At 34.0% G+C, this 59,869-nt stretch overlaps 1 protein-coding gene across 1 annotated transcript; it reads right to left on the reverse strand.

Moving 5' to 3' along the window:
* Positions 1 to 3,162: 3,162 nt before the first annotated feature.
* ECT2 (epithelial cell transforming 2) lies at positions 3,163 to 59,604 on the reverse strand. The gene is given in 27 exon segments (XM_053657540.1): positions 3,163 to 3,237; positions 4,500 to 4,589; positions 4,591 to 4,767; positions 6,772 to 6,918; positions 8,058 to 8,165; positions 16,003 to 16,157; positions 17,441 to 17,579; positions 23,356 to 23,475; positions 23,632 to 23,710; positions 30,809 to 30,890; positions 33,031 to 33,127; positions 34,022 to 34,132; positions 36,479 to 36,547; positions 37,578 to 37,697; positions 43,358 to 43,494; positions 47,245 to 47,467; positions 48,675 to 48,737; positions 48,835 to 48,950; positions 49,074 to 49,204; positions 50,158 to 50,231; positions 51,523 to 51,630; positions 52,376 to 52,465; positions 53,460 to 53,642; positions 55,783 to 55,872; positions 55,969 to 56,048; positions 56,664 to 56,814; positions 59,488 to 59,604. Coding segments are annotated over 25 exon segments (2,874 nt in total). The 5' UTR covers positions 56,794 to 56,814; positions 59,488 to 59,604; the 3' UTR covers positions 3,163 to 3,237; positions 4,500 to 4,544.
* Positions 59,605 to 59,869: the final 265 nt, after the last annotated feature.

The raw sequence follows: 59,869 nt of genomic DNA on the forward strand, positions 1-59,869 counted from the left end.
CACCTCCACCCATCCCCTCACCCCTACCATCAAAATCACCACTGTTGTCTGTGTCCATGAGTTCTTTTTGCTCGATCCCTGCACCCTCCCAGTGCTGTCAGCCTGCTCTCTATCTGAGTCTGTCTCTTATTTTGCTTATTAGCTTAGTTTGTTCATTAGATTCTCCGTATGTGTGAAATCAGTCAGTACTTGTCTTTCTCTGACTAGCTTTGTTCTCCAGGTCCATCCATGCTGTCTCAAAGGGTTAAGACATTCTTTTTTTTTTAAAAAAATATTTATTTATTTATTTATCTTTAGAGGGGAAGGAGAGGGGGAGAGAAACATCAATGTATGGTTGCCTCTAGTGCTTCCCCTGCTGGGAACTGGCCTGCAGGGAACTGGCTTGCAACCCAGGCATGTGCCCTGACTGGGAATTGAACCGCGATCCTCTGGTTCGCAGATCTGCACTCAATCCACTGAGCTATACCAGCCAGGGCGGGTTAAGACATTCTTATTTTTTTCCATTTACACAAATGGAATACTACTTGGCTGTAAAAAAGAAAAAATGTATGAGAACATTTCTTAATAAGCAAATTAGCTATTTGGATTTTCTCACTTGTGAAATGCCTGTTTTTCTTTAGGGATGTTTGATTATTCTGTTTTTTTAGTTATTTCTGTATTTTGGACATGAGTCCTTGTCAGTTACATATATCGTGAACACGTGTTCTGTGACTTCCACTCTTACTGATGTCTTTTCGAAACAGGCAGTTCTTCATTTTAATGTAGATTTAACAGTGTTTTCCACTATAATGATGTTAGATGTATTAACACATTTAAGCAATCTTTTCCAACCCAACAGATTAAGATACTCTCCTGTATTATCTAATAAAATCTTTATACTTTTACCTTTCAGATTTAGGCCTACAATTCCCTTGGAACTCATTTTTGTACAAAGTGTAAAGAAGAAATTAGTTTCCTTTCTCTTTTTTTTAAAAAAATAAAGATACCCACTTTTCTCAGAACCATTTATTGAAGACACTATCTTTTCCCACTGTTTTAAGTGTCACTTTTACCCGTTTGTGGGTCTTCTTCGGTTGTGATCCATTATTTGTCTTCAGCACACCAAGAGTCCTCACTGTCTTGATTCCTACAACTTTATAATTAACCTTGTTTCACATAAAGGTTTGTCCTTCTTCCTTTGTACTTCTTCAACTGATTGGTTATTTTTAACCCTTCGCATTTCTGTATGAATTCTGGGAATAATTTTTCATGCTACACATACACACACACACACACACACACACACACACACACACACACACAGCCTTTCAGTATTTTGACTGGCTTTGTTTAAATTTATAGTTCAACTTGGGGAAAACTGCTATTTTTCAATACTGAAATATACAATCCGTGACTTAAATACTTCAATAATTTTTATGCTATTTTTAACAGGTAACTTAAAAATAAGTATTTTCAACCTGTTTATGCCTGGTGCCATGAAATACAATTGATATCTGTATACTGATTTCTGTATCAGACTTGAACAACTTATCTGTGTACATCCAGTAACGTTTCCAATGTCACGCCTTATGCCATTCTCCTCTCCCTTGAAACCCCACACTTCTGGAGACACAGCTCTATTCCCAACAAAATGATAAAAACAGTATAATTTCCAACAGAATAATGCATATGTAAGCAAAATTTTATATAACTACCACAGAATTCACTATCTCCATTGTGCAAAGTTGGACTAAAAAATCCTACCCTACATATAATAAGGCTTAAAAACATTAATGGAGGAAGGAAGAAGCAAATAAATGTGCAAGCAAATATACAAGAGTAGATAGAGGCTGATGCAGTTGCTCATCTGGGTCTGTGAAAATTTGTCTAAAGAAACTGTAAAACGTAAAATAACCTTGGGTTTTAAGTATTTATTTACAACGTTCTTACTAATACAACTGCTTTTAAAATATAGTAATGAAGGCTCATTTACAATTTAAAAGTGACAAATATGTGGCAGAGAAAAAAATCTATGTAGTCAGTTAAACTATTAAAGAAGATAAATGCAAATTGTTAAATGACAATTAAGTGTTTGTAGTGCTCCCTGAACAGGTAGGAAATAAAAATGCATTCATTCATAAGAACTTGATTATTTTCTATTACTGACTATAAAAACTATTGTGAAAAATTACATCAAGACTTGAAAAATATTTTACAACAGCAAATAATGTATTTCAACTTTACATTTAGTTATGGGGCCTTAGTAAAGAGTTGACCATACACATATCTATGTATTTTACAGATTAGTAAAACTGACGTCAACTTTAGAGTCATATTATAAAGAGTATAAACAATCTTTACCACAATTTCCGTGTGGTCATTCCTCAAAATAAAATTCCACACATCATCAAACTAAATCAAGATTTACTAGTGGCTAGAAATTACCATAAATATTTGTCTCTGAAACAGCTACAAGTATATACCAATATCATGTTTGTGCAAAATATTCATTATTTTTTAATCTCTCTGTCCTTATCTCAATTTGCAAAGGTATTTAGAAACAATCTCCTTTAACTGTTATTCTTTTTAATCAGGGCAAATCTTTTTAAACCCACACAATGGATCTTAAAAACACTTGAGAACAAAATAAAACTGCAAAAGGAGCAATTTAAAAAGTACTTCAAACAGCACATATGAAACAAGACCCCACTATTTAATCAGATATCTGGTTTTGATCTAGGTTAAGTACTGTGGTATCACTTAATTTCTGCACAAATTGAGATACACAAGTATGTATTTCCAAAATTCATTCATGGACACTATACAAAGAAATTCACGGCAGTATTTAACATAGACCAATAAAATTTATTTACTGTATGTATCAGGTTGCAAAGCTACCTATATCATGAATAACTTAAAGATATTGGTCTTCAAATGAAGGACTTGAGCAAAGAGAAAAATTACATCAAAAATCAATAAAAGTTTCTAATAAATTAACTTGAAAAATGTAGGAGGTTAACCTTACTCTTTCAAGAAGAAAATCAAATGCATAGTTTAGTGTTACCCATCTCCTTTATGCTTTCACCAAGTGCTAACGACAGTACCATTGAAGTCAGTTTCTTATTTGCACATGAGGTGTTAAGTGTCTGTAGTGAAGTTTTATAAGCTTCATATCAAATGAGTTGTAGATCTACTTAAAGCATAACTTCTCCTTTCAAAGAAGGAAGGAAGGCTGACAAGGGAGGGTGATGGGATACCCTGTAAAGACAAGACAAATATTTTATATTTAAAATTTTTTCTTTCAAAAAATTGTAAACTATAGTTTAGCATAATGCATATCATTTTATATTTTACAAAATACCATACCAGTTAATTAACAGACATCTGAAAATCCTGAATTCTTTAAATAAATAAAAGAATTTAAAATTGGAAGGGAGAGAAAACATAATTAAAAATATTTCATCATTATGAAAACCAAAAACAAATGGATACACGAGTTAACTACATACCAACTCAATGGAATAGATATTGACTTACTGGTAGTTACAGTACTTAACTTCTATGTTATATTACTAATTCAGTATTTCAGGTGATCAAAAAGTTGTAAATTAGTGAAAACTTTTGAGGTAAAAAAATAAACCCTAGTGGTTTCCTGTTAACTTAATCATAAAGAAGAATTAAGAAATTACTTAGTGAGAAATAATTTTCTAAAATTAAAAATTGTTCATTCCTGAAGAGGTTTTATATTACATGTGCAACCCATATGTATGTATTTGTATTTGTGTGTATATAATTTTGCCCCATATAAAAACTGAATGAAACACCAGTACTTCTGACAATAGAAATTAAGCTACTAAACTGTCTAAATTTGTTGCTTCTAAGATCAAAGTTAAATATCAGAACTTTAACAATAACAAAGAAGCATACACAGGAATACCAAAAATCCAACTGTGGGTGTAAATCAAAATGAATTAGGAAGCAAGTTACTGTTTTATTTTCACATATATAAAAGGCTAAGTGTAACTAAAACTCAGAACCAACAAGGTTCTCACCTACGAGGTACTAAAATGAAGTGTTTAAAGAGCTGTGTTGATAACATATCACAAAGCAATGATTTAAGTAGAAAATATAAAAATACATCTTCCTGAAGAAAAATGTGTTATGATTTGCTATATTAAAAGCATAGATTTTATAAAATGCCATAAACCTAACATTAAGAATCAGATTTGGGATGAATCCCTTTACATGGCAATTACTAGTATTGCTTAAAATAACCACTTTCATACATGAGAAAATTTCTAGTAGCATTGATTTTTTTCTGGCCTCAAGCATAAACTACCTTGCAAAAATATTTTTATGTGTCAATATGCAAAGAAATTCTATTATGCCTAGTTGTTGTGAATTCAAAGCAATTATAAAGTTGTGAATTCAAAAGTTCCCACCCCCCTTAAAAGTATTCAGTAGAGAACGAATACTTTTCTTCTACACAAAAACAAATTTCAAATAACTAATACGCTCACATTAAACTTCATGGGGCTTGTTTCCATAACTGGTTGGCATATCTCCTAATTCTTCACAAATATCAAAGACGAGTTGGATAGAACTTTTTTTGAAATTTGAAAAACCAGTATTTCCTTTTAGTGTCTCTGACAAACTAGCTCGTGAGGCAGAATGACGTACAGATGTAAACCAGGACTTTTGAGAGCGCCCACCAGTAGAGTTTGAGCGCTGAGCATAAACATGCTTAGTAAATCCAATTTTATTGCTTTTGGAAACTGAATGGATAATCTGTTAGAACAGAAATAAGCAATGGAGAAGAGGACATAAATGTCTAAAAGATATTTTAGATACTTCTTATTTATATTGTCTATGTAAAAGTGACAAAACCATAAATAATACAAATTAATTTCCTATAAAATCCAATTACCTTCATTTGAAAGGCAATGTTTACAGTAGTTACTCACAGATGCAGGAAATAAACAAGGGATGGTTCTTTGGCCTTCAGAAAGCTTATAATCTAATTTGAATATAGAAATGCCTATTGTATTTTATCAATTTTAATGTGTTTTTCATTAATCAAATTTCTTTGGTTATATTTGTATTATCAACTAGGTACAACTTTTCTCCTGTCAAAAGGTTAACCTTGACCAAATATCTATATAAACATGCTCAGATGTGGCTGTAACCCTTTGATGTATTAAATCAAGACTTAACTAGCTGTAAAAAAGTAAGCTATTAAATGACGTGTCTTATGTAAATTTCATACTATAACACGTAACCACTTATAAAACAGCACAGCAGCCACAGCAGTGACTCTCCCCCATGACCTGCCAGTTGAGAACTTACGATTTAGTACAGCACCCCTTTTTCAGCTGTAAGACCCAATGTGAAAAGTTGAAGAAGGGCATTTACTGGTGCAAGGACAGCCCTGTGCAAACCCCTCTGGGTGGAGTGATCTTAGCATTTTTTTAAAGAAAATCAAGAAAGCTAGTGTGGCTGGAATTGGGGGTGAGGGGGGTGGGCAGAGGACATGAGTGGTAGAAAATTAGAAGGATGACAGGGCTGGGGGAGACTGAGCATACAGCCATGGAGGGGTTTGATAGTCTGAGGATAAAGATTAATGAGGGTTTAGCTAAGAACAACAGGGGTTCTCTCTCTGGCAGCCATGGGGTATGTGACTGGGAGGCTGAAAGAGGATGGGGAGGGGGGCAAAAAACAAAAAACAAACAATAAAAAACACCAGAGCACACCCTGTGTGCCAGGGGCTATTCAAAGGACTTTGTATACAGTAGCTTATATTATCCTTACAACTACAACTTCAGATCATTTTATAGATGATGAAACTGAAAATTCCCAACAGGCTTACAGTGAGTAAATAGCAGAGCTAAGACTGAATGTACATTCCAGAGTTCATGCTCTCAGCCACTACTCAAACTGCCTCACTATATAATCACATCATATAGGGGTGTGTGTGTGTGTTTGTATTTAGTCCTTACATTAACACCAGAGGGAAGCACTATTAATCTCTTTTCCCTCATCAGCAAAAAATGGTGGTAAGAGAATAAGAAACTTGCTAAAGGACACGTAACTTTGATAGTCTCTTGTAGGTTAGGTTAGTAATTTTACAGAGATACATCACTCATATACTTAGTGACAGTAACAAATGTTAGAAATGGCCTTAATATTAATCATCTAATAATTTTGACACCATTAGAAACTTGGACTTTTTAGAAAACATTTAAAAATATAAATATAAATTTGGAACCCGTATCATCCTTAGAAATCCAGTTTCAGAGATTATATTCTACTCATCACAGAAATAGTAAAAAAATAAAACTCAGCCTCTATTATACAAGGGGAAAAGTAATTTTACAGTTGTACCATAATTAATAAATTATATATATAAGAATAAAGTGTTCGTGAACTCACAAGTGTAAATCTACTTTTGCCCACTCCTGTATTACTGGAACCAATTTGTATAAACAGAACCATCACTACTTAGGTGAGTAAAGTGACAGGCCAGATTGAAACACGATTTTTTCCTTAGAGATTTTAGAACATATCTCAATCCAAATAAAACTTCCTATCAAATAAACAACATTTAAAGTATGTATTTAACTCTATTTCATTAAGTAAGGTTTCCTCAGTTACCTTTACCCAATAAAAGATGTTAGAAGTTAGGAGATACTAAAAAATGATAGAGATATTCAATTCCCATCTTTAAAAGTTAGCAAATTCCATACTTACTCCATAAAAGTAAGTCATTCAGCCCCTTACATCAAAGTCACTTACTGCTAATGATGATGTGCTAGGCAGACGACTCAGTGCCTGCTTGTCACTGCTGTGAGGACTCCTTCCCTCCACTGAACTTTGCGACGGCATAAGAGTCCTTCGGAGAGCTCTTCTCGGAGTTTTGGAGAAAGAGAATGCTCTTGTAACCTAGAGTTAAAAAAAAATAATTAAGTCTGTATAAATTTAATATAACTAATAAAAACAACTATATATAAACAAAGCCAAATAACATAAAAAATTTTTGTACATATAATACATAATGAGAATCCCTTCGAACAAAGCGCTGAGAAAATGTAGAAGTCAGTCCTCACTGAGCATTGTGGTCATGAACAGGTTCTGTGACTTCATGTGAAAGAACACATAACAAAACCAAATTTACTGCAGGTTAACTGATATAAATAGGAGTTAAGTTCCTATACTATCTCATCAACATTATCATCAAATGATGTTGAACATAATTCAAAAATCTGCTGTCATTTGCATTCAAACAGCGCTACAAGTCAAATGGATAAAAGAAAGTGCGAGCATAAACCTGGCATGGAAGAGAAGTCTTGGTTTTATTTTGTCTGATTCTGCTAAAATTTAGTTGTGCTCTTTAATTGAAAGCCATGTGAAACTCAATTTCTTTATTGAAAAAGTGAAGGAGTTCATATGACTCGTGATTTAACATGTTGAACTAAGATCTATCATACATGTTAATTGCTGGGAAATACAAAGATGATTAAATAAAGTACAAGGCTTCCCCTCAAAAGCAAAAACAACCAAAATATGTAAATCTAGCAGCAGACGTTAGCTGAAATTTTAACCTGGACAATTAACATCCTAGTTCTACTTTTAAAAAGCCCTATTATCAACATTCTTCCATAGTTGTCAATAACCCTGACAAGGTAAGTAGGGGAGTTATCTTCATTACAAGACTGAACCATGGTCGGGTACAGATCCCGGGTCTTCCGTCTCTGTCAACTGCCCTTTGCTGAACAATGTCTGAGGCACTATTTAAGACGAATGCACACGTATCTATACGTAAAACACCATCAGTACACTTCTGCTGAAGTAGAGTTCATAGATGTATCTATAACAATAGGAAAGATATAATTACTTGTGCCAAGGTTGTTATAACTACTGTGCCCAAGAATTCACTGAACTAAAATGATCTCTGTGGACCACATCTATCCCAAACTAACTGTTTTAGGCTACCTTTACACTGGTGTTTATGGCAGTACTGTTTCAATTTACTCTGAAAAACACTTTTTGGAGATATGTTTCAAATTTCCACTAGGGCTCACCTTTTTTGAAGTCTTTTTTATTGCTCTGGATGCTCTGCTCAATGTACTATCCATATCTTTTGTATTCACTTCAAGGGTTTCTGGATCAGCAGTATAAATAAGATTTTCCTGTTGAAAAATGAACATTTTTATTATTTTAAAATAAAATTTAAAAAATACACAACTGTTTCTAAAAACCAAACCTTTAGTCACTTATCTACATATGGGAGTATATGTAAATGAAACCATTCAATATTTTTGATGTGCTTGACATAATTTCTATTCTAAAATGTACTACTAATTTAAGATAGTGGAAAATAAACTCGGTAAATAAAAAATTCACTACAAGGACAACAGATACCACTGCAACTTGAAAAAGAACTTAATATAAAATCTTACTAACAACCCTAAAACTAACAAGTTAGAAAATTAGCATAATTTATATGCTTAAAAATAACGTCTGTGACAAAACCAATATCACAAACACTTTCCCTGAGAAAAATCTCAAATTTAAACTTACACTTTCTCCTACTTTTCCCTTTCATCCTCAATTAACATGTAGAAGAATTCTAAATTGGAGGTTCTGAACCTGTGATCAAGAGTTCATAGAAGTGGCAATGCATGGAAATCAGAAGGTATGTAATCCCCATAAATTATGTGCAAAATTATGTGTGTACGTAAGTGTAAAGCACATTTTTCTAAGGAGGTTTAGATCTTATGTCAGATTATGAAAGGAGTCAAAGTTTTCATAGAGGCCAAAAACCACTAACCAAAATTAACCTTAAATGAAACAAAGGAACACCAAGTAATTTAAATATTAATTGTTCAGATCATGCTTCATCTTTCAGAAGAAAGCAAGTTAAAGCAAATGTTTTCATATATTCCCATAACCAATTTTCACTTTATAAATCTGGGCCAGCCATGAACTGGCAAGTTGCCTCACTACTCTAGCACAGTAGGTAGGACTGACTGTTCTCTAGCACTACCATTCCATTGCTAGAGAGAATTTTATACAATCGTGTGGATGTTGGTTTTTCTGAAAATCTCCTCCTCTGCAAAAATGTAGAAAATACTTGGTATACCTAACCCACTGTAATTATACAAAATAATGCACAGTAGTTCTTTGAAATGAAATATTTAACTCCTTTATAAACACAAGGTGTTAAATATTATACTCAACAATTATAAGTGCTTGCTTTGGCTCTTCACCACTAAAATCCACAGACAGCCTTAGTTTTTCTAAAGCTTCTTTAATTTCATTAGAACGACACAATCCACCTTGCCTGCTCCAGACCCTCTCTTTTCCACTTGATCTATTTGCTAAATGACTCATAGTTGCTTATCTAATCCCACTCAGGAACAGTACTTATAATTATTACTATCTTTAAATACAATGTTATAATTTTTACTGAGTTTTTTTTTTAAATCACATCATCAGAAGAAATTTAGAAAATTTTAAATTAAAATCACCCACACACTCTACTAATCATTTACTATTTACATTTCGGCATAATCCTGACAGGTATTTTCCTACATGCATGAAATATTTACACAAAATTATAGTTATTTAGCTGTAGTTATTTACTTTGGGGTAACCCCCCATGTCTTTAAATACTCAAAGGAATTACTCTTAATGAACAGCTTATAAAAGTCCCTTCTGATTATACTAGAACTAATTTTATCATTTGACTATTTTTGAACACCTAAAGTGTTTACACTTTCTTGTTAGGAAATAAACTATGATAATAGTATGAAAAAGGAAAAATAATAATACTTATAAAGAATTTAACCAAGGAGATGAAAGACTTACACACTGTAAACAACAAAGTATTACTGCTGAAAGAAATTAAAGGAGACACAAATAAATGGAAAAACAGCCTGCGTTGATGAACTGAAAGATTTAATATTGTTAAGAGGTCAATACTACCCAAAGCAATTTACATACTCAATAAAATCTCTATGATTTTTTTTCAGAAAAAGAAAAATTCATCCTAAAATTCCCATGGAGATTTCTGACCAAGATGGAGGCATAGGTAGACACAGTGTGCCTCCTCGCACAACCAAAATAACAATAAAAAATTAGAAACAAAAAACAACCAGAACTGACACAAAATTGAACTGTAAGAAAGTCCAGCAACAAAGGAATTAAAATAGAGACATTCATCCAGACCATGTTGCAACCCAGCAACTGGGCTGACCCTTCCTGGTGAACACCTAAGGCTCCTCCCCTCACTACATAACAGCTCCAACAAGACCAAAAAAAAAAAAAAAGGCCCAAATGAAACAACAGATCAAATCTCCAGAACAAATACAACTAAGTGACCAAGAGATAGCCAACCTATCAGATCAGATGCACAGTTCAAAACACTGGTAATCAGGATGCTCGCAGAATTGGTTGAATTTGGTCACAAATTTGATGAAAGAGGGAAGGCTACACTAAGTGAAATAAAGGAAAATGCACAGGGAACCAATAGTGCTGGGAAGAAAACCGAGACTCAAATCAATGGAGTGGACCAGATGGAAGAAAGAAACAACCAAACAGAAAAGAAGGAAGAAACAAGAATTTAAAAAAATGAGGAGAGGCTTAGCAACCTCCAGGACATCTTTCAGCATTCCAACATCCAAATTTTAGGGGTACCAAAAGGGAAAGAAGAAGAGCAACAAGTGGAAAACTTACTTGAACAAATAATAAAGGAGAACTTCCCCAATCTGGCAAAGGCAATAGACTTCCAGGAAGTCCAGGAACCTCACAGAGTTCCAAAGAAGTTGGACCCGAGAAGGAACACACCAAGGCACATCATAATTACATTAGCCAAGATTAAAATGAAGGAGAGAATCCTAGAAGCAGCAAGACATAAGGGGACAGTCACCTACAAAGGAGTTCCCATCAGACTGTCAGCAGATTTCTCAAAAGAGACCTTGCAGGCAAGAAGGGGGCTGGAAAGAAGTATTCCAAATCATGAAATCCAAAGACCTACATCCAAGATTGCCCTACAGCAAAGCTTTCATTTAGAATGGAAAGGCAGATAAAAGTACTTCTCAGACAAGGTCAAGTTCAAGGAGTTCATCATCACCAAGCCCTTATTTTATGAAATGCTAAAGGGACTTATCTAAGAAAAAGAAGATAAAAAACATGTATAGTAAAATGAGAGCAAACTCACAGTTATTAAGAACCACACCTAAAACAAAAGCAAAAGCAAAAGCAAAAGCAAACTAAGCAAACAACTAGAACAGGAACAGAACCACAGAAATGGAGATCACATGGAGGGTTAGCAACAGGGGTATGAGAGGAGGAGAGAGGGGGGAAAGGTACAGAGAATAAGGAGCATAGATGGTAGGTAGAAAATAGTGGGAGAGAAAGAATAGTATGGGAAATATAGAAGCTAAAGAACTTATGACACATGGACATGAACTAAAGGGGGGGAATGTGAGTTGGAGGGGGTGTGCAGGGTGGAGGGAAATGAAGGGGAATGGGACAACTGTAATAGCATAATCAATAAAATAGATTTAAAAAAATAACATAACATAAAATTCATATGGAATTTGAAGGGACCCCCAATAGCCAAAATAATCTTAAAAAAAAAAAAAAAAAAACCAAAGTTGAAAGTCTCAGGCTTCCTGATTTCAAAACACTACAAAGCTACTATGCTCAGAACAATATGGTGCTAACATAAGGAATAAAAAAGAATGGGATAAATTAGAATAGAGAGCTTAGAACAGAACCCACAGCATCAAAAATATTCAAAGGGAAAAGGACAGTTTTTTTCAACATCTAAATATCCACAGGCAAAAAAGAATAAAGTTGAACCCTTACCTTACACCATATATAAAAATTAAGTCAAAATGGATTAAATATCTAAATATAAGAGTTAAAATTATAAAAATTCTTATAAGAAAATACAGGACAAAAGTTTCAAAGCAATGGATTTAGCAGTCATTTCTTGGTTGATACCAGCAGCAGAGGCAAAAGAGAAAAAGACAAAATGAACTTCATGAAAATTTAAAAATTGTATACATAAGACAGTATCAAAGAAAGAGTAAGATGGTAACCCACAAAATGGGAAAAAGTGTTTGCAAATTATATATCTGGTAAGGGATTAATATTCATAATATATATTCCTAAAATTCAACAACAAAATAAACATTAATATTTACCACCTACATTTTATTACAGGTTTTTGAAATGGGCTCACTTTTCATTTTTAATTCTTGAATCTACTGTTAGAAATTATAAAGCTAGAATATACCATCTCATTTTCTCTAAGTATTTAATGAAATATCTTAGACATGTGTTAACAATTTTATTAAATTGTTATGGTTCTACACTTCTCATACAATGAAGTCTTATTTCAAGGACCTCTATCCTTCCATTGATCCACCTATAAATTTTTGAATCAGTGTAAAGTGTTCTGATCATTGTAACTTGAAAATTACAATATCTCATAAAAGAAGTACTATGTTCTAAATTTTCTTATTGTTTTAAAAGAAAATCATCCTTGAAATCATTCTATCATATTTCAAATATTTCCTATAGGATTTTATAAGGACTTCAATGAATCAACATCTTTATGACTAGTCAGTATTCTCACTGAGAAACATTATAGGTCTCTTTGTAGTTTTCTTAAAACAGATATCATTTGTTACTTATAAGGATATTCCTAGATTAATTTATACCAAATATTATTGAAAAAGGTATATGTGGTGGGGGTGAAGGTCTTTATTATCTACACTTTCTAGTTAGTTACTACTGACAAAAATGAAAACTATTTGTATGCATCTATATTTATTTGACCAACAGTTTTCAATTAGTTCCTGCCAGTCACCTAGACAATCACATAAAAAATTTCCGTGGCTGGTGTGGCTCAGAAGATTGAGCACTGGCCTGTGAACCAAGAGGTCACCAGTTCAATTCCCAGTCAGGGCACATGCCTAGGTTGCAGGAGGTCCCCAGTTACAGGCTAGTAAGAGACAACTGCTCTGTGTATATCCTGCACATTGATATTTCTTTCCCTCTCTTTCTCCCTCCCTTCCCCTCTTTAAAAGAGAGTAAATAAATTTTTAAAATCAAAGAAAATAACAAACCTCTGAATAGTTAACACCACTTGCCACCCCATGGGAAACACCGCAGCCAGGACTGTGATACAAGCTCTGCCCAACCCCGACTCTCCCTGCATTATCTCAGTGTTTTACACGAACATTCCTATTTCTACACTGCTGTACATATGGTACCATAAACAGCTTTACTTTAGCTTTATGAACTTAATTTTGTATTCATTTCATTCCATTTTCTATTTTAATTTCATCCAATTCATACATACCACAAATCTATTTTTTGATAGAAACTTTTTATCTTCCTAGACATAAAGATAAGTTTTAAAAAAAATTTTGACACAGAATCATTTTTCTCTATTATGTCATATTTTCAAACTATAAGCTAATTTATCAACGCTCAATCTGAATTGGTCAATTCATGACTTTTTTTAAAAAACTGAGAGCTGAAAATTCCAAAAGAATTGTCAGAAAACAATTGGAGACAGTAAGATATTAATTTAATAAAACCAATAGATTACAAATTTAATATCCATATATCACCTATACAGATTCACCTAAACAGAAACAACTTAAACAGCTAAACTGTCTCATTTATGATAACATCTAGTATCACTGTGTCCTCGCCCTTAGCCTGTGCCTCAGTGATTTCCTCAAACTCTGTAATCATATTAATAGCTTAGAGTTTCTGATTTGGTCAAAATAAAGTAGTACCAATAATGGAGATTTATATTAAGAACTTACAATGGACTGCTAATAATCAGAATAATTACAATTTTAAATAAAAATCACACTAACTCCATTACAAATATTATTGGTTCAGGAGCACATATGTTCTGTCTTCAGCCAATTATTCCTTGTGTAGTTAGAAATTCTAGTCTATAATACTGAATATTATTGAATATTGAGTGAATATTGCTACTAATAAGTAGCCAGTGGTGATTTCATCGAGATGTAGGGATGAGTTTGATTTTTTACAGAAGTATAAATAATAATTAAAAGTAAAAGTACCAAACTGTAGCATAAGACATTTAATTATCAAGTTACTTTCAAACTATTCAAAGTGGAGGAAGAGAGTGTAACATTGCTTAAATTTCCTTATAGATTTATACTTTTGCTATCAGAGGCTGGAAATCTGCAGTGGCTTAAGGAAAGCTATCATCTGACCTCAGGTGATATATGAACCTTAAGAGGATAGACAATTTAATTGAAGGTTACATGTAGGCAAGAGACCAAAAATACATACCTAAGCATTCTAAGAAAAAATTTTTCAACAGATTAAAACTATAACCTTTAAATCTGAAACAACAGAATATGGGACATCATATCCATAAGGAGAAAAACTATTGGGAGGGCTTATCCAAGAATAAGGATACTCAGAATCTAATGTTCGTTTTATGCTCTTGTCCTTAGTTTCACACATAAAAAATGTATTAGATTAAGTGCTCTTTCAGCCTGAAAATTTTAATTCTTAAGCCATTTACAAATGGGCATGAGAAATGAAATTAGTCTATAATAAAATAGCTATATTTACTCTTAATCATTTAAGGTACCAAAATATACATAATAAGGCAAAAACTACTGATTCAAAGAATCAGAGATTTTTACTGTTTACATCCTGTGTGTGTATACACACACATATATATACATACACACACACACACACACACACATAAATAAATAAATAAATAAATAAATAAATAAATAAATATTTTCTCTTCAACATGGCAAATGTTCTCAAATCAAACAATAGTGACTCAGGGTTTTTCAAAAATTTACTATGTGCCTAATCTTAAATTTGAGACAGAGTTCAACTGAAGTCAATGAATATGTGAATTTACAGACATATTTCTTAGTAACAAAATTTCACAACTGAAAAAATATTTTAAGACAGTATGAAACAGGACATTGTTAAATGTTTGCTGCCATCTTGTGGCCAAGTTTACTTTATGGCATTTGTTTCATTAGCTGAGGTCCAGCATTATTAGCCAACTTATGGCTAGTTAATTCAATAGATTGTATTTTAAGCAAATTTTTTCATTAACTAAGGTTAGATGGTAGCTTTTTGAAGTCATTACAGATTTCTAACCACTAATATCAAAAGTATAATTCTAATAACAAATCAATGTTGTTAATAAATCTATGTCACTTATGATTTATGATGGAGTCCATATATAATGAAATTAAATTATCTTTTAAAGAACCTGTATTTCACCCAAGAGCTACAAGCTCTTTATACCAAATCTTATTGAAAAGGTGTGTGTGTGAAAAGGAGCTACACATACCTGTTCAGTAAGATTTCAATACAGGCTACCCAACTTCTGGTAAATCACTTAACTTCGATAATTTGAATTTCTCTTCTATCTCCACTTTAATTTGTATACAGTAATTATATATGCTATGTTTATATATTCATAACGGCATTTGATTTTAAGAGGCTAGACAAAGAAAACTGGATTGGCTATTTGCCTGATAGGAAAAGCAACTTCCTACAACTCATCTATTGCTTTCAGTTAGATTAAAACACACACACACACACACACACACACACACACACACACAAAACAACAACAACAAAAACCCAGCAGAAAATAATACCTTCTATTTTACAAACAGCCATGTCAAAGAACATCAATGAAAATCACAGGGGACAAGTCCCAAAAGCCTCACTAAATCCGAAACACAGAAACTATGAGGTTATGAGGGCCTTTCTATAAACTAGCAACTCAAAGAAATGTTACATGTGTATACTTTTAACAAATCTTTTCCAAAACAACTTATTAAACCAGCTCTTTTCAATATACACTAAAACTCTCCTATACTCATAATTAGTAAGTTATTAGAAATGCACAGGTTTAGCTTGAATGCAATGCCATGGAGTTTAATTTTTCATTATAATAGGAGATTAAGAACTTACAGTATCTGCTTTACAAATGGTGTTGGCTACATGTCGACACAGCATCTTTAGCCAGTTTTCTTTTGGAAGTTCCTCTGATGTCATCTGGAAACTGAGCAGCACATTTGCCTGTTCTGTTGGTGGCCTCACCAGCAAGGCAAAAGCATTATGGCAATCTAGGATTCCAGAATCATAAACACAGTTATTCTTGGAAAATGACAGATTTACGCCAGTTTATTTCTTCAGACCAACAATATCCCAATGCAGAAAAACTCTTCACCATCCTTCCCATCCCCTCTATTTTTAATTGGACAAGAGCATCACTGTATTACATTAAAACATTAAAAAGAATTATAACAGTAAGTACCATATGGTGAACCAACAATGATAATTTGATATTACATAAATAATATCTTCCATGACATTTAACATTTTGTATGATGGAGGTTTTAAACAATTAGAATGAACCATTACTTAGAATCCTAAAATTTGAGTTATAAATGACTAAGAATAATTTAAAAATTCAACCTACCTAAAACAATTTGAAAGAAATAAAATGTCCAAATACTAAAACTGCTATAAAAAGTTTTGTGACCAAGATGCAAAACCTATTTTAAACAATGAAGTCTTTATTATTATAATCCAAAAATATGGAAATGATTTCAAATGAATAAATGTACTATACAACCCTTAATAACTCAGAATTTGACAAGTGAGTAAAGATAAGGTACTGTTCAGATTTTCTTTGTTTCTATTAATTCAAAGCCTTCCATCTTTAGAGGACAGGATCGGTAATTGAACCTGCTTATGTTGTAAAAACGTATGCGTAACATCCAAATTACAGCCACGAAGACATATCATTAGGTGCCAGGTAAACAGCTAATACTCTTTGGGGTAAGTATAAACTTTTGGCCATTTTGGACCTTCAAAGAACCCTCCCTAACACCACTAAAGTTAAGAGTAAAAGCTTCCCTTACTGTACATTTAACTCCATGTCAAAACTACCCTAGTTACTTTGGGTGTATTTACTCATGCACATCTATTCCTGGTCATAGCCAAACTGCATCCTTAACTATGCAGCCACAGGCAACAGGAAAGGCATAAGATGCAAAGCACAGGTAACAGACTGGTAATTTCTTTTGGGTTCTGAAGAAATTAAAAGTTTGGTAAGGGAACAGGCTAGGTTAGAATAATATTTTGACATGTAACCAATCATTCAAAGGACGAAGATATTCCTTAAAAGGTTGTATGCCAAAGTGAGATATCATTTTTATTTGAAAAATATCAAAAATCAGGTCAAGTGTCTAGAGATAGAGCTAGGATAGAAGTACAAGAAAAATTACTTTACCAGAACTAACCAATTATATGTAAGGATAATTTAGCACTTAAACATAAAACATCAGTAAATCAAACCTACATGAATAATTCTATTAGCCAATAGTTTATCCAATAAGCATACCTTCAGTCTCTCTTATGTCCAGCACTTTCTTAATTTGAGAAAGAGGCATTAGATGAATATGTTTAAGAGAGGCTGGGGGTCGGGTATGGCCATGAGGACTCCTAAAAGTGCCAATAACCTTGTGGCGTTTCCTTGCTATCTGATTACAGAAGAAAATAAAACATAAATAATATGAATAAAAAGACCAAACACATAAAATATAAAATGGTACTAATCATATAAATCTATTTACAGTTCATCTATTAGTCATTCCAGAATTACTATGTGATAAGAAGTTACGTAAAAAAATTCATACACGTTAACTGTGTAACAGAAAGGCTCATGTTTGTATAGTAAGAGTTCAAAAGTCAGGAAACCAGGCCAATGAAAAGGATCTATGCAAAAAATCCCAGAGGTATGAAAAAACACATAAACACTGTAAGAACTAAGAGAATTAAAGAACTGAGGAATCTTCTTGAGTTCAGGGGAAAAAATAGTTGTCCTGGGGTCTCTGTATTGGCTTCAAAAGATAATTGATATCAGTTTAAGACAAGGATTCAAGATTACCTCAGATCCTGAAAATAAAGGAGTTAAATAACACAGAAATGGTTGTGTCTCTAATATTTTCATACTATTGAGAAAGATGACATGTAAAAGGTAACTGTACAATATACTAAACAAATGACACAAATTATAGGACTTCTGGCCCAGATGGAGGCATAGGTAGACACACTGTGTCTCCTCCCACAGTGAAAATAAGAACAATTTAGAAACAAAATAATAACCAGAACTGACAGAAATTTGAACTGTATGGAAGTCTGAAAACCAAGGAGTTAAAATAGACATATTCATCCAGACCGGTAGGAGGGGAGGAGTTGAGCAGAGAGGGGTCACAGCAAAAAAAAAAGCAGTAGCACCAGGCATGCAAGTCAGCAGTAGGCGGACCCTGGGCATGCAGACAGCAGCTGGCAGAACCTGGGTATGGGGTGGCAACGGGCAGACACAGGGAGGCGGTGATTGTGAAGCCAGGCACAGTGTGAAAGATGGCTGGCTGACCAGGCAGACCCACATTCGCACGCTGATTAACAAGGCAAAACTGGGGTCTGCAAAACTGGCAGACCAAGCAACCCAGGGTCCCAGTGAGGGGAAATAAAGCTTCAAAACACTGATTGAAAATACCTGTGGGGGTTCAGGTGAAGGGACAGATTCTCAGTCTCACTGGAAAGTTCGTTGGAGAGACCCACAGGGTCCTAGAATGTACACAGGCCCACCCACCTGGGAAATGGCACCAAAAAGGCCCAACTTGCTTGTGGGAAGCAGCAGAAGGGACTGAAATCCAAGCGAGAGGAGAACAAGTGCCATTGCTCCCTCTCGGACCCCACCCCTACGAACAGTGTCAAAACACAGCAACTGGGTTGACCTCTCCTGGTGAACACCTAAGGCTCCTCCCCTCACTACATAACAGCTGCAACAAGACCAAAAAAAAAAAAAAAAAAAAAGGCCCAAATGAAACAACAGATCAAATCTCCAGAACAAATACAACTAAGTGACCAAGAGATAGCCAACCTATCAGATACACAGTTCAAAACACTGGTAATCAGGATGCTCACAGAATTGGTTGAATTTGGTCACAAATTTGATGAAAGAGGGAAGGCTACACTAAGTGAAATAAAGGAAAATGCACAGGGAACCAATAGTGCTGGGAAGAAAACCGAGACTCAAATCAATGGAGGGGACCAGATGGAAGAAAGAAACAACCAAAAAGAAAAGAAGGAAGAAACAAGAATTTAAAAAAATGAGGAGAGGCTTAGCAACCTCCAGGACATCTTTCAGCATTCCAACATCCAAATTTTAGGGGTACCAAAAGGGAAAGAAGAAGAGCAACAAGTGGAAAACTTACTTGAACAAATAATAAAGGAGAACTTCCCCAATCTGGCAAAGGCAATAGACTTCCAGGAAGTCCAGGAACCTCACAGAGTTCCAAAGAAGTTGGACCCAAGAAGGCACACACCAAGGTACATCATAATTAACATTAGCAGAGATTAAAATGAAGGAGAGAATCCTAGAAGCAGCAAGACATAAGGGGACAGTCACCTACAAAGGAGTTCCCATCAGACTGTCAGCAGATTTCTCAAAAGAGACCTTGCAGGCAAGAAGGGGGCTGGAAAGAAGTATTCCAAGTCATAAAATCCAAAGACCTACATCCAAGATTGCTCTATCCAGCAAAGCTTTCATTTAGAATGGAAAGGCAGATAAAGTACTTCTCAGACAAGGTCAAGTTCAAGGAGTTCATCATCACCAAGCCCTTATTTTATGAAATGCTAAAGGGACTTATCTAAGCAAAAGAAGATAAAAAACATGTATAGTAAAATGAGAGCAAACTCACAGTTATTAAGAACCACACCTAAAACAAAAGCAAAAGCAAAAGCAAAAGCAAACTAAGCAAACAACTAGAACAGGAACAGAACCACAGAAATGGAGATCACATGGAGGGTTAGCAACAGGGGTATGAAGAGGAGGAGAGAGGGGGGAAAGGTACAGAGAATAAGGAGCATAGATGGTAGGTAGAAAATAGTGGGAGAGAAAGAATAGTATGGGAAATGTAGAAGCTAAAGAACTTATGACACATGGACATGAACTAAAGGGGGGGAATGTGAGTTGGAGGGGGTGTGCAGGGTGGAGGGTGATGAAAGGGGGAAATGGGACAAGTGTAATAGCATAATCAATAAAATATTAAAAATATTTTTAATGATACAAATTATAAATTCAAGGTGCTGTGCTAAAATATAATTTTACCTATACTGTGGATTCATGCAAAAGGAAAGGATAGGCAAAGGAACACTAGAAAAGCCAGAAGCAAAATCAGAGATCCCTATGATTCATGATAGACTTGAGTTCTGTGAATTCTGTAAGATCTCTGAAGTTATTGTTTTCATTTCCACAAAAGCCTGTTATGTTATTTAGCTTTCTTAAAAGAACATGACTTTTGAAACTATAATCAACTGAAAGACATTCACAAAAAATAATTTTGACTGAGCGACATAATGAATTGAGATTAATTGGTCATCATTATGAATATGATAAAGTGTGGCTGAAAAGTATACCTACCTGTGTTGGCTAATTAGAAAAGGCCAACAGTACCACACTCACACCGAAGCAGACCTATGACACAGATCTATGTTGTACAGCTAATATTAAACATTCACTTACATTAACAGAATGGAAATAAGCAATAAGCACTCTAAATATCTTCACTAGTATTTTACATACTTTGTGTCAAGTTAAAAAAACAAAAGTAAAATATAAAAGAAAAACATGCTCGAATACTAAATTATGGTTTAGTATTCTGAAATACTAAATCAAAACACAAGTAAAATATAGTAAGAAAAATATATTTTCAAATACTAAATTATTTTAAAATAAAATTGAGTATTTAATACTAAATACTCAAATATATTCTCAAATACAAATAATAATAAAAATTACTATTTTTAAATTAATTAAAAACATCATCTGCTATATTTAAGAGAACTCATTATAGATTTTACCATACTCTTCATTTCCAATTTGCCTAGAAGCGTGGGTTTTATGTTTGTTTGGGGTTTTTTTATTTAGATATATAAACTAAAGAATAAGAGTTTAGGATTATAAATCTTTAATTCCAAATTTAATGTTAAAAACAGAGCTGTTTCAGTTACTTAGATTGTGAGAGAGAGTAGAACAAAAAGTCACTGGCAAATGAAATGAGAGGCCAGAGTATCACATAATCGACTGAAAGCTACAGGGAATAACAAATGGCAGGAATTAAAATGGAAGGTAAGTCAGTGAGCCAGTTACAGAAGGCTTCATGGAATTTGAAGGGGATGAAGGATCAAAAATTTAAAGTTGGCCACAACTCGCTCAAGATTGAGAGGATAAAAACCAGAACAGATTAGCAGTGAAGTACATATAACCTAACCAATTAGATGAATATAGCCAGTTGACCTAGGGACTTCAACAGGAAAAACATAAAAGAGCTTTAATAGAAGCTAACAAATAGAAGTACTGACGAACTATGGACAGACCGACCCCATGACAATGCAAACTAGAGTCTGATTCATAATTGACTCCACCTAGCTCCTTTTCTCAAAAGCAGAGCAGCCTAAATTTCTTATTATAGAACAGACAAGAAGTCCTGCATTACCTGCCTCATGATTTCTTATAACTTTCTTGGTTCTGGGTATGCTCAATTATGTACAGTATTTTCAGTGTCTTTACTTTTGTGTGCTGTAACATTTCTGAACAAATTAAAATATTATTTTTGACTAACCTCACAATAAAAAAAACTCTGCATTTAACACAAGCAAACTTTTGGTGACTGGGCATGATTTACTCTCTAAGATTCCATTGTATTTTATATTAATATACATGATACAAGAGCACAACACTAGAAAACAAGTAGAAAAGAAAAAAAGAGGTATAGTCTTTTTAAAAGAATAATCACTGCATTGTCAGAATAATATTACCTTGCTTTTTTTCATGTAATTTAGAAAATAAGCTTTTTATTCGAACAAAACTGAAACACTAATTTGAGAGAATACATGCACCCCTATGTTCACTGTAACATTATTTACAATAGCCAAGATACAGAAGAAACCCAAGTATCCATCGGTAGAGTGGATTTTAAAAGCTGTGGTACATTTACACAGTGGAATACTACTCAACCATAAAAAGGAAATCTTTCCATTTACAACAAGCATGGATGAACCTGGAGAGCATTACGCTAAGTGAATAATAAGCCAGTCAGAGAAAGACAAGTACCATATGATTTCATTTAATGTGCAATCTGATAAACAAATCAACTAACGAGCAAGACTAATAAAGAGCAGGATGACGGCTGGAGTGGAGAAAGGGCAGGACCGAGTGCAGGGGTGGAGAGATTGAGCAAAATAAGAAAAGAAAAAAGAAAAAGAAAAAGAAAAAACCTCATGGACCACAACCAACAAAGTGGTGACTGTTGGGGGGAGGGGTGGGAAGAGGTAGAGGAGGGCATAGGGAGGGTAAACAGTAGCAGATGGAGACTAAGGGTGTGGACACATGATACAGTCCAGAGATGATATGTTGTAGAATTGTGCATCTCGTGAATTCAATAAATAGAGAGAGAGAGAGAGAGAGAAATAGGAAGTCCATCAAATCTCTGTAATGAAAACAACGAAACTACCCAATAACAGAAATGTCAAACAGGTTTTCTGGTTAATATCCATGTTATCAAAATGAACAGCTTTATCTCCTGAGATGAAGGATAATACACTCCTTTATATACCCCATCGGGCTCTTTAGTACGTAAAAATATACTATTAACAGAATAGTATATTTTTCTGAAAGAGTTGAAAAAGCATACAAACATAATTAAGTTTGCTTGTAAAAATAATATGGAGGAAAAAGTTAACTTAAATGAGAATTTTAGAATTAGAATCATTGCATGCCATCTTATATACTGACCACTCACACACTCTAAACCCTGATGACTTATGAAGAATCAGGGAATCACAGTCCATGATATTAAATAATCAAGCTATCTCTCTTTTCAAGAAAATACTGACTTCTTTGCTGAAAAACACATAAACTTCAAAGTAAACTCATAATTATTTTGTACATCGTTTATAAATATACATAGAAATAAGAAGTTCTTAAAATTCTTGACTTATTTATTTTTATGACAATAAGCTAAATTTGCATTCTGACTTAAATTTGAAGTCATGAAAATGTATGATATTTCTTATTAGGTCTTCTAAAAGCATTCCATTAATCAACAGTTCATCTTAATCAAAAAGGGTGATTATTTAAGTTCACTTACTTTAAACTTATATTTAATACTTTAATCAAAGCTTGGTTTTAAACATTCAGGGAAGTCACCCAAATCAGCAGTGTTAATATTATATTAAGTACAAGTTTACCTCCAGGCAATCGTTGAAGAGGAAGAGAGTTACTTGTTCTCCTCTGTCACAGGGGTGCTCACCTAGAGAAATTGTTTCAACTCGCTGGACTAAGCTTCGGTGAGAAGATAAAAGATTAGCCTGTACAGATTGAAAATATTAATAGATCACTTGAGAGGAAGGAATTTTTTTTTAATTATAATTTAAAAGAAAGTGGTGCCAAGATTCACTTATATTAAAATTGTAGAATCTAAATAACAAGAAAAAAAGTGACAGTCATCAAAAATGAATACTTACTGGGCATCCATCTACTTCATAAACAACATCAAAAATTTGCTTTTGAGCTTCAGTTTTTCTCTTATCCTCATTAATATGTCTGAAAAATCGATAAGGTTATTTTTAAAACTTTAACTTTTAAAACAACAATATAGAAACCGCATACAAATACTTCTCATGTTACAATAAAACTCCTTCCAGTAAGTTTAATTCTAATTAACTGAATCAGTTTAAATGTCCCGTAAAAGAATCTATTACACTTAAAAAAATTCCATAGACCCTTCAGAAAAGTATTGTTTGCCATACTCCCCAATATGTTTTTATAAAACTATACTCAGTACACACTTCCTAAAATGCATTACAGTCGTCCCTTGTATATCACAGTTCACTTATTGCAGCTTCACTATATCGCAGGCTTTTTAAAGTGAAGCCGCAATAAGTGAACCGCGATATAGCGAGGGACAACTGTATACTTCACTGGTGAGTACCCATATAGAATTTTATGTTGTTAAAATTACGTAGGTTTAAGAGTGAAGAAAGTGTTTAAGAGCATATGAAGTATTTGTAAGAGTGTGGGAAAGGTTAATAAGAGAGTGGGAAAGGTTTACAGGAGTGTGGGGAGGGTTTATAAAGCCTTCAAATATATATAAATAAGAAAATATGCTGCTACTTCACAGATTTTCACTTATTGTGGGGGTCTCTGGAACATAACTCCCACGATAGGTGAGAGATCACTGGATAGCCACATAATCTTCACTTTAACAGTTTTAAGTTCAGTTAAGATTTTATTAAAGTTATTCCCAGGTCATACACTAATTATTTCATTGAAACAAAAACTAAGACCACAGCTTCCAGAAAAGATGAAATAAGAAAAGCATGTACTGTATTTCACCATGTATAATGTACACTTTTTTACCCATACTTTTGAGGGAAAAATAAGGATGTGCATTATGATGGGTATAATTATCCCGTGTATAATGTGCACAAAAAACATGGGTGCACATTACGCATGGCTATATATGATACCCTTCTGCCTGAAACAACCAAAAAACCATCAAAATATAAAGAAAAAGGTTTCTCAAGACACAGAAAGTCAATTCCTATGTGACAGGAAACAAGGCAAGTTGGCCAACTAAGTGCTGTCTATAAGAGACGTATTTAAATTCAAAGACAATAAGATGCAAATAAAATGATGGAAATACAACACCCAACAATAGCGAAATGTACTTTCTTCTCATGTGTGCATGGAACAGTTTCCAGCTCAGGCCATAAAATAAGCCTCAAAAAAATTTAAAGGACTGAAATAATATAAACTATGTTCTCTGAAAACAATGGAAAGAAATTAGAAATTAAAAAGGAAACTTTGGAAATTCACAAATGTGTGAAAATTAAATAACACATCCCTAAGTAATCAATGAATCAAGAAATCATGAGGGAAATTAGAAAACAGATAAATAAAAACAAAATATAGCATACCAAAATTTATGGGATACATATAAAGAAATACTTAAAAAATTTTATACCTATAAGTGCATATAATAATTTAAAAAATTAAATAAATAACCTAACTTTCCATTTGAAGAAACTGAGGGAGAAGAAAGAGCAAACTAAATCTAAAGCAAGCAGAAGAAAGGAAGACATAAAAATTAGAGTGGAAATTAATGAAATAGAGAACACAAAAGTAATAGAAAAAAATTGACAAAACTAAAAAATGGTTCTTTGAAAAGATCAATAAAACTGACAAACATTTAGCTAAGCTGACCAAGAAAATAAAAAAAAAAAGAGAAAAAGACTCAAATTACGAAAATCAGGAATAAAATGCAGGACATCACTACTGACCTTACAGAAATTAAAAGGATTATAAAACACAGTGAATAACTAATTAAATAGCTGAGATGTAATCGACAAATTTCTAGAAAGACACAAAGTATAGAAACTGATTCGAGAAGAAATACAAAATCTGAAGAGACCTATAACAACAAATTTAATTAGTAATTTTAAACTTCTTGCAATAAAAAGCTTAGGCCCAAAAATACTTCATTTATGAAATTCTACCAAAGACCTAAAAAATTCATACCAATTCCTCAAAAAATTAGAAGAGGCAGAAATACCAAGTTCTTCTGCAAAACCAGAATTAGCCTGGTACCAAAGCCAAAGACATTACAAGAAAACTATATACCAATATCCTTTATGAATACAAACACCAAAATCCTCAACAAAATACTAGCAAACCAAATCCAACAACATATTAAAATGGATTAAACACCATGGCCAAGTGAGATTTTTATCCTAGAAATACAGACTTGAGTTAACAATCAAAAAGCAATTGATACCCCAGCTGGTGTGGCTCAGCAGACTGAGTGCCAGCCTGCAAACTGAAAAGCTGCCAGTTCAGTTCCCAGGCATGGCACATGCCAAGATTATGGGATAGGTCCCCAGCTGGGGGCGTAGGAGAGGCAACCAATAAATCTATCTGTCACACATCAATATTTCTCTCCCTATCTTTCCCCTTTCCTTCCCCTTTCTCTAAAAATAAATAAATAAAATCTTTTAAAATTTTAAAAAAAATCAATGAATGCAATACACCATTCCAACAGAATAAAGGACAAAAACCACATGACCACCTCAATAGATGCAAAAAAGTGTCTGATAAAACACTCAACAAACTAGGAATAAATGAGGACTTTCTTAACCTAATAAAGGGAATCTATAAAAATCCCACAGGTAGTATCATACTTAGTTGAAAAAGACTGAAAACTTTCCCCGCTAAAACCAGCAATTGTTGATATTCACTCTCACAGCTCCTGTTTAACATTGTTCTAGAGCCTCAGACCAGGGCAATTAGGAAGAAAACAAAATAAAAGGCATCCTGACTGGAAAAAGAGAATGAAAACTATATGTATTTGCAGCTAATAGAATTATGTTTACTGTAAGTCCCAAAGAGTTCTCTAAAGAAAAAAGAAAAAAAACTTAGAACGAAAACAAGTTCAGCAAGCTTACAGAGTAGAAAACCAATATATATATATATAATTCTATTGTCTTTCAACACACTAACAGTGAACACTACAATAAGGAAATTAAGAAAACATTTCCACTTACTATAGCATCAAAAAGAATAAACTATTAGGAATAAGTTTAATAAAACAAGTATGAAACTCATACTCTGAAAACTATAAAACGAAGTTGAAATAAATTAAAGAACTAAATATATGAAAATAAATGTTCACAGATCAGAAAACTTACTATTGGTATGATGACAATACTCCCCAAATTGAAGTACAGATTACACAAAATCCCTGTCGAACTCCCCACTATTCTTCCCCACCTCCAGAAATTGACTGGCTGAATCTAAAAGCAAAATGCAAATGCAAGGGATCGAAAATAGTCAAACTTCCAGAAAAGGAGGAACAAATTGGGAGGACTCACACTTCCCAATTTCAAAACTGAAATTATAAAGCACTGAAATTATAAAGTAATCAAAACTGTGTGCTACTAGCATAATCACAGACATACAGATACATGAAATAGAATTAAGAATCTAAGAATTTATGGTCAGCTGATTTTCAACAAAAGTGCAAAACTAATTCAGTGGGAAAAGTTGGTCTTTTCATCAAAGAGTGATAAAACAAATTTCCACTAAAAAAAAAAAATTGACCTACATATACCTTAATCTTATACCAAAACAAAACAAAAAAACCCTAAAAATGAATACTGGACCTATGATTTTCATCTAATAATTAAAAATACAAAGCTTCTTAATGGAAACAGGTCATCATGATGACATTGGGTTAGACCAAGATCAATATGTCTTAGATAAATTTACAAAATTACCACCCACGAGGGAAAAAACTAATAAATTAGATTCCATAAAAATCTAGAACTCCCAGCCCTGGCTGTCATAGCTCAGTGGATTGAGCGGGGGCCTGTGAACTATAGGATGGAGGTTCGATTCTCAGTCAGGGCACACGCCTGGGTTGCAGAACAGTTCCCAGCAAGGGACGCACAAGAGGCAACCATACATTGATATTTCTCTCCCTCTCTCCTTCCCTTCCCCTCTAAAAATAAATAAATAAAATCTTTAAAAAAAATCTAGAATTCGCATTTTTCAAAGGAAATGTTAAAAAAATAAAAACGAACCACAGACTACAAGAAAATATTTGCAAATCACATTTCAAAGCCTTTTTTTAAACAACTTTTTTTAAAAAAATGTTTTTTTTAAAGAACTCTAAAATAAGAACCCAAATTTTAAAAAGCAGATAAGAGATTTGGACATACATGTACATATCACAAAGAAGATAACATGGATGGCGAGTAAGCACATGAAAAAATGCTAACCATCATTTGTCACTAGGGAAAACTACAATGCAAGTCAAAACTACAATGAGATACACCACTACACATCCATTAGAATTTCACAAATTAAAATGAATGACCATACTTAGAGTTTGTAAGAACATGGAGCCACGGGTAGCCAGGTACTTAACATACAATGTTGATGGGGATGCAAAATAACACAACCACTTTGGAAACAGTACAGTAAATTTGTAAACACTTTGCATGACCTAGCCATTTTTACTCCTAGGTATTTACCCAGGAGAAATGAAAGTATATGTCCATACAAAGATTTATTCACCAATGTTCACAGCAGCTTTATTTGTAATAGCCAGACACTGAAAGCAATCAAAACATTCGCCAACATATGAATGGATAAATGTGGCTATTTCCATACAATGGAAAACAGTAAAAGAGAATGAACTGTTGGTACAAGCAACAATAAGGACTAATCTTGGAATAAATATGCAAAGTTAAAAAAAAAAAGCCTGACAAAAGATAATATACTGTTTGATTTAATTTAGATAAAATCCTAGAAAATGCAAATTATACTGTTTAAAACAGAAAAAAGCAACTGTTGCTTTAGGATAGTCTAAAGAGGGTGAAGCAGGAAAAGTGATACCAAAGGCTATTCATAAACTTTTTTAAAATTTATTTATTTATTTAACTTTACAGGGGAAGGAACAAAGAGGGAAAGAAATATCAATATATGTTTGCCCCTCATACATCCCCTGCTGGGAACTGGCCTGGCAACCCAGGCATGTGCCCTGACTGAGAATCGAACCACGATCATCTGGTTCACAGGCCCCTGCTCAATCCACTGAGCTACACCATCCAGGGCACTATTCATAAACTTTACGGTAGCAGAAATGTTCCTTATCTTGACAGTGGTGATGGTATTGTGGGAGCATATGTATGCTAAAGTTAGTCAAAATATATTTTAAACATGTGTAGTTAACATACTAAAACTATTGAAACATAAGTCTATAATAAATTAATGTTTATAAATTGAGTATATGTAATTAATGGTGTTAGTAAATAAAATATTTTTTAAAAAAATGCCCTGGCTGGTGTAGCTCAGTGGATTGAGCACGGGCCTGTGAACCAGAGGATCGCGGTTCGATTCCCAGTCAGGGCACATGCCTGGGTTGCAGACAGGTTCCCTGCAGGTCAGTTCCCTGCAGGGGATGCACTAGAGGCAACCATACATTGATGTTTCTCTCCCTCTCTCCTTCCCCTCTAAAGAGAAATAAATAAAATGTTTAAAAAAAATGGTGTTAGAATCCAATGGGGGGGGATGGTTTTGCTTAAATAAAAGAGCAAGGACTATTCAATTGGTACTGTCCTGTTAGTTCCTTTATGTAACAGATTATAGTTGTTCCAATCAACCACAGTAAGCATTTACTCCCTATGCCTAGTTCAAGAATCTCAAGAATTCAGATATGGTCAAATTCTGTAAGATTTATACATCAGCATCACAATTCAACATTAAAATAGCAGTTTCTATAATTTGACATCTATTAAAAATCTACAAGCAAGTCATTTAGGATAGAGATATATCAGAAAGATTTGTATGGTCTCAAAATGCTTAATAATGTTGAAAAGAAGGAATTTTTAATCATCCATCTTATGAATTTGGCTCATTATCCCTAGAATCATCCACTTGACACTAAAGGCAGCAACAGGTCTAATGAGTAGTCTATTCCCTAATTAGGTTACTTTATAACCTGTGTTTACCAAAATCTATTATATATAAATAACAAATGGCATGTGCTATTATCAAAATAAAAATGGTAGAGTATGATACACACTAAACAGAAAAATTGGGCAAGTAAAAACCTCTCAGCTTTTCTCTTTTGTGAAAATATGTTAACAATGACTGCCTACTTCAAACAGTTTGTTGACAGAATCAAAGTAGGTAGTGTCAGAGTCTGTTAAAGCATGAAGTGTTGAAAAAACTATTATCCTGGCCCCAAAATACATCAAAAGACTGGCTGATGAACACATAAATACTAAATAAGCAAAAAACAAAACATGCATAGAACTGTCAGCAGTAAGAAAAACTGGCGTTCACTAATTCGAGTGTCACTTTACTGCTGGGCCCTCATCCTGCAGCCAGTCAAGTTCCTTGCTAACAGTTCCTTTGCAAATATTTAAAGAAATATTTCATATTGACGCACCTCAAAGAATCTCAGAAATCATTCTTTTAAATCTGTTAAATATGTTGATACATAAAGTCCTAAGAAATGAAGTGTTCTTGCCCTCTATGAGACAAAACAATACCAACATTGTTCTCAATTCTCATCATAATAGTCAAAAAAGATAATTTCTGATCAGAACTATGCCTACAAGTTTATAACAATCAAGGCCCCAAATCAATTTTATTGAGTTTATGCCTTTCTTACATCTCCAACCAACCCCAACAATTTAATCCCTTAAAATTCAAGGTAACAGACAAAAAACTAAAAGTAAAGTGAAGAGAGCATTATAAACCTTTTATTTTTATTTCACTACTGTCAAATTCCCAAGATAAATAAATGTGGGCAGTTTATATGAAGATAAAAATAAACTATGACTAAAGACATTGAGACAAAGTGGTCTATTAGTAAATTATAACATTTTCAATTTTGTAAACCATTGCTATTCTCTATGCATAATAGCTTAATAGTTTAAAAAATAAATGTTTTTGATTAATCAATATTTTCTTATAATACTATCATTTTAATGTGTAACTACACTATTAGAAAAATAGCTTCAACATTTTACAAATATTTGTTGACATATTTCTCTCCATTTATGACTCTAATTATTCTATCTATTCCATTTAAATCCAAGGAAGAATTAAAAATTAAAAAAATGCACTTACGTCATTACTTCCCTTAGTGATTCAATAGCATTTTCTAGAGTGCTTTTGTCAGGATTTTCCTCAGCTGTATGCTTCTTAAGGTCTGTAATGATAAAATGTTTTTCTCCATGATTAACAAAAATTCAGTGGTTTTTCCCTCTAAGATTTAAAAATGCTGTATAGCCTACAGCCATACCACCCTGAACATGCCTGACTGCCTCTGAAAAATGCTGTCAAGGATAGTATAAGGTGTTCTCTGAGACATCTCCATATGTGTCAGCATCTGAATCATAGGGATGCCAGAACAAGAAGAACAGCAAGATGGAAAACCTATTTGAAAAAATAATGGAAGAAAATTTCCCTAATTTGATAAAGGAAATGGATATACAAGTCCAGAAAGCATAGGAAGTCCCAAAGATACTGGACCCAAAGAGGACCACACCAAGATACATTATAATTAAAATGCCAAAGGTTAAAGATCAAGAGAGAGCCCTGGCTGGTATAGCTCAGTGGATTGAGCACGGACTGTGAACGAAAGGGTTGCCAGGTTGATTCCCAGTCAGGACATACACCTGGGTTGCAGGCCAGGTCCCCAGAGGGGGCCACATGAGAGTCAACCACACATTAATGTTTCTTTCCCTCTCTCTGAAAATAAAGATAAAATCTAAAAAAAAAAAAAAAGGGATCAAGAGAGAATCTGAAAAGCCACAAGAGAAAAGCAAAGTTACCTATAAAAGAGTTCCTAGAGGATTGTCAGCTGATTTCTCAAAAGAAACTTTACAGGCAAAAAGGGATTAGCAAGAAGTATTCAAACTGTGGAAAAGCAAGGACCTACATCCAAGATTACTCTATCCAGCAAAGCTATCATTTAGAATGGAAGAGCAGATAAAGTGCTTCCCAGATAAGGTGAAGTTAAAGGAGTTCATCATCACCAAGCCATTATTATAGGAAATGAAAAGGAACATGATCAAAGCTATGAACATTAAAATGATAACAAATTCACAACTGTCAACAACTGAATCTAAAACAACAAATTAAGCAAACAAGCAGAACAGGAACAGAAGCACAGATATAGAGATCATTTGGAGGGTTATCAGCTGGGAAGGGGGAGAAGAGGGGAAGAGTTGCAGGGATTAAGCAGCATAATGGTGGGTACAAAACAGACAGGGAGATGTTAAGAACAGTACAGGAAACTGAGTAGCTAAAGAACTTATATGCATGAACCATGGTCATGAACTAAGGGGGAATGGGCTTTGCATATGGGAATGGGGGTACTAGGCAGATGAGGTCAAAGGGGGAAAAATTAGGACAAGTGTAACAGCAAAATCAATACAATATATTCAAAAAAAGAAGAGTAGAAAATCATTATATCAGCTAATGATTCTAAACTACATTACATAAACTTAAAGAGAACAAAAATTTTCAATTTTTAAGCTACTACTATAATTTGTTAACCCAAATATTTTAAGAAAGTAGACTAAAAACATATTAAACAGTTACAAATTTATCCTCCTTGTTAGCTATATACCCTACTGTAGATAAGGTTTGAGAATCAAAATGCATTATTGCAGACTTATTCCTGTAATTTAGTTTTCACACTTGAATTTTTAAAATAATATAAAAACTGACACTATCCTAAACATGATCACTTCCTCACTCAGCTAAATTTATAGATATGCCTGCCTTCTACTGCAGGCAAAATGTATTCATAAAAATTAACCCCCTGCTGTAAAACTCCTTTGCATTGGTATCTGTAGTTTAACTCCTAAAATAAATGAATGAATGTTTCAAGAGTGTTCTGCACAATTCAAGAAAAAAAAAGTAAGTATAAGACCAAGTATACAAAATTTTACTATGATTTGAAAAAAAAATAACTTGAGACACATGAATCACCTCTTGCCTTGTGATTTTTTAGGGTGAGTGGTATGTTTACATAAGTATAAAATGATTTTTAAGTAAGTGATAAACCATGAAATGTAAGGAGACTTTTAGTGGAGAGATAAAATGTGAAATAGTAGTCAATATAATCAATATGAGAAAAAATAAAGCATTTTAAGCCAGACTAAGTTTTTGTAACGCAAGTAATTAAGATTATACATAAAGATGTTATCTATGTAAAAGATATAAACTTTAAATGCTGAAATCTAAGAAAACTATGAAAACAAAAAAAGTTTCCAATTTTTTAGAACAAAACCTTTCCATTAAATCACCCAAAGTGCTCTGAAAAACGAATAGGTAAGTACCATTCAGAAGTAACGCAACACTGGGTAACCTCTGTACTGGTCGGATGAGGAGTTCAACAAGGCTTTGCCGTCCGCACTCTGGTTTAGCTTGGTTTATCTGAAAGAAATTAATTTATTCAACAATTTTTAACAAATGTTTTCTACAAACACTAGACACCCTACATGTATCAGATTATACCTAATCATCAGTACCCTGATGACTAATTGCAGAGGTGAGGTGGCAACTGTTAGTTCCGTGGCAGATTAATGTGGCCTAAAAATCTTCTAAGGCCTGAAATGACCTCCTGGCCAGCCAAGCTTTAACATCTTAACCAGAGAGTGAGTTCCTCTACACACTACTATGTATTTCATCGTAAACTACTCTTAAATCTGTATCATTTACGAGAAAAAATGTTTTAAAATATTAATTATGCTATCCTGACTGATGTAGTTCAGTGGATTAGGTGTTGTCCCCAAAACTGAAAAGTCTCCAGATCAGTTCCTGGACAGGGCACATGCCTGGATAGCAGGCCAGGTGCCCAGTTGGGGGCGTTCAAGAGCCAACCAATGTTTCTCTCACACATCAATGTTTCTCTCTTTTTTCTTCCTCCCTTCCCCTCTCTCTAAAGATAAATAAAATCTTTTTAAAAATATTAATTATGCTGACACTATTGGATAAAGAAAGTAAAGCATTGATAAGGAGGGATATATCACTAAAGGCAAACAAAATTGCCCCAGAATTTTTTTAGGTGTTTGAGAACTAAAACATGAATAACTTAAAAAATAATAATAATAACCGTATACATTCTCATTCATTCAGCTGACTCTTGGACCGTGCTACCTACTATGTCAAATCTTCAGAAGCTAAACATCACTGCCACTCTCAGGTATAGCTAAAGTTAACAGATAACATCAAGGTGGTCTTACATGAATACATTTTTACTAAAAGCATAATTTTAATAAATTCTTTAGATATTACTCTCAGATTTTTATTTGAAAAAATGTGTATTACCTTCAGAAAAGCATGAAATCTTGGTTTTTGTTTTTCACATTTAATAATTGTTTCCTTGCTCATTTCAAAGAAGTTTACAAAGGGAGGGTAGGTTTTTACCAAATCTTTTGACTAGGAAAAAGGGAAAAAAGATTAATTTGTAATGTATTTCACCCTTAGACAATGGAACTTAAAATCACTAATCAAATCTGACATAACTGAAAGCAAGTCTTAAGTTTCTTCTCATGTTAAATAAAAAAATTATTTTATAAACGTCTCACTAATGAGTGAGTTAACTGCCAAAGAAAATGCATCAACTGGCACATATAGACTAGAACCTGAAAAATAAACAAAGACCAGCAAGAAACAAAAGTATATTAAGGCTTATTGTACTGATATAAGTAATACAAGTTTAAAAACTCCTATAAATTAATTAACAACAAAGAAACCAAGAACATATAATGGAGGAGTATCTACAATAAATGGTGTTTGAAAAACTTGACAGCCCTACACAGAAGAACAAAGCTAGACCACCATATTACGCTATTCACAAAAATTAACTCGAAATAGGTTAAAGACCACAATGTAAAACCTGCAACTATAAAATTCCTAGAAGAAAACACGGGAGGTTAAGCTCTTTAACACGCATCTTTGAAATGTTTTTCAGGATCTGACTCTAAAGGAAGGGAAACAAAGCAAAATGAACTGGGATTACATCCAACTAAAAAGCTTCTGCACAGTGAAGGAAATCATCATCAAATGGAAAAGGCAACTACCAAATGGGAGAAGATAGTTGCCAATCATACATCCAGTAAGGGCATAATATCCAAAATATATAAAGAAATATAAAATTCAATAACAAGCACCTGATTTAAAAAAGGACAGGAAAATCTGAATAGACATTTTCCCAAAGAGGATATACAAATGGCCAACAGGCACATGAAAAGATGCTCAATATCACTAAATATGAAAAAAAGTGAGAAATAAAGCCACAAGGAGATATTAACTCACACCTGTTAGAATAACTATTATCAAAAGTATGAGAAATAACAAGTGTTGGAAAGATGTGGAGAAAAGGGAACCCTGTATACTGTTGGCAGGACTGTTAAGTGGTACAGCCACTATAGAAAACAGTATAGAGAGTCTTCAAAAAACTAAGAATAGAACTACCATATGATCCAGGAATTCCAATTCTGGGTATTTATCCAAAAAACCCAAAAGCACTAATTTAAAAGATATTTGCATCCCTACATTCACTGCAGCATTACTTACAATAGTTAAGATGTAGAAACAATCAACGGATGTAAGTGTCCATCGATGGATGAATGGATAAAGGTGTGGTTTTATGTATACACACACACACACACAGAGAAATATTTAGCCATAAAAATATTAAATCTTACCGTTTATAACAATATGGGTAAAATTTGAGAGTATATCACTAAGTGAAATAAGTCAGAAAGAGAAAGACAAATACCATATAATTTTACTCATATGTGGAATATTTAAAAAATTAAGAGAAATAAACAAAACAAAAACGAAATCATAGATACAGAGAATAGATCAATGGAAGGGGGTTCAGAGTGAGTAAGCAAAAGGAAGGAAGGAGTCAATGGCATGTTGATATATAACAGCTAAACTTTTGGTCATCACTTTGTAACTGTATATAGATGCTGAATTATAATGTTTATACCTGAAACTTGAATAACAAAAAAAGTTTGTAAATTCAGAATTTAGTAATTAGAATTAATCTATTAATCTATGCTCCAAAAGAGCACGCTATTATTTTGAAGGATCCAAACCATCATTAAAAGATTAATTATATTACCCAAAAATGCAAACAAGAAAATGAACACTGTCTTGGCTAATTGAGAAGACTAACAGGTATCAAAAAGATGTGTGAGAACAATTTGCATATTTATAATTCACAACCAGAAAAAATTATATATAAAAACATATACTGTATATAGAAGTTAGAAGGCCTCAGAAAACAAAAGCAAATGTGCCAGAACCCAAGGCACTGAAACTTATAAATCATATTTTAAAAAGACTGAAATAAATTTATAATTCCTATTCATAGAACCTCATTCAAAATAAACTTACTTTATTTCAAAACTTAAGCTATGTTGTTCTTATACTAAAGAGAAGCAGTTCATTAGAAGCTTTTATGAAGAGTAGCTACAATGACAATAAAAAGGAGTATCAACTAAGGAAAAGTAGAAAATTTCAAAAAAAAATCATTAATCTATGGCCATTTGTGAAGGGCAAATAATAATACATAGTAAAACAATAATAGTACAGTATAACAATTACTCTTCTTAATGATGACCTTGAGCTATTGAAAGAGTTAAATTTTATTTTTTAAATATAATGATGTCAAGGTTATAAAAGCTCTCACATTTAAACTGGTAACTTTCATTTCCTGTCAATCCTTTATGATACAATACTTTAATCTGAAAACTTAAAAAAAATACTTACATATTTAAGAAAGATATCACCAATGCTTTTGCTCTCATCCCAATTAACAATAAGATCTTCAAGATCATCCTGAAAGAGCATAAATTAAATCATTTAAGACTGAACTTAACAATCCCTTAAACATGTTTTATTATTTTTCAAGATATTCTTTTCAAGTACCTTACATAGTGTCTTAATTTGATGTGCAAACAGTAACACAGTCTTTCTCCTTAACAAGGAATTAACTTGAGAAAAACACCCTTTGAAAAAGTCATTAAGAAAACACAGAGTAGCCCTGGCCTGGTAGCTCAGCTGGTTAGAGCCCTGTCCCATACACCAAAGTTGTGGTTTTGATGCCCAGTCAGAGCACATACAAGAATCAACCAATGAAAAATGCATTATGCGTAGAACAACAAAAATCAATGTTTCTCACCCCCGCCTATCTCTCAAATAAATAAAAACAGCAATATAGAGTATCAAGTCACTAAGAGTAAGCCTAACTTTTCATTATGATGTGACCGTTCAACATCTTTTATTAACTATAAAGCTGACTGGCATTATTTATTATAGAGACTACTTTCATTCCTGCTGCTCAAGAACCACACAGAAAAAAAAAGAGAGAAAATAAAGATGCTACTTATAAGAGTTCAGCCAATCCTGCCCAAAACTTTACAATGAAAGAGTCGTACATAAAAATCATGGCTCCTTCATTTAAAAAAAAATTAAAAAGAACAGCATTGTCTTACATGATTTTAGCACTTAATCTAATTATAGAGAACTGAATGAAATGAACTCTAAGTCCCTTTCAGCTTCACAGATTTTCAAACAAACCAAAGCAAAACCAAAATTCTAAAACCCCAGAAGAAGAACAGTAGAAAAATAGCACTAGCAACCACATGGCCCTAGGAGAAAACTTTGTAAGGTCTTAATTCCTTATTTTCAGGATTAATGGAAATTAAAAAACAACAAGCAAACAACATTAACAATGCACTAGAGCAAAAGACAAATCAGAAGCTTTAGATACAAAATTTATTTAGCTAAGCAGAAGGACATGAAAAAATCTTAATAAACATACACAATTGAAAATTAATTACTATGAACCTAATGTATACAAATTTACCTTTATCTTACTGTGCACATCAAAGATATCTGGTATACTCCCAAAAATAGTCTTAATCTCTTCCGGTGCAAGGATAGGCCCACCACGTTGTCCTTCTTCTTCTAATGGTACCTGAAATAACTAAAAGGTGGAAGGCGGGGAGGATGGTAAAAAACACAATCTAGTTTAGGTAGACTGCATGTTGGGGAGAGTGGGGAAGCTAACACACAGACTGATAAAGAGAAGATGAGATGTTAATAAAAAAATATTTTTAAATACTTCTCTTTCACGATTTGAGATCTTTTTTCCAACATTTTCTATTAATTTATATATCTGTATATATGTGTAAATATACTCTTGCAATAAAATGTTATGTCAGAACCTAATCAAAATTTATCACACAGTTCTACAATCATTAAAATTGTTAGTACAAGAATAATTTCTACTTTTATTCAAGTTACTAACTAAGGAAGAAAGCAGTTAGTTATTCCAGACTTATCCTTAATATAAGTACTAAATGTTTTTAAATAGTAGGCACAGTACCTTGGTTTAGGGGAAAGAGACTAGATTTGAAGAGCTGCCTATATCAATATAAAAAAAAAGATAAGTAGCTCCTAGAACTAACACGTGCATATAGAAAAGTCAGAGGATACAAGGTCAGCATGCACATGCACACATGCACGAGGGACACAGACACATCAATCATATTTCTATACAACAGTAATGTACAAAAGAAACCAAAATTTAAAAAGTATCATGTACGATAAAAAAAATTCTTAGGCATAAATATATAGTAGGTCCTCAAATAACATCATTTCATTATAATATTGATAAGATGCCATGAACTTAACTCTCTTATTTATATCAATTAGTTTAATGGTAATATTGGTTTTATTATATGTCATATTGCTTAAAGTTGCAGAACCTACTGATGATGTTAAGTGAGGACTTACTATAATAAAATATATACATGATGCTGAAAACTAAGGATACTGATCAAAGAAGACCTAAGTAAATGAAGAAATATATGGTTATGGACTGAAATATTCAACACAGGGAAAAAGTCAATTCTCCCCCAAGATACTTTCTGAATTTAACCCAAACCTATCAAAATTCAAGACATTTTATAAATAAAGAAAATGGAGTTCTTAAAACATACATGAAAAGGCAAAGGAACTTCTTAGGACAAACAGCAGTACTCAACACTATGTGGTACTGGAGAAGGAGAAACACGCAACATCAAGAGCCGAGAACAGAGTCTGAGAACAAACCCACACAAATAGGAAGTAATTTTTGAAAAAGTACAAAAGCAATTCAATGGAGGACGGCTAATTGTTCAACAAATGGTATTAGAACACCACTTGCCACAGGCAAAAAACTAAACCCTCAAAGTGCACCAAGTTACCTTTCTAAAATGCAAGTCAGATAATATCACATTCCTGTCTTCTAGATTACAGATGACACAGACACAGCACACTAAACAAGAGCCTTTGCAGTCACGGCCCAGGCAGTTTTCTCTCTATTCTCCCGGTATCCACACCCCATCGCCTATCCAGGTCCCCTTATACCACTCTAAACTCTTATTTCCCTTTAGACTACTGTGGGTACCTTGAAAAATACATTATCTTCAATCATTTGTATTGTCTGCAAAATCTCAAATACATTTCCCACCCATGTTTTTTTGCATGTACCAATCAGACTCAAATTTAAAATCCAGTTCAGGAGGACTTCCGGCCAAGATTGAGGCGTAGGTGGAAACACTGCCTCCTCGCACAACCAAGTTTAAAGACAACGAAGTTTTAGTAACAAAAACACAGCCAAAACACAAAAAATTGAACTATACGAAAGTCCGACAAAAACAAACCCGGTCATCCAGGCCAGTAAGAGAGGTGGAGTCAGCTCGAAGCGGGGTCAGGCAAGAAAGATCTGCCAGACTGACCCAGGAGCGCAGGTGGCGGGTGGCATCTCAGATGTGGGGTGGCAATGGGCAGACCCACTCAGGGCGCAAGGCGGCTGGCTGACCAAGGGCACACATTCACGCATAGACAAACCAAGTGAAGGAGCGAGCAGTGAGACAGACCACTCAGGCCAGGGCCCCAGCTCTGGGAATTAGAGCCTGAAAGCACCAACTGGAAAGACTTTCCGGGTGGAGTGCTAGGAGGAGCTCCCAGGCTCACAGAAAGTTCATTGGAGAGACCCACAGGGTCCTGGAGAGTACACAAGCCCACACACCTGGGAACCAGCACCAGAAGGGCCCAATTTGCTTGTGGGAAGCAGCAGAGGGGAATGAAATCTGAGATAGCGGAACAAACACCATTGCTCCTCTCTGACCCTGCCCCCACATACAGCATCACAACCCAGTGACCTGGGTGGCCCCGCCCTGGTGAACACCTAAGGCTCCACCCCTCATACATAACAGGTGCAAACAGCCCAAAACATTTTGTCTCAAAAAGAACAACAGCTCAAACCCCCAGAGCCAATACTTCTAAGCAACCAGGAGATAGTCAACCTATCGGATGCACAGTTCAAAACACTGGTGATCAGGATGCTCACAAAACTGATTGATTCTAGTCACAAATTAGAGGAACAAATGAAGGCCAAACTAATTGAAATTAATGGAAATACACAGGAGACCAATAATAATGGAAAGGATACTGGGACTCAGATCAATGGAGTGGAGGAGAAGGAAGAAAAAAATGACCAAACAGAAAAGAATGAAGGAATGAGAATTCAAAAAAAATGAGGAGAGGCTTAGGAACTCCAGGACATCTTTAAACATTCCAACATCAGAATTATAGGGGTACCAAAAGGGAAAGAAGAAGAGCAACAAGTGGAACACTTATTTGAACGAATAATAAAAGAGAACTTCCCCAATCTGGCAAAGGCAATAGATTTCCAGGAACCTCAGAGAGTCCCAAAGAAGTTGGACCCAAGAAGGAACACACCAAGGCACATCATAATTACATTAGCCAAGATTAAAATGAAGGAGAGAATCCTAGAAGCAGCAAGACATAAGGGGACAGTCACCTACAAAGGAGTTCCCATCAGACTGTCAGCAGATCTCTCAAAAGAGACCTTGCAGGCAAGAAGGGGCTGGAAAGAAGTATTCCAAGTCATGAAAGGCAAGGACCTACATCCAAGATTGCTCTATCCAGCAAAGTTTTCATTTAGAATGGAAGGGCAGATAAAGTGCTTCTCAGATAAGATCAAGTTCAAGGAGTTCATCATCACCAAGCCCTTACTGTATGAAATGTTAAAGGGACTTACCTAAGAAAAAGAAGATAAAAAAGATGAACAGTGAAAGGACAGCAAACTCACAATTATTAACAACCACACCTAAAACAAGAGCAAAGTAAGAGGACAGCTAGATCAGGAGCAGAACCATAGAAATGAAGATCACATGGAGGGTTAGCAACAGGGGAGTGGGAGGAGGAGAAGGGGGGAGAAGGTACAGAGAATAAGTAGCATAGACGGTAGATAGAAAATAGATAGGGGAGGGCAAGAATAGTCTGGGAAATATAGAATCTAAAGAACTTGTGACACATGGACATTAACTAAAGGAGGTGAATGGGGGGAGGGGTGTGCAGGATGGAGGGGAATAAAGGGGGGGAATAGGACAACTGTAATGGCAAAATCAATAAAATATATCTAAAAAACAATAATAAAATAAAATCCAGTTCAATTTTTCCCTTTATGATGCTTTCCCAATATTCAACGTATCAAGAATTTCAATGCAACACCTTTCCTAAGGTAGAAGAGAAGTAAAACTCACCTTACAAATTTCCAAATATCTTAACTAAACCTTCTCATGAGACCTGTAACCTTCCATTTAATATTACAATTTGGTATGTATATTCTAGTTCCTCTTCCAGTCTATGCTCCTTTAAAATAAAAATGCTCGCTCTGGCTGGTATAGCTCAGTGGATTGAGCACAGGCTGGGAACCAAAGGGTCACCAGTTTGATTCCCAGTCAGGGCACATGCCTGAGTTGCAGGCCAGAGCCCAAGAAGGAGGCACATGAGAGGCAACCACACACTAATGTTTCTCTCCCTCTCTTTCTCCACCCCTTCCCTCTAAAATAAATAAATAAATAAAATCTTTTAAAAATTATTTAAAAAATAAAATAAAATAAAAATGTTCTTTAATTCCTGGCACAACATTAATTTAAAATATTATTATAAATTTTTCTAATATTCTAGAATAGTTTATATTCTTCCATATTATATTTCGTTCTAGATACTCACTTGAGTGTTAAGTTAAAATCAAGTTATTCCAAATTCAATTTCAGAAAACAAAAAGAGAATACATCAGTCCTAAAATAAAGTTCCTAGAAAACACTATCATAAATTTCAACCACAATCTCTTAAATAAAACCTTAGGCCTTAGGTGAGGTTTTACAAAGTAGTATGAAATTTTATCTATAGTTTAATAATTCCAAGGGCTTTTTAAAAAAGGAGTTCTGGTGAATTTAATTGACATTCAAATTAGAAATCTGAAACTCCAATGCATTTACCATGGTCTGAAAGGATTTACATTTCTAGGAAATAAATGCGACCAAATACAAGAACAGTATATGCTGAAAGGACAGTCTGCTACTCAACTACACTTCGGCTGACTACAAAGACTCAAACAAGAAGTCATCCAGCATGAATTTCCTTTGAGGAAGAAGAGAAACGCTGACTTAAAACAAGTAAAGTTTAATACAGCTGAGGGCCTCATAAAACCTTGACTACTGGTACACAAATTAACTGTGAAAAGTAACCTCTTTCTTCATTAATACCAAGAAAGAAGTCTTTCCATTTCTTATGTATTTCTTATCATTATCATCTTTCTATTCAAAGACAAGTTTGATGGCATAAACTTTATTTTCCTGACAAACTATCTCCTCTGTTACCTAAAATAAATGTATTCCTTCTACAGATTCCAAAATAATTATAATGTCCTATTATGTCTTTCAGAAACTTGAATTTCGATTTAATCCTTAATATATATTCTTCATCTCATATTACAAGGATTCATTAGAATTGTTTTTCTTCAGAAGTAACTTCATAGTACATGTTAATAGCAGTAAGTTGTGAATTAACATTTGACCAACCACTGCAAAGTTTAAGAAAACTTGACATATGAAAGGACTTTTTTAAATTACTGATATCCATAGTTATACCTCACTGCTATTGCTTTGTCACATATGTACAGCACTACCTAAAGCAATGACTCACACTTTCAGAAAAAGTTATCTACCACTTCTAAATATAAATAAATCCAGTGTCTTGAAAAGGAATCTGCAATATTCGGAATTAAACTTGGCCCCCTCTATGATGATCTAATCAGGATCCTTTTCTCTTTAAAGTCACTCCAAAAAATGGTGCCATTTCTACTTGAATAAAAGCTCACTCTGGCTGGTGTGGCTCTGTGGACTGAGTGCCAGCCTGTGAACCAAAAGGTTGCCAGTTCAATTCCCAAATAAGGCACATGCTTGGGTTGCAGGTCAGGTTCCTAGTTGGGAGAGTGCAAGAGGCAATTGATCCAATGTATCTCGCACACATTGATGCTTCTCTCCCTCTCTTTCTCCCTTCCCTCTCCTCTCTCTAAAAGTAAATAAATAAAATCTTTTAAAAAAGAAAAAAGCTACTATTACAGTCATGGCATTTTTCCTAACAGCAGTTTTTGTCACACACTTTCATTTTTAATATCTATGTCAAGTTCTATGCTTATATAATTTTTCTTGTAAGAAATAATACCTCTTATATTTTTTACTTTAGTAACATTGGAGCAGAAATCATTTTGCAACCAACTCTTACCTGAATAATTGTGGCCAATATATTTACATAATTACTTTCAGTCTGATAAAGCTCTTTTGCAACTTGCCACCTAGCTGACTGCTTGGAAGGAACAGGAGTGGAATTTTTGGAAGACTTTGTAGAAGACTTTGGTGTTTCTAAAAGGTAAAAAGGAGGAGTGATTTAAAATGCAGGCCAGATATAAGTACCAAACGTTGCACAGATTTAACAGAAAAAGGGAAGAATACCAATTCTTATAAATATACCACCATACAGATATTCATTAAAGTAAAACTTCTTAAAATGAAATCAGAAAAAAGTATCAAAATTTCAATGACTCCAAATTGACAAACATTTTACTAATACCCTTCGCTCTTCAAAAATGTCAAGGTCATTAAAAACAAAGACTGAGGAACTATTCCAGATTAGAAGAGACCAGAGAAAGATTATGTAACCTGTGATCCTAGGTTGGATCCTAGACCAGAAAAATGGAACTTTTTTCTTTTGCTAGAAAGGACATTAATGGAACAACTCATAAAATTTGAAGGTCTATGGAGTAGGTTATAGTATTAATGTTAATTTCTTAATTAATACAAGAAATGTACCTATATTTTGGGGAATACAAATTTAAGTATTTAGAAGCATATCTGCAACATGCCCTTAAAACCCTGCAGATATTAAAAACGTGTGTGTAGAGAAAGAGAGAAACAGCCAGAAAGAATACAAACACAAACAAACGAATGAATGAACGAACATTAAAGCAAACATAGTAGAATATTTCCATTTGGGATATCTGAGTAGAGAGTTCAGAAAACTTTGTATTATTTTTGCCATATTTTTGCAATCTGAAATTATTTCAAAATAAAAAGCTTAAATAATAATGAAAAGGAACATGTAGAAACATTTAAGTTAAAAAAGGAGAAAGATATTGCTATTACACAATTACAGTAACAAAACTTTTTAAGTGTGTATATGCATATGCATGTGTATATATATAATTATATATATATAATTATAATTATATATATATATATATATATATATATAGAGAGAGAGAGAGAGAGAGAGAGAGACTCTCTTCCTAAAAAAACCCTAAGATCAACTGCAAATTCTGTTAGTTCAAAGTATCCAGTCCAGCCAAAACTGCAGGGAGGATGCATTCAAATATACACATTTTTTAAAAATTTTAAAGAAATTTTATAAAAGCCTAAAATATATTTTCTTACTATAAACATGGTTAGACTATTTCAACATTATATACAGACTCTCCTAATAGAAAGTTTTACAACAAGAACAGGAATATATAACATAAAATGGAAAGATATGAAAAAGATACTCAACAGTCCCAGCGCACCAATTTTACTCAATAAAAAATAATTTTAAGTATATTAAAACAAGTACATGTATTATAGAGTTTTGAGTGCTTTTGGAAGATAACAGACTTTCAAAGAATTTCTCACTTGCCTTGTTGTTTCAGGTTACTGTCACCAGACTGAGAAGCCTCAGCCAATAAAGGATACTTTCAGGAGGAAAAACTGATATATACTGATCTAATTTTATTACTATGTCTAGGCAGTGATCTACAAACAGGGATTATATTCTAGAGTATCTAAGATATTAGTATTGTCATGTCTCAGTTTTTAGTGGTTCATTTACCTTTCCTGCACCCTGTATTATATAATCAAGCTTCAATCCTTTATAATCAGCTCTTACTACCCTACGCCCATTATGTCCATAATTACAGAACCAGTAAAATTCTCAGATCTACTTATCTATCATAATTCCCTGCACAAGCAACTGACTGAACTTTCCCAAATGCCTATTGGACATTACTCCCTCAATTTAACTTGGATGTGCTAAAAAACCCACTATCTTCCTTCAAAATATAAACTTGCTATTTTTGCCAAGGTAACATTTCTCCCACTTTATACTTTGCTGTCTTCTCCTCTTATTTCCTTCCTATCACTCCATTCTATCAATATTTTCCCAATGCTTTTCCTATTTTCTTTCCATTGCTGATTCAGGGCCCTGTCACCTGTGGCCCAAGCCACTGAAGACTACTTCATGGTCTGACTAGATCTAAACTGCCTTCCTTCTGATTACTCTTCAGAATAATCCACTACAAATAATCTACTTGATTAATCTGCGGACCATGAGTTTCTAATGGTCATTACTGATGACAATATACAGTTCAGACATGCCAACTTGATTTCAAAGTCCTCTAATATTAGGCCCCAATTAACCTTTAAGGTTAGTTAATTATTACTTCTTCATAATCCTAGTCGCTATGCCCTAAAAACCATATCCTTGTTCCTCTTATATTCTGAAATCCACCTATTTTCTGGGCCTACCTTAAAATGACTTTGATTTCGTGAATATTTAGTGATTACCTACTCTGTATTAGGCACCGAGAGTACAGCAAAGAGTAAGATGGACAAGGTTCTTTACTACTAAAAACAACAACCAGGTGATGTGTTGGTAGGAAGAAGTGGTAGAACAGAAGAGGCTTAGCATTACAGAGAACCCAACGGAATTTCTTTAAGGCAGAGAAAGCAAGTATAATGTCCCTGGTCTATGGATACAGTAGAAATATTCAAAGAAAAACAAAGATAGTAGGACTGAAGCTTAGAGTATCACTGGAGAGAGCATGACACCACATGATGTCAGAGGTGGGTAAGGAAGAATTACATAGGAACTTGAAAGCTATAGTAATACAAAGTCACTGAATGACTTCAGGTAGAGAGGCATGATCTAGTTTTTTTAGTTTTAGAGACCACTGTAAGTGTTACATCTACAAAGGCAAAAATGGATATACAGAGACCATTTAGGAGACCACTTAAATTGTCTAAGAGAGATCTTTTCTACAGAAAAAGTTAGTAAAAGATGACAAAGGTCTAACACTGACAGTGGTGGAGAAAACCAAAAATTCTAATTTGATTATGTTAAGACTATGATATGGATAAAGAGATATGAAGTAGGCCACTGGAGAAGGAGGACAATAACTTTTATAGTCATCAGCATATGTTGTTAAAACCATGGAATTGAATGAGATCATTTAGAGAATTAAAATAGAGAAGAAACAACAAAAAATAACTCAATATTATTAGAGTTGGATACAGAAGGTAGGCAAAGGAGAATGAGAATTGAGTAATACGCAAAAGCCAAGGGGAAAAAATGTGTCCAGGACTAAGTAGCTGTTCATCTATTGAATGCTATTGATGGTATAAAAACTGTCATCTCCCCCAGAACAAGGCAATTTTACACAGTAGGGTGGAGTGGGGAAAGCGGTGGAATGAAGTTCAATTGGAATGAGTTGAAAAGACAGTGAAAAGCAAGGAAAGGAGACAATGGCTCTTTGAAGAGTACTCATGTGAACAGGAGAAGAGAAATGGGATAACTGAAGAATGTAATGAGTTCAAAGGAATCTAGAAAACACAACATATTTGTGTGCTGGCTAAAAATTTAAAAAATTATTATCAACACAGAACAGTTCATTGTAAAAGCTTTCTTGTCTCAGCTGAGAACAAAGTAAACTCACCACTTCTGACCTCATTGTACCCGTTTTCCCCATAATACACCTGTGATTTTGTTTAGCTCGTGCAAAGAATTTGCTCTTTGAACATCTCCATTACTTTCTAATGTGTGACCCTAAAGTTATTTCTCTAACCTCAGTCTACTTATCTGTAAAAGAGAAATAAAACCTATCTTATAAATATACAAAATATAAAAGCACTTAGCATACAGTAGGCAATCACTAATTAGAAGCATTTCCATGTGCTTGTTCTCCTCAGCTAGAACAAAAGTAATTAAAGACCATTTCACATTCACTACAATAGATTTATCTATACTTTAATAATCATTCTAGTCCCACTAGGATGTAAACATAAAATTTTTCAAGTGTAAATTACCTCCATAGTTAATGCTAGAGTCTGGTGTGTTGGAGATGTCTAGGAGTGACCCTATAGAAAGGGAATGTTCAGCTGATGGGCGCTTACGGGGAGGAAAGGATGACAGGTCTGACTCTCTTGAAAGCTGAGCCAGTGTCTCTTTCAAACGACGTCTTTTGCGATTGCTGTTTGGAGTATTTAGAGAAAGCAGTGACACTGATTTCTTGAGCTCAGGTGTATTAGCCTGCAATCAAAAGCACAAAAGCTCAATTTCACTTCCATGGCTCTTTACTGAGACAGCAACAAAAGAAAAACATAGTTTGTGAGTCTGACAAAACCTGGATTTTCCACAATTTTACAACTATATTCTCTGCCAGATAATTCAGAATCTTCATAAAACACAACAGGCAGGGGACCACTGTAATTGCCTAACTGCTAGCATTTCCTTCTTTTTCTTCATAGCACTATCACCAGCACTACCACTATCATATTCATCTGTAAGCTTGTTTACTGTCTATTCCCCAATTAGGACATAAACTCCCAGCAGGCAAGAACCATTCATATTTTGTTCACTGTATCCCTAGCATTCAGCACAGTGCTGGACATAGTGCTCTCCTGTATTTGTCTAATAACAGCTGATTTTAACAACTCTTTCTCAATGCCTAAAACATATTTTTAAACTTGGTTAAGACCCTAACATTAAGATTCTGAAAAGAATACAATATAATACCTACCTGTTTAGATTTTATAGAAATACAGTAAATCCACACCTCATCTTCAACATTCTATTCAAGATTATTAAATCCCAAACTGAAGCAAATATTCCCTTGGAACCTGCTTCTATAGCTTTATACCACATTTTCATGAACAGTACCACTTTTTACCAAGATCCAGGATGCAGGCTGATTTTCCTCACCTATACTGTACTGTCATTTAAATGACATCTTCCCCTTAGTATTAAATGGCTCCCAATACTTAAGAAAATAAAATCTAAACCTCTACAACATTAAAAACTTCTTAATTCTGCCCACTTGGTAAGCTTTACCTGTTACCCTTGGTTCCCACATTCTGCTCTAAAACCATGCTAAACTACTTGCTATTTTAATATACTTTCAAGTTTTCACATGCACTCCCACATACAGTCTAACCTGAATGTCTTTACTGGGTTAGTCTAGTAATTTGGCTCAATATTTATTGTTCACAATACCAGCAGGTGAAAGCAAAGAATGACATATATGAGATTAAAATAACATCATTACATTGAGGGTTTTCACCGAAGTATACATAGACTCCTAGCCCATATTCAATTGTTCTCAAACTCCTGACGTGATATAAAAGATGATGACCTGTAGGCTAATTACAACATGTTCTTTCTGATTAGAAAAGTGTCATCTTTATGCAATCAATTCACAGAATAAATGACTAAGGTACCAAAAAAAGAAAAAGCATACCTTTTCATATAAATACATAGTTTCCCCAGCTCGGGCATCCATTTGAATGCTTCCCCAGAACCACTAGGTGAGAAAAAGAACATTTTAATTAGGAAATCAACTTATCGGAAAACCAACGGTAGTATTTTTAGAAAACCAATCTCATTTTAGAATTACTTGCCTCTTGCTTGACAACGTAAAGTTTCTTAGAAGGTTCGAATGGAAGTTCTTTTACTATATTCTCTTCAACTATAAGGTGAGTGCACCTTTCATCCCCAACCGGTAAGTATCTACCTCCTACAGAAGAATGCATACAAACGTAAATAACACACACTACCTTCAAACCCAAATTTTTAAAGAGGCAAATTCACCAGAAATCATTAGGCAGGAGTGGAAATAAAACACATATATAAAACCTACCTTGCATTTCAGTCATTTCTTCCATATTAGTTTTTTCTTCATCTGAAAATCCAAGGAAACTTAAAATGCAATCTTGAAATGGAGGAACTTTAAATTCATTTCTAAAATCATCAACTGATGCACAGAAATCCCTAAAAACAAAACATATTCCAATTCAACAAATTAGGCATGTCAATTTATAATTCTCAAGGTTTTGCATAATCCATTCATTGAAAACATTTTACATCTAGTCCTTTTAACAACAACAAAAAAAAAAGTTAAAAAAATCTGATGTGCCCTGAGTCATCCTGAATTAACTTCTGACAAAACTTGATCACAGGCAGTCTTTACAAGATTCAAATTTCTGCTCTGTACATGAAATTTTATGTGTATTCTAGGGGTTCTCAGTCTTTTTTTTCTTTATAACTATCTGTACCATAGGATTTTTTAAAAGATTTTATTTATTTCTTTATTTTTGGAGAGAAGGGAAGGAAGGGAGAAAGAGAGGAAAAGAAACACCAATGTGTGGTTGCTACTTGCACACCCCCTACTGGGGCCCCGACACACAACCCAGGCATGTGCCCTGACTGGCAATCGAACCAGTGATCCTTTGGTTCACAGGCCTGTGCTCAATCCACTGAGCTACACCAGCCAGAGCTAGCGGTCTAGTTTTACAAAATCTTAAGTAACGAAGAAGTATAATAGCAAAAAATTATAAGGTTAGAAAGCTTATAAAAGTTATGAATTATAATCACCACTTAAAATGTAGCCAGAAAAACATAAAATATGAATAAAAAGCAATCCAAACATCCAGATGCATTTAGCTATTATTAAATTACCTAATAATTTTAGAATATTTATGATAATCAAAATTATTTCACAAGATGAAGTACAAAGATAACCACAGATGTCTTTCAGTTTTTAATTATTTCCTGATTTTTTAAAATAACTTTGCCCTTCCTAAGGGCAATAACTTTGCCCTTAATTTCCTGAATTAATTTTTTCTATATTATCTATGAATTTAGGGTTTGGATCATGAGGGTTTACCTCTACAAGATAGTGTGTTTAATTCACATACTGAACTACTGAATTTTTTAACACTTACTGTTCATTTCGTCTTTCCCAAGCTTTATAAATCCATTCTGGCTTCATAATTGGAGTACCCAGGCTCACAGCAATCTACAAATATAAACATTAATTACTAATAATGTTTACTTTAAATAACTGCATTCGTTGAAGTTCTAAACAATTATATACATAATTTTTCCACAATTTTAGATTATTCTTCAATTGTTTTGTAACATAATATAAGGTTAACAGAAAAAAATGTGTCAATCATACAACTTAGGTTAAAATACCACATTTTGCCATGTATAATGTGCTCCCATGTATAATGTGCATCCCATGTTTTTGGCCCAAACTTTCAGGGAAAAAAAATCTTTCATTTTAATTTTTTAATTCAATTTTCTGTCTATATATAAAACTGCTTCTCGTGTTCCAGGGTATTATTTTGCATACAGATATCATTATTGCTTTCTAGAGTTACACTTTTAACACATAAGCATAAATAAATGAATTAAAAACATTTATATAGATATAAAATTAGTACTACCCATGTATAATGTCCATGCTTATTTTTCCCTCAAATACTTGGGCAAAAATGTGCACATTATACACAGCAAAATACAGTAACTTTAAAATAAGTTCCATGATGTCCAAACCATTTCCTTATTTTTAATGTATCTCTAAATTAAGTTCACCTTTATTATTATATTTCCCTTCTACTTTCATGTTTACTTTCTTGAAAGAACTGACCCTCAAGACAGCACTACAAAGAAAATATCTAATTAAGTAACTAAAAACTTCAATATGAATCAGAAAGTATGAATCCCCAGGAATTCAACATTACACTAAAATTACCATTTATTACACAGATAATACACTAATGGAGCATGGAAACAGAGAGACAAATATTGTATTTTCCTAAAATACATATTTAAGTGTAATCTTAAACTAGAATTTCAATCCTAATAAAAGTAAATACTTTGTCTTGTTCTTTTAAATTTTTCACAAGTTAAATCTTAGAACCATTTTATAAGAACATAGCTCTGCTCTGTTCCAAAAAGACCACTTAGACAGGAGTGAAATATTTGCTCTCATTACTTCCCAACCCCCCTCATTCACCAATGCTTATAGTAACCTGTGTTAATATTATTAATCTGCCTGAAATATCCATCTACCAACCCCCAAACTCCTACTCATCTATGAAGACCTAACTCAAGTTCCACTGCCACCTTCAAACCTGACCACACTCCTATGATTTAAAATTTTTACTATATGTACACATAAAGCAAAAATTGAGTATCTGATCTTCAGTAAAGTGTAGGAGAAATAGGCAAGAGTGCTATTATTAAATGCATTCCCAAATGATGCTATTCTGAAATACACAAAAATATTCAAGTTTACATACCCTGAATTTTTCTCCATGAGTACAATTTGCCACCAGATGTGTAACTTTGGAATTAAAGTCTTTTCGAATAACTCCACCCATGTGATGAACCAATGTCACCAATCTGACCTCAAAAGAAAAATTAAGCAACACTGACTTTATAGTTAATATAAACAATATTTTAAATTATGTTTATAATTCATTTAGCATTTATTGAACACTTTCAATTTATAAGATACATATAAGGGATTTTTATAAAGGTATAAATTTTACGGTAAAAAAAAATGAAAAGATTTTTTACATTATTGGCACAGGCATAATTATATATAGCGAAAAGCTAGTAAAGATGATAACACAAAACTTAGTTAATTAAAACTGGCTTTCATACAGCCTAAATATATTACCTTTCTTTAACATGAGGTTATATCACACCAAGATTCTTCCCACAAAACTAGAGTAATACTACATTAGTTCTAATAGAAAATTCCACAAATCAAAGAAAGAAGTTTTTATGAATTCTCTAGGGCAATAAGAACTCTTTAAGGCTGAACTTATATCACAAAATACTGCAATGTATAAACAAAAACCTCAAATAATATGGCTGCTAGGATACTGAACAAAAAAACAGTATAAAAAGATTAGACAGTTATGAATGTTTCTGTTAATTCATATGCTAGCCATCCTAGACAAAATATTTGTTTCTTTACAAGACTCTTCAGAATGTTCCTTCAAAAAATTTAAAACCTAGTATGATATAGTAATTTCTCCTTTAAAACTTTTAAAATGCAACCATGATACAATTATTAAAAAATGAAAATTTAAATTTATTTTCCTGGAAAAAATATTTTTTGAACAGAAGTTCCAAAACACTTACTAATTCTTCTTTCTTCCTGAATCCAGTAAAGCATAGTACCAGATTCATCATGCTTGTACAATAGAGTGGACGACATGAAAATGGCAAAGGCTGCAGAATATAACAATTTTAAATCTGTGAATTTCTTTATAGTAGAAAAGAGAATATGTCATTCTCAACCACATTTTCCCTTTTGCCAATCAACTATCCCAATCCAAAGATTTACTTGCATTTTTCGACATGCAACAAAAAATAGCAAAAAAAAGAGATTGCTAGTTTTACAATAAAAATTTTCCCATAATTCTTAAATCATATTTAACACACTTAATCTAAGCATACTTTGCAATTTACAAACTGAACGTAAATATATTCAAACCTTTAGTTCCAAAATGTACCTTGTCACATGCAAAGTATTATCAACAAGGAAAGATTTGACTTCAAGCACTATCGTAAATGCTTCCAATTAAAATTAAAACAGGTCAGATATTTATATATACTAGGGATATGACATATACTTGAACCAAATATGCTTCCAATTTTTGAACTTAAAAAATGGAGGTAATCAGTAAATAATTTAACAACTTACATATATGTATATGATTGAGAATATATAAATACATACTTATTTAATATATGTGTATTTAATTACCACCATTATGTAAAATTATTTTTCTTAATTTTGGTCTTTAAAATTTTTATTTGGTTTCTGAGTTTCAACATTTCTCAATCAAAACAGAAGTAAAGATGATGTGCTTATTACTAGTTTCTGTAACAAAAACACAATGACTCAGCGATTTTAAATTAATAAGGCAAGTTTAAAAATAGCAAACCAAAGCAATAAAACCAAAGAACAGCAACTAACTCTACTACAACTCATATATTACAAATATAGTTTTTAGTGTTTACCTTTCAAACGTCTTAGATATTCACTACTGAAAATTACAATAGAAAGTATTAAAGGACTATATTATAGTAGCTACTACTATTTCTATTCTAAATATTCCATACTCTGAACAATTAATGAAAATTTTCTGTTTACGAATTTCTACACATTCATTAATAAAAATTCAACCTTGAAAAGTCATAATGAACATATTTTTATTACCTTTCCTTTTTGTGCACAGTTTAATACGACAGGTGGTCCAATAACTCTAGAATCAGTCTTATATAATTCATTAAACACAGGATCCTGGAAGTCCATGACTATGAACACATTTTCAAATTCTGGAGAATCCAAACTTTCATATTCTTCCACTGACTCCATCTTTACAAAAGGCACTTTAATTTCCTTGATTTTTTTCCATGTAGTTATAGAAATAGAATTTAGATATTATAAAATTAATTGATAACTCTCTAAATAAGACCTAAAAATCAATTCAATATCAACATTTTTAATTTCTATTTTAGAAAACTTAAGTATTAAGTTATACTATAATAAGTATTAAACTTAATAGTGAACAGCTATTTCTTTACTTGCTTGTTTGTATTTTAATATACATATCTCCATCTACATTAAGATACTAAATTTTGAAGATTAATAATAATGGCATAAGCTTCTGGCTTAAGTCATTATTAATCTAGTGTGTATATAAAATAAAAGCAATAAATTTAAGTGCACACACTGTGATAGAAGGATGCATTAGAAACATACTGCTTTTCCTTCTGACCAAGAAAATGATGCCATACATATGGTTCCTTCTTGCACAAACTGTCATCAGAAAAATAGAAAAATTACTATGGCACTTAATATCTACAAAGAGGACATAGATTAACATAATCATTTCAGTATATATGAAGAAATGAGAAAAAGATGTGAAATATGCAGGCAGTTGCAGCTTGGCAAATAACTGTTTACCTCTTTATACTGTATATCTATGAAAAAGAATGAAATTATTTAAGTCCCTGTATGACTCATGTAAAAAGAGAACCACATAAAATTCTAAATGGGTAAATTATTTGGGCTGTATTTGCTAGGTTGATGTGATGGGCTGAATCATGTACCCTCAAAATTCATGTTGATACTTTAATCCTCTATACCTTAGAATGTGACTGTATTTGACAGGGCCTTTCCAGAGGTAGTTAAGGTAAAATGAAGGCACATGGGTAGGCCCTAATGCAATCTGAATTTCCTTATAAACAGAAATTTGGACACATGACAGATAGCAGGGATGTGCATGGATAGATCATGTGAAGAACCAGCAACAAAGAGGTAGCTACCTGCAAGCCAAGGAGAAAGGCCTCAGTTTAACCCAAACCTTATGATATCCTGGACTTCTAACCTTAGGAAATGTGAGAAAATACATTTCTGTTGTTTAAGCCACCAGTGTGCTGTATTTTGTTATGGCAGCTCTCACAAATTATTACAGCTGGCACAGAGAATTGGATATATTTCATATGCTGTCAATCATTATAACTTATAATTTTGGAAATAAAGCAAGATTTCAGAATAAATATAAAGTTAATGAGAAAAAAAGATAAAGAATTAAAAAAAAAAAGATTCATACAAGGTCTGTCCAGAAAAGTCAGCCATTGTTAATATACTGGAACAGTTTGCACAACAATGTAACCTGGCAGCTAAGGCTAGTGGACTAGAAAGTGCATGCGTGAACAATGACCACTTCACAGTACTATCAGTGGGGGTGGTAGACACCGTTGAGTGAGTGTGTGTACTGTGTGGCCATCGCATTCAAAATGAGTGAATAGAGCAATGAATCTGCATCAAATTTTGTGCTAAGCTTCCTTGGAAGCTATTCAGATGATTCAGAAGGCCACAGCTACGGGCAACTGGTGATTGACAGCTACATCATGACAAAGTACCCACTCATGCATTGTCTCATGCAGAATTTTTTGGTAAACCATCAAATCACCCACCTGACTTGGCCCCCCTACAGCCCAGATTTGGCACCCTGTGACTTCTGGCTTTTTTAAAAACTAAATCACCTTTCAAAGGGAAGAGGTTTCAGACCGTAGATGAGCTTCAGGAAAATACCAAGAGGCATCTGATAGCAACTGGGAGAACTGTAACAAGGTCCCAAGGTGCCTACTTTAAAGGGGATTGAGGTATCATTGTCCTGTGTACAATGTTGCTTGTACCTTGTATCTTCTTCAATAAACATCTGTATTTTTCATATTACATGGCTGGATGCCTTCTGGACAGATCTCGTATCTTTGTAAATATACAATAAGTCATTTAAATTTAACAATGCCAAATTACTTTATAAGAATTTCATTATTTGCAGTATATGCTATAGTTCAGGGTTTCAGAAACACCCAAATTTTAAAAATAAATATAAAGTTTTTCTACGCATCTAGCTTCAGAGGGCATTATATACCTTGTGCCTAATTTAGAACCAATCACCATAAATGGAATACAAGAATACAATCAAGGGAAGTGCAACATGCCACATGCAATGAAGTGCTTCACCTACCATATTAACAACACTTTTTATTAATTTTTCATCCGATTTTCCAGGACAACTTTCTTTTATTATTACAGGGACATCCATTATTTTAATAGTCTGCGGGAAAAAGACTTAAGTATGAGATTAAGAAAACTATAAAATTATTTACACACTGATGGAAGACGGCCTTCAAAAAAAATTAAAACTCCATACCTTTAAGGCTTCTACAAGTTCTTCTTGATTTCCAGCTTCTTGAACCAATATCACTCTTGTTTCAACCTGAGGCATTTCTTCTATTAAAATCAGAAATGTTTAAATATGTTACCAGGAATTAACATCAAAATCATTAGTTCCGAAACCTTTTTTTGGCTATATTGGTATATAGAGCTCATCTTTGAGATCATAACATTCTCTAAAATTAATATTACTTAATTCCCAGTTTATTAAAAAAAAGCTTGGCAACATTATCATTTTAAGGAAGAGAAAATACATGGTACCAAAGTATACAAACATCAGCACCGACCAAAGGAAGCATGCACTACCTTGTATAGTTATCTTCTTCAACAATGCACGCAACTTGAGAAAAGGCCCATTTACATGGTGGAGTAAGGGAAGAAGTAGTTTTTCACCTCACCAGATATAACTGACTATAACCTAGCTAACAATGTTACAGCTGGACTGCCTTCACATACAGAAAAAGCAATATCCAAAAAGATGACAACTTCTTTTTCAAAGCTGGGAAGCATTAATCTAAACAATAAATAAAAATCTACATAGTGTAGATTCTGTCAACAAATATTTACTAATATCTGTACTCTAGCTTAACAGTGTTACAGTTAAATCTTAAGAGTCTGTAGTCAGTAAGTTTAAGATTAATATACTGAGTTGGTGTTTTAAAGTACATTTACCTTCAACATATGAAGTAGGTCCAATAAATAAGTTTTCCTTACAAGTTTCAGTAACTTTAGAATCACAAATGGAAGAGTCTGCTAAGTTTGAACTCCCAGAAGTGGATGTTAACACACTATTGTCAGCCATTTTTCTATTCTTCTAAATTGGCTAAAAAAATAATAAGAAATATGAATTAAAATACATGAAGCAAAATGATCATTGGGCAAACAAGTATTAGAGGCTCTACTTTTGTACTAGAATTTATAAAAAGCATCATGTTTTTCTTAATATTGAACCAAAGAAAGTCACTCAACTTTTCTGAGCCTTAGTTTCCTCTTCTATAAAATAAAGATACTAATACCCAGCTCACAGAATACAGTAAAAATAAGTCAAAAGTACTCAGAACATCACCTAACATATGAACACCCAAAAGGTACTCAAATATAATTTTACCTCCTTTCCCTACATCTTGCCCTCAACCAACCTATTTCTGTTGCTATATTCATTTATAATACTAATGTCCCCAAATAATCCCAGGCAAAAATTGGATCCATTCTTACTCTTCTGTCTACATATTCACCTTCCTCAAAATTACTATCATTTCCACCTCAAGTACCTCTGGAACTTGGTGCCTCTTCTTGAGGTGTAATGACACAATGGCCACCTATCCAAATAGAACAGCCTCAAACAACTTTCTCTAACACCAGTTTCTTCAAACATCACTCTGTACATGCATTTCAGGGGTATGATCCCCAAAACAAATGTGACCACATCACTTCCTGGCTGAGAACTTCCACAAGCATTCCTCCCTGTGTGATCAAACCCAAATTCACCAGGCAGTATACAGTTTGATCCTGGCTTAGCTGACTCCGTTATTTGGCCTTGTCTCCTCTAATTCCCCTGGCCTACATATATGCTCCAGCCAGTGTATTTCTCAGCATTTCTAAAACAGAGATCACGATTTACTCCCCACCTACTTGCATTTCCTAGAGCTCAACTCTCCACCTATCATGTCCTTCAACTCCCAAACCACCACTCTTGATTCATCCTCTATGGATTTCTTTGAACTACTCATGTATGGTCTGTTCCCTTACCTGTATTTTCATAATACCATACAAATGTCTCTCCTATAAAAAAAATTAACAAGACAATTATGCATGGGTTAGTGCCAATATGACTCTGGACTATGAAAAAAGTTTTTTTAGATTTCTGGGACTCAAGAATTGAAAAGTTGGACAAGCAGGAAAAAAAGGAAAAGTTGAGCACATTTACATAAATTCAAATGAGGAGTTATATAAATGTATTATCTTGAAGTAGATTTCCAGAACATTATCTGGAGGTACTTGTCTGATCCTTCCTAATTTTTCAGATTAATAAAATATACAAAGTATTCCCACCAGATTCTTAGCCAAGTGATTGTTTATCTGTACGCTATGGAGAAACGAGGTATCATTAGCACATTTCTTGATGGTGATGCTAAGCGCTGTGAAGATGTGAGACACTAACAACAAGAGTCCTAAACACAATTGTTAGGTACACATTAATAAGTCAGACAACTCAACTTCCTGACTCAGCTCTGCACTTAATAGGTTAAGCAACAGTCTTCACATTAGTGAAAAATAAAACTCAAGTCCAGTTGTGATGAAAGCTGAACACATGATGTCTTAAAATGAGTGACAATTATTAATTATCTTATAATACTCACAATGTGGAGATTTCTTATGGTCTCAACCAAATATCCATGTCAATTCTTATTCTGAAGCTCTCTAAAGGTGTGCTTCCATAGTCGTTAATAAGAGTCTTTTAGAATCCATGATAAATTCCTTTTTTTTCTTTAAGTCTCTAACACAATTGTTTTCAGTGGGGTGGGGGTGCTCTAGAGAGACTTTCATTCAAAGTCACTTCAAAAAAAAGTCAAGAGGTGAACTAACCTGCTTTAAGAACATTCTTAAAAAAAACTTCTGACTCAATACACTAACTTTTCTCATCACAGATAAATCTGTCATTTAAATAAATATTTACTTCTGGTTTCTTTTTAGTGAAGTATCTTTCAGGGTAGAGGAGCTCAATGCAATACTGGATATGTTGGAGGTGTTACTGACAACAGTAACAATACTTATAACATTAAAGGACATTATGATTAAATTGCGAACTAATTTATTTAACCCTTAATAGACGGTAAACATTGTTCTAAACCTTTTGCTTGTATTTATTTAATCTCTGCAACGATCCTAAAATGCAAGTACTATATTATGTCCAGCTGATAAAGAAACCTGGAACAAAGAGGTTGAGTAACTTTCCCCAAGTCACGGTAGTGGTAACCCGGGATTCAAGTCCGAACTGTGATTCCAGGCGGCGCTTTTATCCACTAAGCCACGCAAATCTGTCCCGAAGAGGAAGAGCTGGCGTTTTGTGGAAAAACTACACTGCCCACAGAGAAGAAGCCAAGAAGAATCCGGGAGCGAAACCACTACGTCCTCCACGATAAGCCCACAAAGGGTGCAGCGGCTGGTCCCCACGGCCGCAGAGGACAGTGTGGTTTGCCAAGAACCCCTTCCCAACTCCAACCCTTCACCCGGAGACTCTTCTAGAAAAATTATCTAACCAGGTGAGTGATGAAGATGAGTAGCAACCTAGTCGACTTCGGGCTCCTGCTCCGCGGCCCGGCCCCGGTGCTGGGGGTGCGGTAGGCAGTTCCCCGAGCCGTGAAGTCTGGGCCGGGGTGGTCCGAAATTCGCAGTCACCGGGGTGGGCTGTCGGACCTAAGCAAAGGCGCCCACGGCCGCCGGGACCCTAGCCCGCCCCCTCCCCCCGCCCCACCCAGACCCACAGTGTCCTTACCACTCTTAAAAAACGCCCCGGAACGCCACCTCTTCAAGCTCCGATCACTCTCACCGTTACCGCCATTCCTCGCCGGAGGTGGCCACAGGCAATTCAAAAAGTATGCCTCCCTCTCTAAAAGCCATGCCTATTGGCGCGTGATGTCAATCTCCTTCCCATTGGCTGGAGTCTCCAGAGGGGCGGTGATTGGTCACAGCTCCCCGCCCTGTGGTTGGTTGTACGTGTGTTTCAAATTAACCAACGGCTCGGACGTCGGAACGCCAGGAGTTAGTAGAAGAGTGCCCGGATGTGGCCGGAAGGTGGCGGTCGTCTCTCCCCGGCTTCTCCTCTGGGAGTAGCAGGTGTGTCTGTGGCTACCGCTTGTTTACTCTGTAAATATACC

Source organism: Artibeus jamaicensis, unplaced genomic scaffold (assembly GCF_021234435.1).
Source record: "Artibeus jamaicensis isolate MK-2021 breed Jamaican fruit bat unplaced genomic scaffold, CSHL_Jam_final scaffold_474, whole genome shotgun sequence".
NCBI lineage: Eukaryota > Metazoa > Chordata > Mammalia > Chiroptera > Phyllostomidae > Artibeus > Artibeus jamaicensis.